The sequence below is a fragment of the Arachis hypogaea genome, chromosome 11, assembly GCF_003086295.3.
Source record: "Arachis hypogaea cultivar Tifrunner chromosome 11, arahy.Tifrunner.gnm2.J5K5, whole genome shotgun sequence".
Lineage (NCBI taxonomy): Eukaryota > Viridiplantae > Streptophyta > Magnoliopsida > Fabales > Fabaceae > Arachis > Arachis hypogaea.
Genome location: NC_092046.1, coordinates 18,927,236 through 18,999,324, shown reverse-complemented (window position 1 = coordinate 18,999,324; position 72,089 = coordinate 18,927,236). Strand labels below are relative to the sequence as shown.

At 32.5% G+C, this 72,089-nt stretch overlaps 3 protein-coding genes across 3 annotated transcripts; 1 reads left to right on the top strand and 2 right to left on the bottom strand.

The window, feature by feature from the left end:
• Positions 1 to 8,458: 8,458 nt before the first annotated feature.
• Positions 8,459 to 9,493, bottom strand: LOC112721092 (uncharacterized). The gene has a single exon (XM_025772165.1). The coding sequence runs from the start codon at positions 9,491 to 9,493 to the stop codon at positions 8,459 to 8,461; it is 1,035 nt and encodes a 344-aa protein (XP_025627950.1).
• An 8,921-nt stretch (positions 9,494 to 18,414) lies between these two features.
• LOC112720480 (transcription factor HEC2-like) lies at positions 18,415 to 19,436 on the bottom strand. Its single transcript, XM_025771430.3, has one exon. The coding sequence runs from the start codon at positions 19,197 to 19,199 to the stop codon at positions 18,489 to 18,491; it is 711 nt and encodes a 236-aa protein (XP_025627215.1). The 5' UTR covers positions 19,200 to 19,436; the 3' UTR covers positions 18,415 to 18,488.
• Positions 19,437 to 53,424: 33,988 nt separating this feature from the next.
• LOC112721091 (uncharacterized) lies at positions 53,425 to 55,769 on the top strand. Its single transcript, XM_072205907.1, has 4 exons — positions 53,425 to 54,719; positions 54,809 to 55,041; positions 55,609 to 55,701; positions 55,761 to 55,769. Exons 1-4 carry the CDS (start codon positions 54,293 to 54,295, stop codon positions 55,767 to 55,769), a joined length of 762 nt encoding a protein of 253 aa, XP_072062008.1. The 5' UTR covers positions 53,425 to 54,292.
• The last annotated feature ends 16,320 nt before the right edge of the window (positions 55,770 to 72,089 follow it).

Sequence of the window (72,089 nt, the reverse complement as noted above, 5' to 3'; positions counted from 1 at the left end):
GTATAGTACTGTTTTGGAAGAGTTGAGGGTGAGACTTCCATTTACTGATTTCGAGTGTCAGGTGTTGAGGCAGCTAAACTGTGCACCGTTGGTGCACGAAATCGTGATCGTTCATTCCTTGGTAACGGCGCTGAAAACTTAATACGCACGTTCATAATCTTAGTTCTTCTTCACAACTTCGCACAACTAACCAGCAAGTGCACTGGGTCGTCCAAGTAATAAACCTTACGTGAGTAAGGGTCGATCCCACGGAGATTGTCGGCTTGAAGCAAGCTATGGTCACCTTGTAAATCTCAGTCAGGCGGATTCAAATGGTTATGGTGAATTGATAATTAAAATATAATTAAAACATAAAATAGGATAGAAATACTTATGTAATTCATTGGTGAGAATTTCAGATAAGCGTATGGAGATGCTTTTATTCCTTCTGAACCTCTGCTTTCCTACTGTCTTCATCCAATCCTTCATACTCCTTTCCATGGCAAGCTGTAAGTTGGGCATCACCGTTGTCAATGGCTACATCCCGTCCTCTCAGTTAAAATGGTTCAAAATGTACTGTCACCGCACGGCTAATCATCTGTCGGTTCTCGATCCTGCTGGAATAGGATTCAATAATCTTTTTGCGTCTGTTACTACGCCCAGCACTCGCGAGTTTGAAGCTTGTCACAGCCATCCCTTCCCAGATCCTACTCGGAATACCACAGACAAGGTTTAGACTTTCCGGATCTCAAGAATGGCCGCCAATAATTCTAGCCTATACCACGAAGACTCTGATCGTAGATCAGAAGGCTAAGAGATACACATTCAAGCTTGTTTACATGTAGAACGGAAGTGTTTGTCAGGTACGCGTTCATAAGTGAGAATGGTGATGAGCGTCACATAATCATCACATTCATCATGTTCTTGTGTGCGAATGAATATCTTAGAGAAGAAATAGGCTTGAATTGAATAGAAAAACAATAGTACTTTGCATTAATTCATGAAGAACAGCAGAGCTCCACACCTTAATCTATGGTGTGTAGAAACTCTATCGTTGAAAATACATAAGTGAAGATAGGGTAGACATGGCCGAATGGCCAGCCTCCCATGGAGGTCTCAGAACGTAAAAGTTACATAATGTGTTCCAGAGATGTAAATACAATAGTAAAAAGTCCTATTTATACTAAACTAGTTACTAGAGTTTACAGAAATGAGTAAATGATGCAGAAATCCACTTCCGGGCCCACTTGGTGTGTGCTTGGGCTGAGCGTTGAAGCTTTCACGTGTAGAGGTCTTTCTTGGAGTTGAACGCCAGTTTGTAACTTGTTTCTGGTGTTTAACTCTGCTTTGCAATTTGTTTCTGGCGTTTAACGCCAGAATAGGGCAGAAAGCTGGCGTTAAACGCCAATTTGCGTCATCTAAACTTGCGCAAAGTATGGACTATTATATATTAATGGAAATCCCTGGATATCTACTTTCCAACGCAATTGAGAGCGCACCATTTGGACTTCTGTAGCTCCAGAAAATCCACTTTGAGTGCAGGGAGGTCAGAATCCAACAACATCTGTAGTCCTTCTTCAGCCTCTGAATCTGATTTTTGCTCAAGTTCCTCAATTTCAGCCAGAAAATACCTGAAATCACAGAAAAATACACAAACTCATAATAAAGTCCAGAAATATGATTTTTATTTAAAAACTAATAAAAATATATTAAAAACTAACTAAATCATACTAAAAACTATGTAAAAACAATGCCAAAAAGCGTATAAATTATCCGCTCATCAACCGTCCCAACTACATCCTAATGGATGGGCGTTTCTTCGAGGTTTTGAGGTTCTTATAGATTTTTTGGAAGAGAAACCAACAGTGGAGTTGTTCTTTTCATTATTTCAGGCTAAAGGGGTTTGGAAGGGGGGTTGGGTGAATTTGAACAGTTCGCCTCGTTTTGGTGTGTTCAAACTATACAAATCTTCTTCCAAAAATTTCAAGGAAATGTATCTAAAGGTTAAGAATTTTGAGGGGGAGTTTCCTTTTTATATGGACGAGCATTTTGGGGAGAAGTTTCCGGTCTGGTGGTGTTCGGAGCCGCAGAGTATTTTAGGCCCAGAGATTATAAATGCAAGGAATGAGTGTATCATAGAATACCTAACCGAGGCTGTTGACCGGAAAGAACTTATTTCGGTGTTTGATTTGCTTCAGTGGGAGGATAATAGGGAAGCCATTATAGACTATTTATGTGAGGATTTGGATATTTTTGTTTTTAATAAGGTCAATTTGTTTTGTAACTGTTTGTTTTTCAGGTGGAAAATATCCGAGAGTGTCTGCAGCGACTTTGAGGTCAAGGGTAAAAAGAAAAAATTTGGACAAAGAAGGCTCCTCGTCTAAGGTTGACAAGGTGGCAGGGGTGGGCGAGGTTAACTAGCCCAAGCCGGGTAGGAGGAAGGTTGTGGTGAAGAAGAGGATGCATGATTTGGTGGATTTTTCTAATGAGTCCGAGGATTTTCAAGACGAGGTTCCAACAGGTGAGCCGAACTTATTTTATGAGAATCAGAAGAAGTTGCATAATGTGGCCGAGCAGAGTGATGGGTCATCTTTGTGGGGGAAGGATTTTCCATATATGGCCGTAACGGATGAGGTTTGTCAAGGACCAGCCGATGTTACTTTGGCTGGGGAGGTTGGTAATGTTGTCATCGACCAATATATGCAGGTATGTGTATAATTGACTATTTTATTTTTGGTTTGGTATGTGTTTTATCTGTCTTTATATTTTCGTTGAAGGTTGTCGGTCTTCGGCTTGTGAGTTTGGGATGCAGCCAAGAGAAGAAACACCGTCAAGTGGCTGAGTAGAAGCCAGATTTAAAGTTGGAGGAAAAATTGGACTTGAAGAGTGCAGAGGTTACGGAATTGGAGAAAAAGGTAGCTAAGCTTGATAAAAAGTTGAAATTGACGAAGGAAAATTATGCGAAAGAGGTGGAGGATGTTAAAAAGAAAGGCTGATCTGTCGAATATGACTACTCGTATAGAGGAGTTGACTTCTGAGTTAAAAAATTTAGAAAAGAGTAAGGAGACAGCTATCCTAGATTCTTTTCTTGAGGGGTTTGAGCGAGCTTCGCTGCAGGCGAGGTTCTTAGCTCCTAGCGTTGATTTTGATCAGATGGATCCAGGGAAGATTGTCCGAGATGGGTCCATGGTTGATGATGATGGTGCTGAAGAAGAGGGGGATGAAAATGTTTGATAGGAATTTGGTTTGTTTCTGTTTTATTTTTTGTTTGTAAACTAAGTTGCTCCTGTGTTGGGCTTTTGTGCTTATGATTGATATTTTGCTACTTTTTTTTGGAAGAAAACACACTTGAATATTTCTGTTTACATGCTGTTTCTGCATGTTATGATGATAATATAATATTATGATTGTATAAGTGGTTTTTTATCTGGTATGTGAGTTTGGGTTGGAGCCAAATGTTTTAGGTAAAATTTGTTGTAATGGTGAAATGCCATTAATTTGATTGAGAAATGTTATAGAAAGGCTGAGTAGGCCGAGTTTGGGATGCCGATTCATAGGCATGATAATAACTGTATTCTGTTTTAGTGATCGGCAATGATTTTGATTAAGATCGGCTATTATGTATCCGATTTTTGAGGATCTGTTCGTCGATTTGTTATTAAGATCGGCTATTTGTTTTGATTAATTTTTGCGGAATAGTCGGGTTCGGATAATGGTAGTATCATAGTGATCTGATTCTGACTAAGATCAGATATTTGATGGATTAATTGATGAATTTTGAATGACTGGGTTCTGAGTTAGATCGGTCATTTGTTTAATAAAGTCTGAATGATCAGCTTTCGATTTTAGATCGGATGTTTATATGATTTGATAAATTTTGTATGATCGGTTTATGATTAAGATAAGATATTTAGTTTGATTGAATGATCGGATTCCGAGGTGGATCGGATATTTGTCTGATTGAATGATCGGATTCCGAGTTAGATCGGATATTTGTATGATTAAATGATCGGATTTCGAGTTAGATTAGATATTTGTCTGATTGAATGATCAGATTGAATAATTGTATCCGAGTGATTGGATTCCGTTTTAAGGTTCGCAATCGGATTGACTGATTGTGTCCAAGTGATCGAATTCTATTTTAAGGTCGAAAGTCGGAATGACTGAGATTCCGAATGACCTATTTTGGCATATGATCGGTGTTGATAGTATCCGAATGGTCGGAATGATAGTATAGGTCGGCATCATATGTTTATAGATGAAGCGGAAATGAAGAAAATAATGATTTGATAAAATAAGAAATTTATTTATTGAAGAACCATTGATTTCAAAGGCCCAGGTAGGCTAGCCTCGTTAAAACCTTTCCAAGCAAAACCCTTGTGGAAAAAATCTTGGTAGTAGAAAAAAGAGTACTGTCCTGTCCCTGGCATTAACTATAATATAACTTTAAGGAAGATACATTCCAAGTGTTAGGGAGATCTTTACCCTCTAGGGTTTGTAGTCGGTAGGCTCCATTGCTGATTACTTCTGTGACTCGGTAAGGGCCTTCCCAATTAGCTGCTAGTTTACCATGTGCTGACGGTTTCCTAGCTTGTTCTGTTTTTCTGAGCACAAGGTCGTGGACTTGGAAAGACCGTGGTTGAAGTCTCTGGTTATATCTTCAAGCTATGTGCTGTTGCATGGCCAAATGTTTGACTGCTGTTGATGATCTTATTTCTTCCGCAAGGTCGAGTTTGGTTTGCCGAGCTGTGTCTTTTGTAGTCTAGTCGGCTAGTTCAGTGCGTAGTGAGTATTGGGAGATCTCCACGGGTAACATTGCGTTGGACCCGTAGACTAGCCGGAAGGGTGTCTCCTTTGTTGTTGAGTGGACAGTGGTGTTGTATCCCCATATGATCTCTGGGATAAGCTCGGCCTAGAGGCCTTTTGCTTCATCTAGTTTCTTTCTTAGAGCGTGTATTATTACTTTATTTGCAGCTTCAGCTAACCCATTTGTTTGTGGGTGCTCTACTGATGAAAAGTGTTGTTTGATTTTCAAGTTCTGCAAGAAGGATGTGAATTTTTGATCGGCAAACTGGCGACCATTATCTGTGATAATGTGCCGAGGAGTGCCGAATCGACAAATAATATATTTCCAGGCAAAGAAAAGCATTTGTTGTGATGTAATCTTGGCTAGAGGTTGTGCCTCTATCCATTTGAAAAAATAATCAATTGCTACAACTAGGAATTTTACCTGACTTGCTGTTGTGGGGAAAAGGCTGAGGATATCTATGCCCCATTGGTTGAACGGCCAACTTACCTCGGAACAGTGTAGGAGTTCGGCCGGGAGATGTGTGATCGGACTGTGTTTCTGGCAGTTGTTATAGCTTTTAACTTTTGCTTGACAATTCTGTCGTATTGTCGGCCAATATAATCCAGCTCTGAGGATTTTTGAAGACAGACTTTAGGCTCTGAGGTGTGTACCACAGATCCCTTCATGTGCCTCAGCAAGTGCAAGTTCGGCTTCTGTTCTGCAAAGACATTTAAGTAATGGACGAGAGAATCCTCGTCTATATAGGCAATTATTATAGATTGTAAAAAAGGAGGCTTGTCGGCGGAAGTGTCGAGAATTTTCGACGTCGCCTGGCAAGATCCCTGTCTGGAGATGCTGTATATATGGAGATCTCCAATCTGCTTCCTGTGTTACACTTAAGATTTGTGTTAGTTCAATGCTTGGCTTGGGCAGTGTTGACTGATAAAGTGATGACCCATTTGGTTGAGTGCTGGCGAGTTTAGACAGAATGTCAGCTCGGCCATTACTCTCCCTTGGTATGTGCTGTATTTCATATTTAGAAAATTTTTGAAAGTAAATTTTGTACGATATCCAGGTATTTAGAAAGTAAAGGGTCCTTTACTTGGTATAAGCTGTTTACCTGCTGGACAATAAGTAAGGAGTCGCAATATACCTTAAGTTCGGTGATATTTAGGTCGGCAGCGAGTCTAAGGCCAGCAATTAGCGCTTCATACTCACTTTGATTGTTGCTTGCTTTAAAGGAAAAATTGAGGGAATGTTCGATGACGTTGCCATGGCTGTCATCAAGAATGATACCTGCTCCACACCCTTGTGGGTTCGAGGACCCATCAACGTATAAAGACCATTCGATGTAGTCTTCAGTTGTACTTGGTACCGAGAATTCGGCGATAAAGTCAGCCAAAAACTGAGATTTGATGGATGCTCGGCCTTCGTACTTGATGTCAAATTCTGATAGTCCCACCGACCATTTGACTAGTCGGCCAGCCAGCTCAGGTTTTTGAAGGACTTGCCGCAAAGGATGATCTGTCCAAACATAGATTTCATGACTCTGAAAATATGGTCGGAGTCTTCTGGATGAGAAGACAAGGGCTAGGGAAAGTTTCTCAATGCTCGGATATCGAAGCTCGGTATTCTGTAATGTTTTGCTGGTAAAATAGATCGGGAACTGTTTCTTTTCCCTTTCTGCAATAAGAGCGGAGCTTATAGCCCAGTTAGTGATAGATAAATATAAGAATAATGGTTTTCCTTGTAAGGGGGTTTGTAAAATTGGTGGTTTTAAAAGAGTTTCTTTGATGGTTGTGAATGCTTGTTCACAGTCATCAGTCCATTGTAAAGCTTTTTTCTTTTTTAAAGTTTGGAAAAAACATAAAGATTTAGAAGCTAGGCAAGGTAAGAATCTAGAGAGTGCAGCAAGTCTCCCTGTTAGCCGCTGGACTTCCTTGATGGTGTGTGGAATTGTCATGTCTAAAATAGCTCGCATTTTTCTGGATTTGCCTCAATACCTCAGCTAGTGAGCATGAAGCCGAGGAATTTACTGCTCTGAACCCCAAATGCGCACTTTTCGGGATTTAACCACATGTTGTATTTTTTTAGCTGTCCGAAGATTTCTACGAGGTCATCAAGGTGATTGTTTCCGATCTTAGTCTTGGCGACCATATCGTCCACGTAGACCTCAATATTTCTGCCTATCTGTTTGGCGAAGACTTTGTCCATTAGGCGTTGATATGTTGCACCTGTGTTCTTAAGACCAAATGGCATGACTTTATAACAATAGTTTCCATATTCAGTAATGAAGGCTGTCTTATTTTGATCAGATGGATGCATTTGGATCTGGTTATAGCCAGAATATGCATCCATAAAGCTGAGTTTTTCATAACCAGAGGCATTATCAACTAAGCAATCAATAGAGGGTAAAGGATATGAATCTTTGGGGCATGCTTTATTGAGATCGGTGAAATTAACACACATGCGCCATTTAACGTTATGTTTTTTAACCATGATGACATTCGCCAGCCATGTTGTGAATCTGATTTCTCGGATGAAGCCCACGTGGATGAGCTTCTTGGTTTCTTCTAGGGAAGCTTGTTTTCAGTCATGGCCGAGATTTCTCTTTTTCTGTGCTACGGGTCAGACAGATGGATCTAATGCCAACTTGTGCGATATGATGGATGGATCAATGCCTGGCATATCAGCTGGGGTCCAAGCGAACAGGTCGGAATTTTGCTGTAAGAATACTCGGAATGAGGATTTTTCTTCTGAGGATAATGTTGAACCGACGTATGTGAATTTGTTCGTGCTTTCTGTGAAATAGATTTTATGCAGGTCTTCTGTTGGGGTTGGCCTTTCCAATGTTCCCGCTCTGGGATCAAGGTCGGCCAGCATTTGTTGGTCATTTATGGTGCCGATGTTGTGAACATGGGCTTTTGTATTTTGGTTAGGTCTTTTGAGACTATTGTTGTAGCACTCCCTGGCTTCTCGGGCATCACTGTGAATGGTTGCAATTGTGTTATCCTGCAAAGAAAACTTAACACAAAGATGAATTGTAGATACTATAGCGCCGAACCTATTTAAGAAAGGTCGGCCAAGTATTAAATTGTAAGGACTGAAGCAATCAACAACTAAGTATTGAATGCCTGAAGTTTTTGACGAGGAAAACTCACCGAGTGTGGTTTGTAACCACACAGAGCCCATAACCGGGACTCGCTCATCTGAGAAACCTACCAGGTCTCCAGTAGAAGGTTGGAGGATGTTGCTGCTCAATTTCATCTTCTGGAATGTAAAATAGGACATCGGCACTGCTCCCAGGGTCTAGCAATACCATTTTTACTAGGAAATTTCCGAGTTGCAGGGAGATTACGACCGGGTCATCGAGATTTGCTATATTGTTATTATGATCGGCTGTCTAGAATGTTATTTGCGGGGAGTGTGGTAGTGTCTACTGTTGAATTTGATCGGCATTGATGGAAAGCATAGCTCGGTAAAATCTCTTTCTTGCCGAGCTTGTGGCTCCTCCACCTGCAAAACCTCCGGAAATACAGTTAATATACGTGTGCGTTGTTCGGGATGGTTGTTGTTCGGTCGGTCTTTATCTCGGCCATGTTGTGTGGCCGAGCTTTGGTCTCCAGAGGGGGGTGCTCGCCGCTGTATGTGGCCGCCGATGTATTTGTCCAAGTGACCTTGCCGAACTAGTCACTCTAGTAGGTCTTTGGCGATAACACAGTCGTTGGTAGTGTGTCCGTGCTTCTGGTGGAAAGAGTAGTATGTTGATCGATCCGTGCCATTTGAATCTGGGTAACTGCCGGCTTTTCTTGTTGGCTTGATTAATTTTGAATTCAAGATTTCCTTGATGATATCGTCGCGCTTAGTGTTGAATTGAGTGTAGGACTCATATCGCGAAGTCGGTTTGAAGTTCTTCTTTTTGTCTCGAGTTTTGGCGTCGTCTCTGTAATGAGACTTTTCTGTTTTCCGAGCTTGCCGGAGTTCCTCGATGTCGATCTGTCCTTTTTCCTTTTCGCGGAACTCGGCCATAGTCTTAGGTTTGGCCACAACAATAGTTTCCTGAAATTTTCCTGGTCGCAATCCGCTTTTTATGGCGTGTAGTTCCACCTCGGGATGGAGGTCGGGTATACTTATGGCTATCTTTGTGAAGCGCGTCATGTAGTCCTTGAGGCTTTCGTGCTGGCCTTGCTTGATTATGTTCAGGTAATCGGAGTCATGTAGGTAGATGGCCGATCCAGCAAAGTGCTCCTCAAAGAGCTTTGATATGTCTCGAAATCGAGAAATAGAACCTGCAGGCAAAGAACAAAACCAATCAAGTGCAGGGCCATCTAAATAAGATGGAAAGCAACGACACAAAACTCTATCAGATGCACCGTTTACTATCATTATGGAGGTGAACTTCTTGATGTATTTCTTCGGATCGCCTAACCCATCATAGGGAGTTAGGGTGGTCGACAGAGTAAACCTCCGGGGTAGCACGAAGTTCATCACCTTGGTCGTGAATGGTCCAGGGGAGCTTTCGTGATCGTCATTCTCGTTGTCTTGCTGAGCTTCCTCATTATGCTCAGGTTGCTCCTCTTCCTGCCGAGCAGTGTCTGAGACGTGTGTTGGCCCTGACTGCTGCTCAGCTTCTTCTGTTCGTTCTTGCCGATCATTGTTGTTTTCGATTTGGGTGTTATTCAAGTTGGCAATTTGCTGTGCCATTCTTTGGTTCTCCTCGGTCATGCGCTGATTGGCTTACTGTAACTCGGTCACCATCTGGAGGAGTTCAGATGGCGTGGGTGGAAGTCGTTCAGCCATGACTCAGGCGAGAACCTCGAGGCCGATGATATATGGAATGGATTATATTCTCAACCCCACGGTGGGCGCCAATTGTTCTTGTATGGATACCTGGAGCAAGGGAGAGCTCGGTCTCTGGGAATCGACGCCGAGTTTTTATCTTCGGTGTCGACCTTTGAGCTTTGTGGTAATCCGAGCTTTACTCCAAGAGGATGTCCAATCGCATAGAGCTTTGAGTAAGAAACAGGGGGGAGTGTACTTGCAAAGGCAATCCGAAGTTTAAGTAAGTATTGAGAATTCAATGTGTATCCTTTTAGGATGGAAGATCATACATTTTATGGGTGGCTATGTACAAGTCGGTTATGCTTATGTTTTATTGCCTGTATTAAAGAGCAATAATAAGGGTGAGATGTTAGGTTGGACGTTTCACAATTGAAAACAGTCCGTTAAGCTGAGTTGTAACGTAAGTAGCTGATTAATGACGTTAATTGCCGATTAATGACTATAATGTCGAACTATAACGTCAGCTTTCTGAATAATAATGTAAATAATGCCGAATTATGAATAATAATGCCGATTTATGATGTTGGATTTATAATAGTCGAATCATAAATATTTAATCTCTTTTATATTATATTATTTGTTTTTGTTGCTGCATCATATACATTTTTGAATATTTATTTATAAAATCTATAATTTAGAAAAACATGGAATTATAGGGTACAGAATAATAATGTCAGAAGAATTGAAACTTATGAACTCAAAATACTATATTAAGGAGATATGGGCCAAATATAGAAAGAACAACTGAAGGGAGGTTTCAGTAATTATTAGTAAGGAGATATCTATGTTTTTAGAGATTGATAGTTTGTCGTTGTTTGTTGTTTGAATTTCAACTTAAATTAGGAATTTTATCAAAATATACGTTCATTAAGTTGTGTTATCTACCCTCCACGTGGTTCTTTAAGCTTTGTGCAGTGTTTATCATTGCAATTTTTTGTGTTTATCATCAATAATAATTTTTTGTATTTTTTATTTATTTTATTAAAAACATTGTGTTCTTACTTTTAAATTATTTTATATTTTTCTTGAAAAATAAATTTTTGTATTATCCTTTTGTATTTCTATTTAAAAAATTGTGATTATCTTTAGAAAGAATTTTATTGGTGATCGTGACAGTGTTTATATATTAGAAAAGATTCAATGTACCATAGATTGCGTCTTTTCCTTGTAGTGCTTATAAATATGTATTACATAATAAATAAACAAATTAAAACCTCATCTCAGTTGGTGTGTGTTGCGGACTGTAGTGGAATAGCTCACATGGTTTTGCACTCGCACTAGACATGTGGCTTGGCTTCTCCATATCTCATCTTTTTGTTTTATTGCTTCTTCTAGACTATTCTTCGTCAAAGAGAGGAATTAAGCCTATATTTGAAAGAAAGATAGAGATTCAAAGACTCAAATTGAGAGAGACAAAAATTAAATTAAATTTTTATATTATATTTAATATAAAAATTTAAGATAAATATAAAAGTTAAAAGATTATTAAAATATTTTTATTAATTAAAAAAAATAAAATAAATTTTCATTGTCTCTTCATAGTCACTTCTTTTTATTTAGTGTTGACAGTGAGTCGAGTTAAGTCGAGCTAAATCAAATTCAAGTTTAGCTCACGAAAATTGAATTTGGCTCACGGCTCAACTCATTAACAATCGAGTCTATTTCTTAAACTCAAATTTGGCTAATTGAAAACTCATGAGTCGACTCGAACTCACAAGCTGGCTTAAATAATAGAAACATAATCTATAATTTTATATTAATAAATTATAACTTATATATATTAATTTTATATATTGTGTATATTAATTATGAATTTTTTATTTATGTCCTACATCAAAATCATATAAAAAATAATTATAAAATTTTAAATAAAAATATTGATATATGTAAAAGGTTTAATTACTCTGTTGATCCCTATACTTGCGCGAAATTTTCAATTAGGTTTCTATACCTTTTTTCCTTTTAATTGGGTCCCTGCACTAATTTTTTTTTTCAATTGAGTCCCTATACTTTTTTTTCCTTTTATTTGAGTCCCTGCACCAATTTTTTTTTTAGTTGACTCCCTATACAATTAAGCCAATTACTACCAAGAGGGACCTAATTGGAAAAAAAATTTGGTGCAGGGAACCAATTAAAAAGAAAAAAAGTATAGGGACCTAATTGAAAATTTCGCAAAACTATAGGGACTAACAGAATAATTAAACCTATGTAAATTATATATTATTATTTTATATGTATATATATAATATTAAAAGTATAAACTAGATGTATATAGGATATGTTATATATATATAATCGAACCAACTCACGAATTAATAAGCTGACCTTATCCAAACTCAAGTTCGACTCATTTAATTTAGGAGCTCAATTCCAGACTCAAGCTCGGCTCATCATTAACTCAGAAGTTCAGCTTATCGAGTTATTAACGAGTGGAATTCGAGCTGACTCACGAACTGACTTGATTCATTTCTAGTCCTACTTCCATTCATGTACGTCCCTCATTTCTTCTCACTTTATTTTTTCTCTCACTGTTTGGGTTGTACTTTGGAAGCAGAACTAGACGTAGAAGCAGAAATAGGCTACCGACAAAAAAGTAGGGCGCTACGAAGAGGAAAGGCCACACGAGCACAAAATTCAATGAGTTAGGATGGAGGAGGCAGAGGTGCGGACCGCTAAGAAAGCAGAGACTGATGGCGGTGGGACGAGGCAAGGGAGCCAGCGAGGGGAGTGATGATCTTTGTTGACTGTCGTTGTTTCATGACTACTGCGATGAGTGTTTGAGTGAGGGAGTGAGGGAGAATGTAGAAAGTGAGTGGATAAGGCTGAAAAATGAGGCGTCGTGAGTCAGAAAGTGATAGAAGACAACGACGGTGGGTACGACTACGAAATTGTGATGGTCTTGGCGGCGGCGACGGCAAGACAGCAACTTCAAGTTTGATTCTTCGATGGTGTTCTTGGGTACTGGGTACGGCAACAACGATGATACTTCTAAGAGATGAGAAGAACTGAAGAAAGATAAATTTGGAATTATTAATTTGGATTGAGGGTATTTTTAAAAGAAATTATTAGTTAAATTTTAGTCTCTTTTTTTTTTAAATTTTAATCTTTTGTATTTCTATTTTTTAGAAGTACTAATTAAAGGGACTGAAATTGTGTCTAAAAATTAAAATTGTTTTAAAACTAAAATTTTAGTTTTAATTTTATTTTGGCCATCAAATATATAATATTGAGTCTTAATATTTCAATCTCGCTCCTAGCTAGTACTCAATACCAAATATTACCTAAAAAGAACAATGGTAAAAAAGGATTATTTGCTTATTAAATAGCAGATAATTAAATTAATTTTTGCTTTCTAAAACAAATCCTGAAAAAATTTAATTTTTAGTGTATTTATAATTTATTATTATCACACATATTTATCTCATCTTTATTATTATTACATTATTTAATAAAACAATAAATTAATAAATATATTAGTACCGCAATTACAGTTATTACAATTTGCAATTGCCGACATTATAATTTTTGTAATGTCTGTTACTGTATTATTATTATTATTATTATTATTATTATTATTATTATTATTATTATTATTATTATTATTATTATTTCTTTTTGGTTTTTTTGTTTGATACTTGAATTATATCACTACTGCAAGTTTGATACAATCTGATGCGATCCTAATGTAACTGCAACCACAAAATTAAGGCCGCAATTTAATTTAAAACTGTGTTTACGAAGCATATAGCATGATCCTTCAGACATGAACATCTAAAGTTTTCGACCTTGCTGGAGGAGGCAACCTACTACGTTCTTTGACCACTTTAATTTAATTCCACTTCTAAATTAAAACAAGTATGGGTATTATGGCTGGTAGAGGAGAGACAGGTGAGAAGATAATATAGAATAAAGCCCAGTGGCTTTTTCTTAGCATTCGTATGTAACTTTTTTGTTAACAAAAAACTATATCATTTTCTTAGCTTGTTGCATATTGTTACACAAATAAGATTTCCAATGTAGTTCTTCTTTTAAATATGCCTTCAAGTTCGCTCAACTTAGAGTGGGGGCTTTTTTGCCTGCAAATGGAACCACATTGGTAACTTTTTAAGCAGAATAATACTATCTCTTGGCAATATTATTTAAGAAAAAGTTAAATTATATTCTATTAGTCCCAATAATTTTATAAAATTTATAATTGAGCTTTTATATTTCAAAAATTTTTAATTAAGTGCTTACACTATTTTTAAATATATAATTATATTATTGTCATTTCAAAAACGTTTAACTTAATTGAATATGCTGAGATGCAATATATTCACTAGTGATATAAGATGAATAAAAATATTTTTGTAATTTACTGATAAAAATAAGTTAATATAAAAATTTTTTATTATAAATTTAAAAAATTATAAAAACTAATAAAATACTCTAATTTTAAAGAAATTCTACCTAGAAGTTTGATTACTTCTTTATCTATATTCCACTTCAGCAATTCAGGGGCGACTAATAACCCATCAAGTAACATTTTTTATTAGGAAATCTATAACGAACGGATATTCTTCTACTACGCTTTGCATTTTAAAGAATATTTTTTGAAGTATTTAAATGAAGATTTATATAAGGCAAAAATGGGTTGCCTAGGATTGCTGTTGAGGTTGATCCATATACCTCTGTGAACCGTTTTTGTTTGATATAGTAAAAAACAGAGACTTGACTAAGGTGTTATTTTCCGGTACTCCATTAAGATTTTAAAATAAAGCTCTCACAAAAGCCTATGAATTCAGATGTAATTGTGATCGAGCACAATTTATCTAGGTTAATACTCATTCAAATTGAGTGAAAAAAATTTTACATTTAATTCTATCAATACAGTGCTATATATACATATAAAAATTCTAGCAATCTACCCTTATTATTTATGACAAATTGACAACTGCCACTCTCACGTCCCACGATGACAAGCTTAAATGATTGCATTCTTGCCAGAGATACCACTTGAACTTGGAGGCTACTAACAAACGAGTTATATCTTATTTGTTTATTGTTTTATTTTAAGCTTAACCTAATTTATATGTAGAATTCATTCGCTTAAGATTGGGAGCTGTGATCCGTGTATTATAAGTCGGCCGAAACCGACCTATATCTTAGAAGTTATTGCTTGAGAACGTTTTTATGTTAGTCTTTATGAAATTAAATTCTTCTTTATATTTGTTTACTAGCTATTTGATTTGTAACTGATTCATCTAGACAACGGTCTTGGAACTACAAACTCTTTATAAGTAAGAGTGATAATGGTTAAAATAGGAAATAGTTTGGAGATAATTTTATTTTTAATATTGGGTTAATAATGTTGTTTTTTTTAAATTGTGATTTGTTGTGGTATTTTTTTAAAATGTGGGATGATTTAATTTAGGAAGTATAAATTGGACTTTCTGATTTTTAAGAGGTACAAAAATTGGACCGTCCGATTTGTGTATTCTAATTTTTTTTATTTTTTAAACACAAATCGGTCATCGGTGGTTTGATTTGTGTATTCCAAATTTTTAAAATTTTTTAAGCACAAATCGAACTATTCGATTTGTGTACCTCCCATAGTTTTAAAAAATACTAAAAATGATTACATTAAGGTATAACACTCCTCCTACTTCCATATCCAAATTTTTTTTGCCATAGTTTGGAATCAATTCTAATAATGTTGAGAATATTCAAACTTTAATTATATTCGTTTTTAATCCGCAAGTTATAAAAAAATACAATATTATTATATAACTTAATGATAATTTAAAATAAAATTAATTTTTATAAAAAAAATTAAATTATTAATTAATAATTTTTTTAGTAACTAAGAATTTTTTGTATTTAGCGAGAGATTTTTGATTCAACATTTATTTGAAATATATTTTTATATAAGTATATAATATTTACATATATAGGTTGCGGATTGGTTGGGTAGGGTTGAGACTCAACCCATACCCTATCCAACCCACACAAAAATTCTATTCATATCCGTTGCAGATCAAGTTGGTAACTCTATTCGATTGAGTGGGTCGGATTAAGTATCCGTAAATAAAGTGTATATGTTGCCACCTTTATTTCTAAGAGACACTCTGGATAAATAAAAAAATATTAAAAATACTAATTTTATATTACATGAAAGCTAATTTAAATGTTAAAGTATTTTTTACAGATATATACACACTATATTTTTTATTGAACTGACGAATATCTCATCTACTCGAAATACAACAAGCTAAAATCAGACTGGACGAACTATACAATAGGAAGAGACTTATCAAACAAGAACATTCTTAATCCTAACTTATTAAAATAAAAAAAGATTGCCGGAGAAAAAAATATTAAAATTTTGTAACTATTTCAAAAATAAACCTACGTTAACTTATGTCGGATATTTTTTTATTAAATTAATAAAAAAATAAAAAATAGAAAAATAAATACATATTGTGAATTAGGGACAAAAAAAATGTATTCTTTTTATTATGAATTTTATATTTTTATCATTTATTCTCAATTAATTAGAGTTATAAGTATGTACTCTTTTTATATTATTCTAACTAATGCATATCTTATCAATTGAAAATGGCTGGGAAGCAGAGAGAAAAAATCATCGACAAACTAGATAAGTCTGCACCCTTAAAAATTGAAATTTATTATTAAAGTTTAAATTTGGAAAAAATAGGAACTGAAAAGGATGGAAGGAAACACTAGAAGCGCATAATTTAAAAGTAGACATCGTTTGATTTAGCCACGGTGAGCATTGGGTCTGTGGTAATTGAGAGAGTCCAATTCAAATTGGCCACAGACAAACAAAAATGTGAAAAACTTTTGCACAATTTAACCACGGAAAAGCAAAACGTTGCAAGTGATTACGACGATCATAAAAATTTGCCACTGCTTCTTGTTCGTGAGTATTTTTCCATGGTAAGCTATCGTATTTCTGGTAGTGTATCCGTCCCTGATCGTAAATTCATCCGTTTAATTAGATTCTCAGAAGATAAAATAATTAAGTACGTAGAATAAAAAAAAAATGCTAGGTAGCCAATTATCGATTAATGTATAATGAGAGCATGATGAGGATAGATCTTTGCAAAGATAACTACAAAAATAATTTTTAGTGGCAACATTTTTTATGATAACACCGTAATAGTTATTATATATTTTATTTAATTTATATTTTTGTAACAATTATATATTTGTTATTATTATATATTATAATGTCAATTATATATTTTTACGATTATTAAATTTTTTTTTATCGACAATTGTATAATTATTGCTAAAATTTATTAGCAATAAAATATAAGACAACTAATATCTAATTACTGGTAAATATATTAATGACTATTTTTATTATCGTTAAAAATAAAATAAATAGTCATTAGATATTATTTTATTTATTTATTTTTTTAAAAAAAGATTAACTGAATATATCTATATATGCCATTTTCTATAAAATTATTATTTTGGTGTCGTTATTTTGATTGACTATGTGTAGAGTTATACTACTTTTAAATTTGATAGAATACACATAATAAATAGGATTGACAATGGAGAGGATAGAGTAGGATTTGGACTATTCTATTTTAATTTTATTTTGTGAATTGATTTTTTTTTTTAAGTTTAATCTTATTTTATTTGCAAATTAAAAATCTCTTAATTCTAACCTTATCCGTATTTTAAAATTCTTAACCCTATTCTACTCGTATTCTATCAGTAGAAAAATCAAATTTTTAAACAAATATAAAATTTAATCATCTCATATTTTATATAAATTAATAAAATAAAAAATAAATAAAAACAATAAAATCTTAAAGAAATTTAATATAAAATTATAAATAATATAATCATCAAACTAATTTTTTAATAAAATTAAAATAACACAAATAAAAATAAATATCTTATCACTCTTTTTCTAACTCTAAATTCTTATAATATTACTCTTTAAATAATAAAATATTAAATTAATAATTTAAATAATTAACTTAGTAGTTACTTTCAATTTTTAGAATAAAAAAGTTGTGAATTCAATATCCACTTTTTTAACTATACAATAATTTTTAAATATATACGATATAATATATTAAAAATGTAGGTAAAATATACCATAAATCTATACTCAATCTTACTTTACTCGCAAATAAATTCTATCTGCTCTATCTTATTCGCAACGGCGGATAAACAGCCTTACTCGATCGAATCTTTGTACATAAGCATTTCTCTTTTCCATAATTTTATCTATATTTGGACTTTAATTTACATAAATAATATATGTGAGAGTGTGTGCAATGCAGATTGGATTATTAAAAAAAAAAAAGAGAATAGACTGATCCATTACGTTTGAAATTTAAAATATTTTTTGAATATTTTTTAAATAGCTACTTTATTTAAGTGTTTATGTATCTGTTTATTGAAATATTTGTTAATTTATTTTTGTTAAAATTTCATTTAATTTTTATATAATATTATTTCAAAATAATTTTATATGTCATATATGATTACATTAATTCAATAAGTGTTTTTTAAATTGAATAATTATTTAAATGCATTAAATGAGTGTAAATTAAAATATCTTATAAAATATGAATGCATTGAAATTATTTTTCTTTTATAATAAATTAACAATGATCAAACAATAACATATTATATATATGGGGAAAAAAAAACCAAAGCGTCAGAAATAATAGAGTTGGCGATAATTAATATCGTAACGGCAGGCGCAGCAACATGTTATCGAAACAATATCGCATTCACATGATCCACCAAACCATGCACCAATGAAAACTACATTGCCACAGAGAGAAATACATTATATTCCCTTAGCATTAATCTTTTTAAATAATAATAATATTAATAAAATAACTCAGCTGAGTAACTTGGAAGAAGAAGTAGAACCCACAATATTATGACAAAGTTGTTGGCAACTACTACTACTACCCTTGAAAGAAAAAGCATCGTAATTCACATGATTGCCATTGTTATTAGAAGAAGAAAACCCAACACCAAGGGTTCTTGTTATTCTACTTGCTTCTGCTTGTTCCAGCGTCTGCACCTGCTTCTTCAAGAACTTGACATAGTGCACAGCTTCATCCAACATGGAAGCAGTGTCCATTTTGGTGCCACCTGGCACCAACCGCTGCAAGATCCTTATCTTCTCGCTTATCCTTTCTCTCCGGTGCCTCGCCGCCACGCTCTGCGGATCCTTCGAGATCTTCACGTTCCTCCGCTTCGGCGCCTTTACGGATTCCGGGTCTATGTGGACCGGCTGCATAACCGCTATTCGGAATATCATTTCCCTCATTGCCGCCATTGAACTCTTCTTCTCCGCCGACGATGAGGAAGAACAATGGTAAGGGTTCCTGAATGCAATCGGTTGGTGTTGGATGGGGAAGTTGACGTTGTTGGACGGCGGTGGATCAATCAAACACGGCGGTGCTGGTGGTGCGGTGAATAGGGTTTGGCCACCGGAGAAGTCGCTTCCTTGATTGGGAATTGAGGTGTAAAAAGATTCGGAGAATTCAGGTAACCGTTCTAGTTGCATCATCATTGTAGTTGAGACCATGTCAACGTCCATGGAAGACGAGAGGGAGGGATGGAGCAAGTAGAGATTTGGAATGGAAGGGGGATTTGTATGAGAGAGAGAGAGAAGGAGAAAAAAGAAAAAGATATGAAAAGAATGAATGAATACAAAAGAATGGGACTGAGAGTGCAGAGAAAAGTGCAGAGGATAGGTGTAGGTTGGTTGGTCGATTATTATCTCTGCAATAACCGACTAAAAACAACAATAATATCCAGTGGTGTTATTGTAAGTGGGAACACCTCTTTATAGCAACTTGTCACTCGTATCTATTCAATTTTTTTTTAAATTACCTGCAATTATATTTAAAAATTATTAAATAATTTTATATGAATTTTTATTTTTTAATATATTGTCTCTTTTATATAAAACTAAAATTTTTATATTTTTTATTTTATGTTGTCATTGCTGTTTATGCTTATCATATAAAAATTTGACCCTTTAAAATAATTATTTTTTTAATATCAAGGTGTATTAATTAACATTTTTCATTTAGTTTTGATAATTGGATAATATAATTACATATATTCATTCATAAATAATTTTGTTTTGATTTTATTATTTTAAGTGTCATCAACATTTATTTATTGCTTTTTAAAACATTTTTATATATGTATATTTTAGTTCTGAACAACACTGAGAGTGATAATTGTTGGTTTTTTTAAAATATTATTTTAACATATATGTATTATTCTCACATTTTATTATAATATATTTATTGAATTTTTTTTCGTTCATATAATGTTAAATACATTTAAACTATATTATTTATTGATTTTGTTAGGAAATTCAATTTTTCTTTACCACAACAAGAGAAGAAATAATACATGCGCAAAAATAATAAATGTTATTATAGAGAGAAAAATTAATGAGGAAGAGAAATGTTAACCAAAAATTAATTCTCAATTCTTTTCTATTAATTAACTATATGTTAATATTTATTAAATAAATAAGATTATTGCAGTAAGAGAAACAATTTGATAACCGAGTCCTAATTTTGAGTTTATTAATTAGTGTGCAAATGAAAAAAAAGAGGAGTGATTTATTTCAAAATAGCAATAACCTCCTTATTTTTCTAAAAGTAAAGATATCTGTGAAATTTGCAAGAATAAATATTTATAGATAGTTCAATATGTAAATACAAAATAAACATTAAAAAATATTAAATTTAGTGTGTTTAATTCCCCCTGAAAAGTTAATTTAAAACTTAAGAATGATTATCAATCAAATATACATGAATTTTACTAATCGTCAACTGGAAACTTCTTACAATATTTTATCTTTGGAAAGGTAAAGGAAATATCTAATATAAGGAGAACTATAAAATTATTTATGATTGATTGTTTTATTTTACTATTTTTTATATTTATATTAATTATTATCACCGAGACCGCCCATGATGTGTGGGGTTGGGTAATATACTACTAAAGGAAGGGTTTCTGCTTCTCCTATTAATCTCTACCATTGGTTAAAGGTCAAAGGCTTCAAGCAATTAAGATCAACGGCTGAAAATAAGGTAGGGACCACTTAGGGGTAGAGAGATTGGTTGAATGCTGCTAGTTCAGTTGTTGATGCATGAACCAAGTTTTTCCAAAGGTTATATATTGCGATAGCTTTTGAAATAAATATTTGACTGTAAAGCTCTTCATGTGCTTAATTTGACTTGAGAATTTTACTACTTTAGTTAGATAAAGTCCCAAATAGACCCCACATTTCATGTGATATTTGTCAGAGCAAGATTGGGTGGAAAAATCTATTACTGCCTTCAAGATTTCCTCCGCCACCGGCGCAAGTGCCCCCATAGGGCAGAGAGATCAGATGAGATAAGAGCAGGGTGGACCCAACCCTACAACAACAACAACACTAATAATAATAAAACACAGGGAGACATGTAAAAAAAAAAAAATCATAGTCATAGTTATCATAACTGAATCCTAATTGAATTAGTTCACCAAGATACTAGTTTAATTGGTAAATTACAGATTAAGTTATTGACTTAATCATAATTAAATAATTATATATTTTTATTTGTTTATAATAAATGTTTATTTTTTAGTTTTAATTAATTATTATTTTTAAATTTTAATAACTCATTAATTTATTTATTTATTATATTTTTAAAGTATTTATAAAAAAATAAAAATAATAATTATAGAATTTAAAAATATAATAATTTAAAAAACATTTTTTCAAAATTTATAAATATAATTTAAATTTATTTATGTAATATATTAAATAAAAAATCATATATAGCAAATAATAAGTTCGATTGGGTTTTAGTAGATCGATTCATTTAGTTTAAATCAATTTGACCGAATTAATTATTTAATCGGTTTAAATGATGATCTAAATCTAGTTCGGTGACTGAGATTTTTTATTCGACTATTGTGCCAAACCGAATTTGATAACTATAATAAAAACACTAAAAAAAAATAGTGTGTTATGTAATATTAACATGCATTATTAGAGACACAGGCAAATTTATATGTTATTTGTAAAAATATAGTGGGTTTTGTTTGAATTTTATTGATATGAATTTTTTTAAAATAAATAATTTAAATATTTTATTTATAAATATATATATATATTTTTTTATCAAAATATAAGACTCGAACCCGCAATATGCCATTTGAGCTATTACTTGGCAAAAATTTGTCTGCAACCTCTATGCCATTTGAGCTATTGCTCATTGGCTTAAAAATTTGAAAAAATAGGAGACTCGAACTCGCAACCTCTTAATTGAGTATGAAAAATCTATGTCATTTGAGCTATTACTCATTGACATTTATAAATATATGTTATTTAGATGATATTTATCAATTTGTATTTTATTATTGATCCCGATTATAACACAAACACGTCAATGATAATTTCATTAAACATTTAAAAAAAAGATTTGTTTTTTATTTATGAAGAATATTAAAGAATTATTAAAATTTATTGTTTCTAGTCATCAATTAATTATTAATATTTAAAAATATTAAATAAAATATATTATTAAATTATTAAATAAAAATAATTAAACTAAAAAAATTAAATTAATAATTAAATAATAACAAAAAATAATAAATTATATGATAGTCTTAACATTTCTCTTATTTAAATTGTGAGCCATCATTTTTGTTGTCGGCACTAAAAATTCATTGCATCTGTATTTATTGCCATTCACCATTTCTGCAATACACCAACAACAACGGCACCATGTAAAAAATAGTTTTTTTAAAAACACCACCAGTCATTAAAAAATATTAAAAAAAAAAAAAAACTGACTATTCTACTCTTGGAATAAAGAGACGGCTAGCCTTTCCCGGTGATAGAGAAGGGACACTAGAAGGGATTTGATATATGGTTGAGAATTCAATTGATTTACAATCGAGATTTGGAATTAAAAAAAAAATCTTATATTTACAGTTAGTTATCTGTACTTGCCAAATTTGGCGGCAAACTAACGGTGTAACTAATTATTATCTGTGCTAGCTTATCAGCTACTTGACTACAGTTAGTGCAATAAAGCATGAGGCTCATGCTCATGCATGCATGCATGTAATACCCTCTCTGATCTCAACATTCCTAGTTTGTAATACAGAACGATAGCTCAAATCTGATTATAAATATGACTATTTATGTTATATTTTTCATCAATTTAAATTTATGAAATAGGTAGTTTTATGATATAATATTAAAATTTTATGTTTAAAAAATCTAAAATTTGATTATCAGTAAATTTTAAAAATAAAAAAAAAAATAACACAAGACAAATAAAAAAAAATTTGTGTAAAAATCAAATAAATTCAAAAGTAACTCTTATTTAAGAATGTTAAAAATATAACTATTCATATTATATCTTTTATTAAGGGCAAAAAATCGTAATAAGCCAAGGGTAGTTTCAAATTACGCATATTAGCTAAAATGAAAATCGTTTCAGCAATGAGCCAAGACATAATTTAATGTAATTCGAACCAGCCTGGTTCAAACTACATTCACTAGTAAATCGAACCAATCTAGTTCGAATTAGGATGGAAAATCGTTGAACATAATTCGAACCAAGGTGGTTCGAACTCTATATGCTCATAATTCGAACAAGGCTAGTTCGAATTATACCTATGAAAGCTAACCAAGTAATTCGAACTAACCTGGTTCGAATTACTCTCTTTTTGGCTCCAATAGTAATTCGAACCTACCTGGCTCGAATTACTCATTATTCGGCTATATAAGGAGTTCGAATCAGCCTCATTCGAACCATTGTTCCTTTCCCTTACCCCACCAAATCCCAGAGAAAACGACCCAGATTCGATCCGACAAAGACCTGATCGGAATACTCTGCCGATGGGGGACGATCCGGCAAGGTTATATCGGTTGGACGGAGTTGCTCATATAGCCGGGGTCATCAACGAGGAGGTTAGTACATAAAAAACTTCGTGCTAGCGGTATATGTGAGTTAGTGGTTTTGCATGCGGTTTTAGTGGCGGTTTATGTTAGCGGTTAATCGAAGTGGTATTGCTAGTGGTTTAGTTGAGAGGTTTTGCATGCGGGTTAGATGGTGGTTTAGTTGGTGGTTTATGTAAGTGGTTTATGTTAGTTGTTTTATGTTACCTGTTTTACGTTAGTGGTAGGTTTTGGTTATTTTATGTTAGCTGTTTTATGTTAGTGGTTTGTGTTAGTTGTTTTATGTTAATGGTTTATGTTGGTTGTTTTATGTTGGTGGTTTATGTTAGCTGTTTTATGTTAGTGGTTTAGTTGTGTGGTTTATGGTAGTTATTTTGCATATGGTTCTTGTTAATGGATTGTTATGCGGTTTTATTTTGTATGATGTTTTGTTGATGATTTATCGTCTTGGTTAATTAAGTCATTGGTTATGAAGCTGGTTCTAACAATGCGGTTCATGTAATGCGCAGCCACAGCGATGCATCAGGAGCATGCGGCGGCAGCAGGGCATGCGACTCGATGACAGATACGTTCCGTACTTGCAGATGGCCGGATTATACCATCTTGCAAGGCTGAACGATAGATGGTTCCGGTTAGATGAGGCCCTTGCTAGTGCCTTTGTCGAGCGATGGCGCCCGGAGACGCACACATTTCATATGCCGTTCGGAGAGTGCACGATCACACTTCAGGACGTGGCGTACCAGTTGGGTTTGCCAGTGGACGGGCGTTACGTGAGCGGCTGCCTATCAGAATTCCAGATATACATCCAGGGTGGCCGTCCAGCTTGGGTGTGGTTTCAGGAGTTGCTTGGAGTGATTCCTCCTCCCAGCCAGGTTCAGAAGTACGCAGTAAACTGTAGCTGGTTCCAGGAGACTTTTGGAGAGTGCCCCGAGGGAGCCGATGACGAGACTGTGCAGCGATATGCCCGTGCGTACATCATGATGTTATTGGGTATGCAGCTATTTGCCGACAAGTCCGGCAACCGCATTCACATCAGATGGCTTCCCTACGTAGCTAGGTTTGAGGAGATGGGTACCTACAGCTGGGGGTTTGCAGCACTGGCATGGTTGTACCGGTGCATGTGCCGAGTGGCGAACAGACATGTGGTCAAGTTAGCGGGCCCACTACAGCTACTTCAGTCTTGGATCTTCTGGCGATTTCCTCGGTTTAGGCCTGCAGTCACATGTCCGAGAGGCAAGCGATACTCTGTAGCTACCCAATGAGAAAGAACCAGTCGGAGTGGTCTCTGCTACGGTGAACTCGGAGTTATCCCTGTCATACAAAGTCACCGTGAAGCACCTGGCCGTCTTCAAGTTGGCCTCAATACACTTCACCAAGTGCTGACTGAATTGTTGTCCGGTTCCCATCTGGGCCTCAGCCTCTCTCCCCTTGCGAACAAAGAGTTCTGTAAGCCTTCCATATGTTGCCTTCACCAGGGAGCATACAGGGAGGTTTCTGACACCCTTGAGGATTGAGTTCACACACTTGGAGATATTCGTCGTCATGTGACCGAATCTCCGCCCCTCATCACGATGCTGAGTCCACAAGGAATAATCAATCCGGTTCGCCCACTCACACATCGCCGGGTCTTCAGACCGCAGAATATCAAACCAGTAATCAAACTCAACCTCGGTCTTGGCATACGCTGCATTCACAAGAAGCCTCCGTGCTCTTTGCCCTTGAAGGTAAGGGCAAAATTAGCCGCTACGTGTCGAATGCAGAATGCACGGTATGCAGATGGCGGTAACCAACCTCCGTCAGGAGCCTCAAGCGCAGCCTTGATGCCGTTATGCCTATCCGATATAACCAGCAGACCCGGCTGCGGTGTCACGTGCTGTCGAAGGTGGGAGAGAAAGAATGTCCAAGACTATGCATTCTCACCTTCTACTAGTGCGAAAGCAACAGGTAGAATGTTGGAGTTCCTGTCCTGTGCAATCGCGATGAGCAACGTTCCCCCGTACTTGCCATACAGATGGATGCCGTCAATGCTAACTAGCGGCTTGCAATGACGGAATGCCTCGATGCACGGTGGAAACGTCCAGAAAAGTCTGTGAAAATAAGCTTGAGACTCGTCTACTTGTCCACCAACTTGAACGGGGTTTGTCCTTAGGACTGCAACAGTACCAGGCATCGTCAACTGGACTCCCAACACCCACCTAGGGAGCTCGTTGTATGACTCATCACAGTCACCGTAGATGAGGGCAATAGCCTTCTGCTTCGCCAACCAGACCCTCCTGTAAGTCGGCCTAAACCCAAAGTGTGCTGCCGTGGCATTTAGGAGAACTTTGATGCTGACGAATACATCAGCCCTAACCATTGGCATAATGAACGCCGATATCACATGATAATCCAAACTCCTGTGGTCACTCGAGATGGAGGTGGCAAGACAAGTGTGAGGTCCATTGTATCGTTTGACCTCCCAAATGCCCTTGCGCTGCCGGAGACTCAGTCGAATCAACCATGTGCACCCATTCCCAAACTCAGAACACTTGCCAACATACTGGCGATAATCAGACTCCACTACCTTGTACTGTACTCCTCGCCGGATGCTGTAAGTCTTCACACTTAACAGGCCTCATCTTTATCCTGAAATTGCTGACCAACCTGGAACTCTGTCAGACCAGCAGTCCCTTCCGCATCTCTAGCTCTGAATCCAACAGAGTGCCCAAAAACCCCCTCCTGCCTCATGGCATCCAAGTCCAAAGAGGAAAAATGTGGTGGATACTGCTGTGTGCCAGAGCTAGAACCACCTACCGCCAATGCAGGCTCACTCGCTCCGATATCATCGCCGCTGTCATCATCAATCATATCCGGCTCGACGTCATCCTCCTCTGCATCACCCAACAATCCGTCTCCAACGCCAAGCGATGCAAAGCCCTGTAAAGCGTTCGGCAGAAATTCCCTTGATCCTACCTCGTCGCCTACGCTGCCATTGAGATCAACAGCAAAAGACGGGGAGGCGACAGGTTAGACCGCTGGCTCGTACACAGGGACGGAGGAAGAAGCAACGGCAGGCCTGGAACTAGAACCGGCTGCCGTGGCTAAAGTGGTGGTATTCCGGTTCGAACTCCTTGAGCTGGATACCACATCAATCAGCTTTGCCAACAACTCTGGTGTCCTCACCTCTGGAAACTGCCGCCGACAAAGAAACATGACTTGCAAGTCCTCATCACTACCAATCGTGAAACAATCATACTTCACCGTATCCTGAAGGACCGTGATTGGAATGCGATAGAAAAACTTCTTAACCCGCTTCGCACCTTCCAGACCAAGTTTCATCAATACAGATCTAACAAGGTCATCATAGCTCGTCGTAGGACTCACTACAATACAGAGATGATCCTTATCTGTGAACTTCACCCCGGAACGAGTTTTCCTCTTAATGGATCCTCTGTGGTGAACCAAAACAACAAAACTCTCCTCACTAGCCATCTTACACCCTCTAATGAGAGCAACTCACGTTTACAACCATATATATACAGCTCTGTCTTTCACTAATTCGAACCAGCCTGCATCGAATTATGGTTTGTGTAATTCGAACCAGCCTGGTTCGAATTACTTTGGCCAGCTTCTCTCTCTATAATTCAAACTACCATGGTTCGAATTACGTGCGTTGCTAGTTCGAACCAACCTGGTTTGATTTACGTTGATCTCTTTATTGGTAATTCGAACTACTCTGGTTCGATTTATTAGTAAATGCAGTTCGAACCAGGTTGGTTCAAATTATATTAAAGTATTGTTTGACTCATTATTGAAACGATTTTGGTTTTGGCTGATATACGTAAATTCCAAGTTGCATTGGCTTATTATCATTTTTTGCCCAATAACTTAAATTTTTAGGATGAATAATTTTATAAAAGATCTCACGGCTTTGTTGATTTCTAGCCTAGTATTTGCAAATTGCAAGATATAGCAATCTTCCAATAATCCTTCTTATATTCATAAGCATATGTGAGATGTGTGTCCAAGAATTTTGGACTGTTGCATTTTGTAATCCATGGGAGTTAAGGCATGTACGATTTAGATGCATTATTCCATCGTCTTAAAAGGAGGTCGAGGCAATACTTTTATTGACACACAACATGATGACAAACCCCTTTCTGCTTTGAGTTAGTTCCAACCCAAGAAAATATTTCAATTAACTTACCGATATCTTTGATTCTTAACAAACTATGTGTTGAAACCTTAGTAAACAAATTATGTGTATGTGCCTAGCAAAGATAAGAGAAGCTACAAATTTAGTATTTCATTGTCTGCTAACTTGTTTCAAACCACAGACAATCTAAACTAGGAACTTGGTTTAATGAAGATTGCCTCATTTGAATCTCAACGAAGAAAGGCAATAGTATTTTTATTTAGTTACACTACAAAAAATTTGTTAGATATTATCGGATTTATTGGTAGATTTACGAGAAAAATTCGCCGGTAATATGTTTATCATCAGAATAAATTTAACGATATAAACTTCATTAGTAACTGTTTATTGGCGGACTTTTTTGTCCGTCACTAATTATTGACAGATTTAGCAGCAGATATTAACTTTTAATTGGTGGAATTCTGGAGTTTGTCACCGTCGGATTTATCCTTCGGTAAATCCGACGGTAATTTTAATTTTTTTAAAAAAAAATTTTGTTTAAAAATTTAGTATAAAATTTTAAATTTTTAAATTAACAAAGTTTAAAATTTTATCATTTTTCATAATAATTTGTCTACAATTTTTTGTTCAAAGTTTACACATCAAAGTTTAAGAATAAAGAAAAAAATCATAATTACTCGTATGTGAAAAAAAAGTAGCACTATAAACATATACTCTAAATCCAGAAAAAATAAACTTACATAAAGTTCGATACGAAAAACAAGATATCTCATGGTGGTTAAGTAAATTGCATAGTTAAAACTTTCTAGACAATAAAATATTGAAAAAGAAAATTAATTATACAAATGGTATATCTATTTAAACTTATAGAATTTCAGCAACTTACAAATCCAGTTGGAGGTTTTGCATCATAAACCTACTGTCTACAGGCGTATTTTCTGGAATCAACTATGCTACGTGTACACCAAAATCAGCTACCAAAGTTAGCCACTAGTATAAAATACACGTTGAAATATAAATACACATTAAAAATAAGTTGAACCATACGTGCATGTATTTATACACAAATACATTAGTGGCTGATTTTGGTGTATGAGTAATATTTTTGTTCTGGAATATGTAACACCCTAACTTTTAGAACCTCATGATCACACTAAAAGCCTGAGTGCTACCTACCTCTATTCCTTTAATTATATACTATGTTTATTTAATATTGAGCCTTCGCGAGTACGAATTGAAACTTTAATTAAGGAAACGAAAAGTTTCTACTTTTATTCACTTAGTTACAAATATATATATATATATATATATATATATATATATATATATATATATATATATATATATATATATATATAAAGAATATGAATTTGATTAAATTCAAATAGCTATAAAATTAATTTAATTACTTATAATAAAATAATTTCTAAAATAAGAATCTCCAATTTATAAAATAAATTATTACTTATTTATATTTACTTTTTTAATAATGTGCATCGTTATAGAATAGCAGATTATACACCTTCAATTATAAACTATAAACATAATCAACACACAAACTATAAACATAACTAGCACACAAATTATAATTAAACAAACAAATCAAAGTTCATATATTTAAATGAGTAAATTGTAACAAACTTAGTAAAATTAACAACAATCAACTCAACAAAATTAATTCAGAAAATAATTAACTCAGACAATAATAAATTTAAAAAATTAACAACAATCAATAATAAGTCAATAATCAACTTATAAAAAATTAATAAGCTAAAATTAACTCAGAGAATTAACAACAATCAACACTAACTAATTCAGAAAATAATTAACTCAGACAACAATAAACTCAGAAAATTACCAATTATTTAAAACACCATAAACTCAAAACAAACCCTAAATTACACCCTATCTAACCTAACATTATTTAATTTCTAATTACACTAAATTAATATAACAAATCCTGATCACACACTTCATTAAAAAATGTAAACAATAATTTAATAAAATACTTAACAAAATTCTAAACAAACAAACAACAAATCTAAAAAAAAAAAAAAACTATAGAAAAATTATCTCTGATAGTGACGGTAGAATAATGGAAGCGTATCGGTAACAGGAGACAGCACTAAAATCTATAGTGGTAGAGTTAGGGTTTAGTATAACATAACAAACCAAAAGGAAAAAATGGACAACAACCTTACCTTGGTGTGGTGGACCTCAGTCGCAGTGATAGCAACAAGGTGACGACCTCCGATCAGCGGCAAGGGACACCAATAGCGGCAGCATGACAGATGCTTTCCACAGAGACTCCAATAGTAGTGACGACGATCTGCTGATCTGCGATGACAATGTGGCTTACCGGCGGTGACAAAGCTCCGGTGCTGGCGGTGCAACCTTTTTCAATAGACAAGAGGGAGAGAGATGAGAGAGAGAGAGAGAAGAGAAGAGAGAGAAAGAGTTTGTAGAAGTGAGGAAGAAGAGTTATGCGTTTAAATTTTATTCCAAATTTACCGCGGCTGCCGGTAAGGTGTTTGTCGTTGCTTAAATGATGTGTTTCACTAAATTCTGTTACTGTCGAAATTTTTCAATGGAAAATCCGAAGCGACGCTAATAAAATTAATTTTCGCGCCTCTTCGGATTTAGCAAAAGAATTTTAAATTTGACGGTAACTTATTCGAGTGACGAATTTTCACTCGTAACTGTTGAAAAATCTACTGCTAAATCCATCAATAATGTTCGTTGCTGAATTTGTCAGTAAATTTGACAGTATTCAACACATTTCATGTAATATTAGTGTTTATTTTCACAACTGGACTGAAATTATCCTTGTAATCAAACTCTCTGTATTTAATTAAAATCTTCTACAACTAACCTTATTTTATACTTCTCAATCAAACCATGTAGTTTCAATTTGAGTTTAAGCACCCATTTGTGACCCACTGCCCTTTTCCCCGTAAAAAGCTTGGTAATGTTGAAGACTTGAAGTTGTACGTATTCTTCAGAATAGAAAGTAGTTCATTTATCTATCATTTGCCAACTAGCAGAGATGGATGTATGTATATTGTTATCGGGGTAAATAAAAAATATGGTTTTGTTAGATAGATAATGATTTTTGTAAATAATGTGAACAATGAACTCTAAAATTGACCCAATAAAATAAAAAAATACTCTATCTCCAAATTACCTCCTAAACCCTAACATTATGATAACCATCTGCACAACTAGTGAATTGAATATCCAGTCATTGTTAGGGCCTAAAGTAATTAGGATCTTTGATATCTAGCCTCATCTTAGGTCTTAGTAGGGCTAGAAGTGAACCGAGCTGAGTCGGGTCAAACCAAGTTCAAGCTCGACTCACGAAAATTGAGTTTGGCTCACGGCTCAACTCATTAACAATCGAGCCTCTTTTTTAAGCTCAATCTTGACTCACCGAAAGCTCATGAGCCAACTCGTACTCCCGAACTAGCTTAAATAATAGAAACATAATCTATAATTCTATATCAATAAAGTATAACTTATATATATTAAATTATATTAATTTTACATATAAAAAATAATTATAAAATTTTAAATAAGAACATTAATACATATAAAATTATATATTATTATTTTATATGTATATATATAATATTAATATGTATATATATAAAATTGAGCTAGCTCACAAGCTAATGAGCTGAGCTTATCCAAACTCAAACTCGGCTCATTTAATTTATGAGCTTAATTCTAAGCTCAAGCTCAGCTCATCAGCTCACGAACTCAATTTATCGAATTATTAACAAGTCGAACTTGAGCTGGCTCATGAGCTACTGACTTGACTCACTTCTAGCCCTAGATATTAGGTGCGGCTAAAGTGAAAGCTTTGTATTTAGGAGAAAGTGTGTCATGAAACAACTAGTTAGACATGATATATAATTGTGTTTCGAAATAATATGATTGTCTTTTAAATCAGAGGAGAAAATCCTTCAAATAATAAGAATGAGATTTCTTTTCTGTTGTTGATTTCCTAGTTTATATGGGTTGCGCATGTGCTATATTTGCCATATTGGGCTTTAACTGATTTTTGAGGGATTTATTAGTTGCATCAGTCTCCAACTAATTGGTGTGTGTTTGGATTACAGTTTGTAAACGAGAGTTTGCATAGAATTGATTTTGCAAACTTGATTTTGATGAAAAGTAAATTTGTGTTAATGTGATTTATGTTTGGCAATCTTTATATTAAAATAGATTATAGTAAAATAAATGTTGTTTGGATTATGCTACTCAAAATCACTTTTAGAGAAAAAATTACTAAAAAAGACATCAATTTAAATAATTTTTTATATTATCCTATCATTTTACTTTAGATATTTGAATAGATCTTTGTAATTTATTTTATAATAAAAATATTTATCATATAAATAAATATTATTATTTTATAATAATAAAATAATATATATCTTTGAAAAAAAAAATACAATAAAAAATAAAATTATAAAAGAGAGTACGTACTATACATTCTATAATGTCAAACAAAAAGAAAATGTTCTATAATCTTTTTAGTACGTTATTACTCTTTAATTTATATCATTTTAGAATATACATTTTTATTATTTATGACTCTTTTGTTATTTATAATTAGTATATAATAAAAATTAAAATAAAATACAGTAAAAAATACAATAAAAACAAAAAAAAGAAAAAAATTTCATATCAAACATAATATATAATAATTACAACCAACAACATGTATCATATGAACAAAAAAATTACAATAAGAAGTAAATAAAATTCATATGAATAAAATAAAATAAAAATAAAAAAATTTATACACAACATAAATATAGTACAATAAAGGATAGAAAAAAAAAAGAATTTATATAAACAAAAAATAATAAAAATTAATAAAAATAAGAATTTATATCAACAATAGTTGTTATATAAATAAAAAAGTACAATAAAAATATAATAGAACACTAAAAAAATAACATCAAAATACTAAAAAAATAATATAAAAAATATTTATCGTATTAATAAAAAAATACAATAAAAAATATAAAAATCAAAATATGAAAGAAAGTATTAAAAATAATAAAAAAAATTAATTTTTTTACCTTGGCAGTGATTGAGACAGATCTGAAAAATTTTGATAGAAAAAAAAAATTCAGAACAAAGAACATACACAACAAATGAACAAAGAACTACTGTGAAAGTTATGATTACTTGCATCCTTTCTGTAGAAGAGAATGGAGGTTAGGGTTGGTAGAAAAATGAATAAATTTTTCACTTAATTCCTCCAACGGTAATCAACTCTCTCAACATGAACGCAGAAACTAGAAATTTTAGCTTCAGGTAAATGTACGTTCAGAGGTGAAAGCACTTCTGGTTCAGAGTTCCAACAAATTGTCAAACATAAAAATGGAACGTTTAAGACACTCAAACAGACTTCTCTCTTCTTCAGCGTGAACCCCAAATACACCTTTGATCGGTAAGATATTCAGTTGATGCAAGTGTGTATCATGCATGCTGCTATTCTAAGGTGATGGTGCTGAATTAGATGCATGAATATTTGGTGAATGCAATCCAGGTTGTGCTTCAAATGAATCATGAAATGTAATTGTGTTTGAAGGTATTGTCTTTCAAAATTAAATGTCTTAAATTATTAAACACAAATATTAAGTAGTGACCTTTTTTTTTCTATATTTGTCTTATTTTTTAAACTAATACTAGTTAACTAGGGCTGTCTATATTTTATTTTATTTTATTACTAAAAATACTGTTTCTCTAATATTTTTTGTTCATTATTAAAAAAATATATTAATATTTAAAAGATAATAAAAAATCAGATCAAACAATTTAAAATTATCTTATTTAATATTCAATAATTATTGCTAAAATAATTGTGTAATTTTAGGTATAATAAATATATAATTATAAATATTATATACATAAAATTATAAATATTACGTCAAATAAGATAATTTTAGTTATTGTATTCCTAACATTATGAATTATAAAAACTTGTCATCCGATCCATAGTGTACCAAAAATAATAATAAAAATAAGGAATTAAATAAATAAAGCATATCTTAAGGACATTGATAAAAAATGTTAAAAACTTAAAATTATATTTTTTAGAAATTAAAGATAACTTTCCATTACATTCAATCACTACAAGATGAATAAGAATTATTTTGGGACAGTAAAAATATTTTGAAGAATATTTTTACATGCATTAATTCATTATCAAAAAGATGTATTTACTATTCCTGACCTTTTATACTTGTGTAATAATTTTCAATAAAATGTTTACATGTATTATTGACAAGTAATAACCACATTTGTCGAAATTAAAAAGAAACACATTTTTTGACAATACTTTTATTTATGCTTTTTTCCCCAATTAGTGACCAATAAATGATACTTAAACACTTTAATTTTTTCTTGAAAACATTTTGTGATCTTCAAAAATTCATTTTTAAAATAATTACTTTTTTAAATAGTTAATAATAACCATCATGAATTCTTATAGTATGTATGAAGACGTAAACAATGAATTTTCTGTTAAATATTTTTGTTACGGTTGTTAGAAGTTATTCATGAGTTAAAAATTTGGAGGAAACATAGAAAATTTTGTAAAGTTGACAGTGAAATATTGAAATCATTTTTTTTGGCTCAAAATGATTTTGAAAGAAGCCAACGATATTGTGTCCTTGTAACGATTAATTAATTCAGTTTGGCATGTATATTTTTTATTACAAGTGACAAACAATTTATTATATATATTTGACTTAATTTTCTTTTGAAATATTTTAATAATTACTTTGAAGACACGTGAAAAATTTGAGAGAAAACTCAATTTCTATATTTTATTTTTTTCTTTTTTGAAATTAAGGTTATTCGCATAGAAAAAAATTCATCTATTTTTTTTTAAATCTGAAAATCACCAAATTTTGATATCAGAAAGATATTATTTCTAAAGGAACAATTTTTTTTTCAATAGTTAACATTTTATCAGTTTCTGCACAAATACAAATACATATGAATCAGTATAATTTTGCATCTACATTGCATGAAATATAAATATAGATTGCAAGAAAACAACACACATATATATAAATCATCATATTTTTGTATCTCTTCTATAAGTATTGACTACATATTACAAAAAATATTGACAAGTTAACGAAACTTTTTCTTATAATAATCAAAATCAAAAGCCAATTTTAAAAATACATTTAGTGCTTGTTTGGGCGCCATTATTTTGATAAAAAAAAGATCTTTTTTCAATGAAAAAAGATCTTTTTTTATTTTTTAGTGTGTTTGGCAAATTTTTAGTAATAAAAGTAAAAGCACTAGAAAAAAAAAATCTTTTTTGAGAAGCTGTAATTTACATCTTTTTTTTAAAAGATCTTTTTCTCTTAAAAAAAAGATGTTTTTCATCTAATAAATAAACAAAAAAGTACTTTTATATCGTTATACCCAAACATAATTGATAGATAAAAAGATCTTTTTGCATGAGATACCCAAACATAAAATTACTTTTACTTTTCCATAAGATCTTTTAAAAAAAGATAACTAAAAAAAAAATCTTTTTTTAGAAGTTCACCCAAACAAGTTCTTAAATGTATTTGAATTTTTAAAATATTTTTTGAAATTGAATTTTGATTTATTGAATTACAACAGAATATTTAAAATCCGAAATTAATCTTCAAAAGATTATGGTATCATTTTTTGGCAGAGGAAAGTTACAGCATGAGTTAGATTCTGAATTCCTGATCGAGGAAAATCATTTGCAAATTGGAATAGGAAAAGTACATGGTACCAATATATTATCTGCCAATTTATTGTCAATAATAATTAATTATTATATTTTAAACACATGTATAAAGAGACACATCTAGAAAATATATTTATAAAATACTTTTATTAGACACATTCATAAAAAATACATTTTTATTAGACACATTCATAAAAATATTTTTATTAAATACAATCATAAATAAGAATTGGCAGAAGTTGGCAGAAATATTGTTAGTAACGTAGCGGAATTGATTGGAATAAAAGCTCTTATATTACAAGTATACTTAATGCCTTGCATGTAATGCAATTTCATTAACGTGTTCATTCAAGTCAATAATAAATTTTATGTCGGTAATCTTTTCCAACACATGTCCTCCCTAATGTTATTTAATCTTTTATTTTTTATTCTGATATATTTCTAATGTGTGGTTAATGGTCAGAACACAAACTGCATACGTTAAACCATTTATCCACTCGATCATTTATAACACTGAATTCTCATTTATAGCATTGAATTCTCCACCTCCTTTCACGCCTTAAAAGTTAAAACATTGAATTCTTTAACATCCTTTCACATCCATTCTTCCACATTCGTTTGACAATTGAAATGCCCGAATTTGAAGAAAGTCTTGGTGCTCTGGTCTTTGGGATTTGTCGAGCCTCGTACAGACACTAACGTTAAGATTATTTTAAGAATAGAATAAGACATAACACTTAAAAATAAAATACAAAGAATAAAAATATATAAATTAGTATTTTTATATTTTATTTAATGATATACTAAATATAAGATAGAATAAATAATAAAAATATAATTTATTTTTATTTTTTTCACACAAAATAAAAAAAATAAAATGATAAAAAATATAATTATAGAAAAAATGATAGTGATAATAATAAAAAAAAATCCAATGTCTCCACCCATTATTTTTATATCTTTTCGGACAGAAAAGATACAAAATATACTAATTTAGTATTGCAAGACACAATTTCTTTGTCAATGTTTTATCTGTCGAAAACGCTTCATCTGTCGAAAACAATTTGTGTATATGTATTCTATATTTATAAACAAACGTAGCGTGAGACTTTATTTGTTTAATGTATATGGAAAAATATAGACACTCAGATATAAATCAATAAATAAAAAAGACATAGACACAAAATACATATATACATGTTTAACAAAATAAATATACAAAATACTAAACAATCCATAATATCCTCATCATCTACCTTCTTCTTAACTACCATCCAAACTTTTTATTTGTCACCACCTTATTTTCTCCTCCATCATCACTCATAACCAAAAATAAATAATCCAAATAATAAAAAATTCTAATAATTTCAACAACAAATTCAACCAATAATAACAGTAAAAATTCTATTTAATAATCAATTCAATAATTTTTTTAAGATAAAAAAAATTAAAACAACTCAGGAAGAAGAGTTGGTGAAGAAGAAGAGTAGGAGAAAGGTGACAGTGGCAGGATCAGAGAGAGAGAGAGAGAGAGAGAGAGAGAGAGAGAGAGAGAGAGAGAGAGAGAGAGAGAGAGAGAGAGAGAGAGAGAGAGAGAGAGAGAGAGAGAGAGAGAGAGAGAGAGAGAGAGAGACGGTAGTGATGACGGACTTGAAGAATGAGAGGGAGAAAGGCAGATTTAGAGGCAACGACGAAAAAAGATGACGATAGAAGTAATAGATGGAATAGCCGTAAAGAACAAAAAAAAAGAAGAAGAGAAGGACGATGGAGAAGAGGAAGAGAGGCGGCAACTATTTGGATGGCAGAAAGGAAGAAGAAGATCTGCTGACAGTGGCTTAGGAAGGTGGGAGGGAGTGAGAAGAGGGTGAGAAATGGAAGGAAGAAGAAGAAGATTTGTAAATGTATTTGTATTTATGAATTTAAAATTAGGATAGAACTGAAAAATGAATGTAAAAAAACTGTGTCTAAAAATCTTTGTTCCACCCTTAGTACAATACATAAATTGTGTACTTGTGTATCTTCGTATCCCTCAGAGATTTGTGTTTGAGCCAGTAAAAGTGGATGTGTATTATTATATCTATGTCTCTCGAACTAAACATTGCTAAAAATACGATTGGACATGAAAGACGCGTATGTCATATGAGTGTTAGATACATGTCGTGTCTGAGGCAACTTAACAAAATGTTTGTACTTCATAATGTCTAGCAGATTAAATGAAGGATGAAGTAGGTGAGTTAAATAGTTGGGTTCCTTGACATTGGGCTATAATTTTCCATCAACGTGGACGACATTCAGGTAGCTTTCATCTTCTCACAGATACCTTTTTCTTTTTCATTTCAACATGTCCATTTTTTTGGATTATTGCTGTTTGACCCTCTTGATTACGATGGTTTCTTTTACCTTTTCTGTAGGTGATAAGTCTGGATTTTGTTGGTAGTGACAAGTAGATGACTCACTTTTTCTTAGTCTCTCCTTATCCAATTGACCCATCTTCTCCTCTCACCGCCACCTCACCTGTCTCTGCTACACCTTTGCTTTGCCCCCGCAGATTCTTTCGATTTGTGTTTTTTCTTTGACTCTTCTTCATTTTGTCCTGCATTTCTTTTCTATTCTGCTGTTGATTTCTATTTGTCTTTCTACTATACCTCCGTCTCTCCCTCTTTCTCTCTGCCACCTCTATCGATATGCGTTGAGATTTTTTTTCTAATTTTACTATGTATTGAGATTTTACTTTGATTATTTTGTTTTCTTAATCTTTGTTTAGAGACTTCTTTGGATGCATTAAACTCTAAATTTAGACAATAATTTAGAGGAGATACTGGGGCAACAACTTTATATAAGATTCATTTGTTGCTTGCTCTCAACACCTTTTTTGTTATTATTATTTACAAATTTTTAAATGTGTTTAAAAGTTTTATGATTTCAATTCTCTCAAGAATTAGAATTTTTATCCATACTTAAGTAGTAAAAAGTTGTGCAAATTTATATTCTAATAAAAAAATCAATTCTCATGTTTCAGTTTAAATCAAATTAAATAATTAATTAGATAAAAAATTATTGAATTTCTCATTCTATTCTCATGAGTTGTGATATTATCAAAATTATCTGCACTAAAATTTAAAATACCAAAATTAACTCATTAATTATCTTTTTCATTCAATAGAATAGCACAACATCATCATTGTCTAGTATGCATCACCATTACTATCATCATTACTAACATCTCACCCACTACTATCATCATCATCATCATTTCCAGCACTACTTCCATAATCATCAATCAAGTTTGTAAGAAGTTTTGCCTTGTATGGATTTGTATTAACAAATAAAATGAAATAAAATCAACAAATATAGTGATTTTTGAAAAGGAAAGAATGGTGAGAGCACATGAGGGATGTGGGGCTGAATGATGGTGGTTGAAGGTGGTGTTGGTAGATAGTGAAATCACCTTCGAAGGTTAGGGATTGATAGGCTGAATATTGTAACATCCTCACCACTAGAATGTTACGCTTCCGGCTGTGCAACTCCGATAGCAAAGATATTACGATGACTTCTATATATAACTATAATAAGTAGGAGCCTTTAACTGAAATCTTTATTGACTTTTCTTTGAAAAATCGAAAAATACTTTTCTTTTATACGTATATACATACAAATCATCACAACACTTTTACATTCTCAAGAATAATATATACAAACATATATTAATAATTAACAACTCCTATCCCTATTTACAAAATGTAAATAACGATAACAAAGGCGAATGAAAAATATCTAAGGTAATACAACAAATAAAGCATGACCAAAAGTTCAGAAAACTCTTCATAGACTTTCTCGTCTATTTCCTGAAAAACATAGGACTGTAAGGGGTGAGAACCTAACCTGAAAGTCCTCCATAGGTGAAAAGAATGCCACAAATTTAATAGAAATAAATTCATCTGGTCAATACTCATCTTAGAAAAGTTTATCTTTATGAAAGCTTGCATTTTTTATTTATTTGTTTTAAAATCATTTTTACTTAGCTATATAACATTTTATATCTATAAGTCTCTTAGTCATATATGCTTTAAAAAAATCAAATTAAAGTAAATCTTTAGATCTTTTCTTTAGGAATCAAAGTCATGTTTAAGGATTCTACCCAACAAACTACCATCACTCATTCTTATCCATCCGAGATATAAACCAGAGTTTAAGGACAAATTTGAAGTCAAACCACCTAAACCTCCATAACCTCCGTCCACCTACAAACACAATCAAATCAAACAATTCAAACACACAAAAGCAAACACATACAAAACACATAACAAATAGCACATAGTCAGATAAAGCACATAAACACAACACAACAATAAAATGCACATCTAAACAAATCAAATAAATGCATATATATTGCATGCCTGTCCTACTGGATGTGAGCTCACATGTCGGTTAAATTGCTAAACCCGACACATTTTGTAAACCCCGGGTAATTAGTAAATAATTAACCGATAAATTAATTATTAATCGACGAAATTATAAAATTAAAGTTTATAATTTAATGAAGTAGAAATAATTAAAATATAAATTTTTACACTAATTTTAAGAATTTTAGCACAAAATTGGGCTAAATGGGTCGAACCGAATGAACCGGACTCATAATGGGCCCAAAGCCCAACCCAATTCATTAATATATATGAGCTTCAGCTCATGTTCCTCCCCCATCAAGTGAAACACGCTGGGCAAGGAAATAAGGGGGGAGAACAAGGGAAATCTGCAAACCCTTGGTTCTTGATTCAAATCCACATAACTTTTGATCCGGAGTTCTGATCGCCACACCGTTTGCGGCCACGCTTTCATCTCAGAATTCTCTACAAAACTCATAGATCAATTTGGTGAGAATATAACAATTTCTCACTCAGAAACTCTTTCCTAATTTCAAAATTTAAGATTTTGATTTTGAGAGATGACATGGTTTTGATGTTCTAGGGTCGAATTAGCTCGTAAATAGTGTTGGGGTTTGTCCATTTCATCTGTGGGAATGGTAAGAAACTTTTGAATCTTTGAACCCTATTAAATTTTTGAGCCCTAAGTTAATTTGGGTGTATTTATATGGTATTAGATTAAATTATGTGTTCTAGAGACAAATTGATGGAATTGGAGGCCTTGAATTCAATCATGATGGCTAGAAATTTCATTTGGAGAGGTTTTGGAGCCTTGGACAATTGAGGAACGGTGTATATTGGGGTGTTTCGAGCATTAGGGAGGAATCAGCCAAGGTATGGTTTTGGTTTCTCGTAGGTAATATATAATGTCGTATGAAAATGCAGGCAAGATGACCATGAGATAGGTTGAAGCATGTATGTATATTATGAGTTAGTAACTTTAATGAAAATATTGAGTTGTTTTGAAATGGGTTAATGTTAGTTAACTATGAATTTTTCGGATTAAAATTGATAGAATTGGACATTGATATGTTGAGAGATGGGTGACAAAGGTTTGGAAGGATTTTGGTTGGAATTTGGGTTGTTTTGGGGTTGAGAAACTTTGGTTTGAGAATGAAATATTGGAAAATAGAGGTTTTGAATTTTTTGAGTAAAACTTGATTTTTAATGAACTTCGGCGATCCATAACTTGAGATTTGGATTTTGGATTTGAATGAAATATATTTCAAATTAAAGATAATTTTAAGAGCTTTAAAATGATATAAAGTTTGTGGAAAATAGAATTTTATAGAGGAAGTTGTGGACGTCGGAAGTTATGTGCCAAAAACTGAATTTTCGAAGTTGTAGGAAAAATCAGAAATTCTGATGTGTGTGCGTATACACAGAACAGAGAGTGCGTTTTGGCTCGTGCTTACACACACCCTGTTTTTCACACACAACTCTATTTTTCCCTGTTTGACCTTCCCAGCAAGCCTGTAAATCTCCGAAACCACTGTTCTGATAAAAAATTCACTATTTTGGAACTATTGACCATTCTTCTGATTTTTCAAACTTCTAAAAACTCTGTTTAAGATCTGATAGCTAGGTTTTAGCATACAGAATAGGGGTAAGGGTGTTGAGGGGATTAGTTTTGATATCAAGGGAGATTTGAGAAGTGAATGATTAATTCGATGAGATGTTGAAGGTGATGAATGAGATGATGGATTATGATTAATATATAAGTGACTGGGTAAGAGATAAAGGCGTTGTCCACTTGCTCCGGGTAAGATTGAGATACCAGGTAAGATGCAGTGGTATTATCCACTTGCTCCGAGTAAGAGATGAGAAAGAAGAATGTTGAGGTTGGTGATGACTGAGTATGGCCGGATTGGCAGAGATTACAAGGTCTGGGTGAGATCTCGCTTGCATGTTACCTCGAAAATTATATTGGCGCTTGCACCAAGCAAGGACATAGGTTCCATCCAATTTTGCTCGTGGTTGCAGTGTCATGATGGGGACAAAGATTTTATCCCACCCGTGGTGAGGACGAGGGTTTCATCCCGCTTACGAGGTTGGCAAGTTGAGGATGAAAGATTCCCTCTTTTGTTGTGATGTGTATGTGGGGGAGGTGGAAAGACACCCTCCTTCCTATTATTTTTTTTCCCATTCTTCTCTGGTTGCAAGGTGGAAATGCACACTCCTTCGATGTGGAAAGGCACACTCCTTCATAATTCTTCCAGGAGAAGGTGGAAAGGCACTCCAATTCGTTTGTGTTCCTCCTGGGGATGTGCACCCTAGAGACAATGTCTGGGTTAGCTACCGGATGTGTCGGGCTCTGGCGATTCAACCGATACGTAAGCTCACAGGCAGTAGGAAAGGCATGCATCATATGCATCTATTTGTTTTGTTTAAATTTGCATTTCTTGGGTTTGCCTATTTGAATATATATGCTTATTTGCTATATGTTCTACTTGCTGTAACTGCATTCTATTTGTGTTTTTCTTTCCTGTATTATTTGTCTGTGCAACTGAGAGTCCCCTTGTCTGACTGAAGAGTGACAAGGGCAGTTTCATTGGAGTTTGAAGGGCTAGAGGAAGCAAGAATGTAAGGGTTAAGTTAGGATTTGAATTATAATTTGAAAACCTTAGATTATATACCCAAAATGTGGCTTAGTTTATCCTTTAAGCTTTAAATTTGAGTGTCGGAGTTCTAGAATTGTCTCTGGCTTTTTCGGGACCTTATATATTATTTAAGTGGGTACAACTACCATGCTGAGAATCCTCGATTTTCATTCCATATATATGTTGTCATTTTCATATGAAGGTCGAAAGGCACCTCGCTAGGCGTCTGGATTTACTCTGCAAGCAAAGTGGGGATGCTGGCTTTTAATATCTTGTTATGTTGTATATTTGTCTAGATGATTCTCCGTGTGACCGTGTATATATATATATTATGTAAATATTCTCCGGCCGGCCTTGACTTCGCAGGTCGAGCCTGGAGTTTGATATTTTGTACCTTTAATATTCTACTCTCTGTGTTTATACTCTTTACCCTTTTCTTTGTACACAAGTTTCTGTTACGTAAGCGTTGCACTTTTAATTTTTTCGATTTTTGTTTAAGATTTCCATCAAGACTCCTCGATTATTAAATTCCTTCAACTACTATTATATATATACTTTTATTTTAGAGGTCGTAATACCTTACCACCTCAGTTTTATGACTTAAGCGTGAAGTTCTGTGTGGTAGGGTGTTACATATCCGGTAGCTAACTTGGACATTGTCACTCTATCGTACATCCCCAGGAAGAACATAATAAAGGGAATCTTCAACCTTTCAGAAGGGAATCCTCAACTTTCTACCATCTCACTGAAGGTTACACTATCTGGGATCTAGTGCTCACCACACTTCACAATCAGAGAGAGACTATGGTGCAACAATAGAGAATCCTCTACCTAACTTGTTCACACCACAATCAGAAACTGAATTGAAGGGAATCTTCAACCATGTATCGAATCTCCCGATGTAACAAGAGAGGAAATCTTCAACCCCATTTGTCCACCGTAACATAAGAGAGGGAATCCTCAACCTCAACTTGTCTATCCGTGAGCGGGACAAAGCCACCGTCCTCACCGTGGGCGGGACAAACCACCATTCCCACAATATCAATAATGCAAGCGGGACAAACCCACGTCCTTACCAATTAATAATCACCATCAATCAAAACCATCATAATCAAATTCATCATAATCCTTATCACATAAACCATTCGTCTTAATCATAAACATATTTCATTATCACGCAAGTGAGACAAAACCTCCGTCCTTGCCAACCAATAATGATAATAAAATTCATTGTTAATCATAATTGCTAGCATAAATCTAAATCATAATTTTCATCATAAACTTCATAAATTCTCACTTTTGTCATAAGCCTCAAGTCAAGTCTCATTTCTCATTAATGATCTCATAACAACATAATCTTCATCATAACTATCAACTCAACTCCACTTACTACTCTGCACACTTCAATATTCACTAGGTTGCGGTTAGGCCGTTACATACGGTTTGCGGGTATGAGGCGTCTAACATAATACCCTATATTTGAGGTAAATGTTTCAAATAAACTAACTCATACACATAATCATTCATAATCAACCTCAAGCTAACTCAAACACATTGTCAATAATCAACCTCAATCATTTTCTCATTCAATCTCGTTATATCTTTCTTTAATTAGTCACTTTAGGGGCTAACAAATCAAACTTTCAAGATTCTTAAGTTCCATTTAAAATAGACCTAAAGATCATTAACATTTATGTCATGACTCGTAAAAATTCATAATCTTGTCATCACATTCTTTAAATAACTTTTTTTCCTCCAACTCTTATATTTAGTTCCATTAAAACCTCAAAATCACACTTTATATTCCCAAATCCTTGAATTAATAATTAATTAACTTTTTAAATTTTAATTAAATAATTAAATCTCTTTTTGAGTTAACTTTAATTATTTGTTTACTCTTTCGGTTGTTATTCGAAATTATACAAGTTAAAATTACAATTCAATTTCACAAATTATTAAAATCATAAAACTCATTTTTGTTTTACCTTGAGTAATCAATTTCATTACTTTAAATTCATTAAAATTCTCAAAATATAACTCTTTAATTAAAATTACTCAAATAAAACTCATTTTTGTTTAACCAAGTTCTCAAAACTAACTTTAACTTTATTTTTAAGTGCAAGACTTTTCCAAAAACACAAAAAAATTATTCAATTTCACCAATCAAATTCAAATATTTTGAATTCACTAAAACTCCTCAAAACACAATTCTTTAATCAAAATTAATAAAATAAAACTTCAAAACAAAGTCTCTAGTCTTTATGAAAATAACATCAGTTTTCATTATTCTTATTATTCAATTTCACTCAAACTTCTATACAAATTCTGGCAGAACTTCCCATAAAACTCGGACTTTTTCACTCTTCAAGGGTTCCACCTCAACCAAAATATCTCTTGATCTTTTTCAACCATTCAAAACATTCAATAATTCTCAACATAAGTATTCTTGGCTTATTATCTTTAATTGTCTTTAAATTATTATATTTTTACACATTAGGACAACAAACAAAATGTTCAAATCCTAATCTATCAACCAAGAAGCTTCAATCATTGTTACTAATTAGTTTTATTATTAAAATATTAAATTCTTTTTAATCCATTATCAATTTCATTCAATTACATAACAAATATTAAATTATCAAAATCGAATCCATCAACAACTTTAATAGAGATAATCGAGCCATAAAACGCTCGTAAACTCAAATACATGTATTTTCTAAACTTTTGAAACATTTCAAATTTGTTAAAAACAAATATCCCCTACCTCGATTAGTCGAAACTGGATAATTAAATGCGATAAACCCCTTTTTATTTTTAATTCACAGTAGCGACAACAACCTCATTATTTCCAGGCAATACACAGTGCAGTACTAGCAGTTTTGATGACTCTTCGTAGCAGCGACAACCACAAACGCAACATGCAATTACGGTAACTCAACCCTACGATATCAACACCTCAAAATTCTTAACAAACTATAACAGAACATTAACAACGAGAGTTTCGGAACAAGGATACTTACTAAATTCTAAGAGAAACAAAGGAATGGAGCAGCAGTAGCTCCGACATTGTTTTCTCTCCCGTTGCGATGGGACCCACTCCTTCTTCTCATCGATCACGCCTCTCTCTTCTGTTTGGTCACCTACCTATCTAGCCACGACGACAGCGGCGGTGGAGTGCGACGACGATGAGCGTCATCTCCCTCCTGTTATTGAAACCAGACTGGACCGTCCGATTCGATCGGAAAACCAGATCCTATATCGGTCCGGTTCGATGAATGGACCGCATAATGCAAAGAACCGGTGTGAATCGGTCAAATCCGGAGTGAACCAGTGAAAACCGGTCAAACTCAATAAAGACAATCCGACCAAATCGCTTGAGTTTCAAGATTCCCTCAAAATAAAAGAGATAGAGTTTGAACCCCAATCCTCAAGGAGAGAAACAGTAATTACAACCATGCGGCTGTCTTACTTGTTATTAATATATGTGCAAATTAAAATACATATAGATATCTTTCAGCAAATAATTTATTTCTATTTAATTTATTTTAATTTTAGTTATAAACTCACTTATTTTTTCTTTTCATAATTATATAATATCTATTAATATTATTTTTCAATAAATATTTGTAGTATATAATAGTATAATAGATATAAACTAACTAATAACTTATTGAAATTCGAAAATAATAGTTATTTTAATATAAAAACAAAATAAAAATATTTATGATAGAGTAAAATTAACAAAATACTTATTGTTCCTGTTCCATATTGTTTTAAAATAGTTAGATATTTTTAAAATGTTAGTGAAAATATGTATTTTAAATTTTAATTTTAAATTTTTTACTATATTTTGTTTTTTCTTTTTACATAGGACCGGGTCAATCGGTTTAACCAGTGATCCATCGGTTGAACCAATAACCCAATGACCCAGTAAATTGACCGATTCGATCACCGGTTCGGTTCTAATAACTATGGTTTTAGGATAAGGGTAAGGGTAGAATAGGTAATTTTGATAAAATCGGAGAGTAAAGTAGTAATTGGAAATCAAATATAATTCAATATAATTATTTTTTAAGAATACTATTTATTTATAAACTCATTAATTAGTTTCAAATAGGTTCTCAAAATTTTAAATTAGAAATAATCTAATTAATTTTCTTTTAGTTCATAAAATTAAATTCAAAATCTCAATATTCTTCAAATTAAATCATATAAAACTTTTATTATTTTTAAATTACTAAAACTTTAAATTCTAAATAAAAAAAATACTCAATTGTGATGAAAATTACATGAGTCCTAATTAATTTTAAACTCAAAGTCTCATAACTTATTTAATTTTCAAAAACTCAAAATCTTACAAATATGACATTTGAAAAGGAGTTAGTGGTGATAGTAAAAGGGTAAAATAGTTATTTCGAACATATTTTACATATTTTATTTTAATTCTATTCTTTTTGTTCTAAATCAAAGAATTCTCTCAAGAATTCTATTCAATTTTAATTTATCAAAGGTTTCCAAGTTAGATTGACAAAGATAGGTTGCTTTATATTAATTTTACTTTATGAATATATGACTATGTGGTAACAAAATATAAGGAAAGACGTAGGCCTAAGAAAAAATGTTTATGATTTTGTATAATTGAGTTTTGACTATGGACCTGAAACTCAGTAGAGGAAACAACCTTATATGAAATGGAGTTTTGTAATATGTTTCTCCAAGTTATGTTTTTTCATGTTAGTCAAACTTAAATGGATGTCTATTGAAGAATGGGAAGCTACTTCTACAAACAGATAGACACAAACATGAAAGTTGTCTTAAGCAATAAAGTTTATATCTTTATTTGCTACATTTGATAGATTGGGTAAGAACCTCAGCATGAAAATGATTAAGAAATTTTCCTTGGTCAATACTCCAAATTATGAAAATGCTGTGGAAATTTTCTTATGATGAACTTTTGATTATAAATATGTTGGATTTTTTGTTTCTAATTTTTAAGTTTATAAAGAATAATTTTAAATTAGTTCAAAGTTGTTATCATTTTGATAACATTGTATTCATGCGTGTCCTAAAAAGATCATACGTGAGTTGGTCAAAGGAGATCTACGTATAAAAAGTTTCACTATAGATATAATACATGATAAGGCATAATGATATTAGTTGATTTATATAATCGATCCTACCTAGTGGAATAATAAGACCCTATTGTTATTTTTGTTGTACTCAAGTGTATATGTATCCTTTCAATTGAACCACGTGGAGCCTGCATTTTTCAAATTTTCAATAGCTGACGCCACTAAGATTAGAAGTTAAAACTTAAAAGAGACTAACAATAGTTATGAGTTGATAGAAGAAACTTTCTTAGATTTAAGCCTGATGATAAATCTGGAAATATAATTCTTTAGTTACTTTTCTAATGAAAAATTAAACAGTATACATTGATTCTCCATTATACTATTTGCAGGAAGACTTAGGTGTAAAAGAATTTATTTTCTTTCAGCTACCATGAAAAAATATGCTAAATGTGCTTATTTTTTTTATTTGAAAAATGATGGTTTAAAAATTTGTAAAATGTATTTTACAGAACTCAATTATAGGTATATGTGCAGACATAGCACATTCAAAGCATGAACATTGGTCTTTTTTATTCTTTAAAGGTTATGTTTCATTTAGGAGCTCAAGTATAATTCCATTGTCAGTAATTTATTTGGCATGCTAATGTGAAATGTAGTTAGTTAATTCTTTTTCTCCATGTTTCTTCTTGGTTTCAAGAGTATAAACAATGTGGATGTTTCTAGACACATCTGAAAATGCCAAGTGTTATTTTTTATAACCCACTGCCATATGAATGTCTGATTATTAGTATTTGAGGGTGACTTTTTTATATACCTAAAATGTAGATTTTTGATGCTACCACCAAAATGACTAAGAATCACACAACTAGAATGAGAACCAGAATTTAAAGAGAAAAAATAATTGCAAATTCGAATTTGTCAAGTATATTGAATTCTGTTTGCCTACTCTCTATTTCAACTTCAGACCATTGTCATTGCTAGCTCATTTTATATTCTAAATATACTGGTTTCATTTTTTTAACTCTCCAATTTTCATGAATTGAATGGTTTAAAGGAGAACTAATAACATAGTCTATTTATGTATATTGGAAGAATTTTTTTTTAAGAAAAAATTGTTTTATTGCTATCGTAAGGTTTTTGGTTGAAAAAAAATGTATTGTGATGTTAACATGTTGAATTTGGGAATGACTTTGGAGATTGTGTTTACAACCAATGATATTAGAATTAACGTTTACAGTCACTACAAAAAAAAGGGCAGATAGCGGCGGTGTTTTTAATAATAGCAGCGGTTGATGCAGCGAAAAAGTGAGGAGCTGCTATTAGTTTGGTATTTACACTACAAAAAAATATGTTTTAGCGACAAATTTTTAGTGACAATAACATAATGGCCATTAATTTCTTAATTTTAGTTATGTTTTTGTGGCAATTATATATTTGCCGTTGTTACTATATCTTATTGCGGTAATTATCTTTATTGCCACTAATATATTTGCCATAGAGTTATGACTAATATTATTATCATTAAAATATTTTTTAGTGAAAAAATTTTAGTGGCTATAAAATTATGGCCAGTATTATTCTTGTTAAAATTATATTGTAATAATAATTATTATTATTACTATCATTACCTTTTTAATAAAGTATTTTTAGTGGCCATAAAATTATGGCTAGTATTATTTTTAGTAAAATAATCTTGTATCTAAACTAAAGAAATAACTCAAATAAGGGATTCAGAAAAACCAAAGAAAGACGTGTTAGAGAAGAGAGCCTAACCTCACCGCGAAGCTCGCCGTAGCGGTCGCTGCCGCCCTCGCTGCTACAGTTTAGATCAAGCAACTGTGCTCTTTGACTCAGATCCTTCTATCCCTTTCTATGTTGTTCAGAGAAGAGAAAGGCTCATACCTATAACTTTCTATCTTTCTCTCTCATTTTCAATTTAGGGCTCACGAACTCGCTCTTTGATTCAGATCCTTCTTGCAGCTCCGATCTGCTCCTTCAGGTATCACCGAGTCGACTCATTCACAGCTTCGATTTACTGTGCTCTCTCTTACAACTCCTTCATTTCATTCTCTTCCAAGTTAGATCTTCGCGTTTGTGTTACTCATTATTTTCACTGATTAAGATCTTGCGGTTCCAGTTCTTAAGCTTTGAATTTAGTTTTCTGCTATTAATGTTAATTCTTGTTCGTGCAACTGAAGCTATGTGTAGTCAAATGAACTATCGTTTGGTTTATTTTTATTTTCAATTTAAGATGTGAGATGATAAAGGAATCTGAAATTTGGATGATGCCTGATTTATGTGCCTTTGATTTGTTATTATTTTTCAAATTCATGTGCGTAACTAAAATTAGACAATCGTTTGGGATCAAATGGGTTTTGTTCAAGTGACTGTCTCATAGAAACAGGGGATCTAAAGTCTGAACAACTAATAATGGGTTTTGTTCAAGTGACTGTCCTGTAATATGTTATTCTAATTTGGTTTGGTTACCAGGAATTCAAGCTGGGTCAACTCCAAAGCCAGATTCAGGTTTTAGTCTTTATTTTTAATTTAGTCTTGAACTTAAAAACTGTGTTTTTCTTCTTTGTTTTTAATTTAATTTTTGTCGTTGTCGCGTAAACTAAGATCTTAGGTTCTAGGCTTTTGTTTCCTTAGATTTTGGGTTTAGAGTTGTTCGCTTTCGTCCGAGGTACTGTTATGAAGATGTTGGGTTGGTTTTCTGTTACGGTGGCAGTGGGAGCATGGTCCCATTTTCTGGAAACTGCTAATGGTTGGGGGTTTTATTTTGCTATTTTATTGGAAGGCGTGGTTCATTTGTTTTGTTATAATTTTGTAGCTATTTACCCACTTGTTTTGTAAACTACTTGTTCTTGTCATGTCCTTTTCCCTATTATAACGCTATTATTTATGTTTATTGGAATACCCCCTTTCTTTCCTGTCTCTGTCTCTACCTTAGAAAAATAGAAACTGCTCTCTTGTTGTTTTCAAGCTTTCTCTTGCTGCTGTTTTATAGTTTATATTTATTTATTCTTATTCATTGACTAGGAATCGTTCTGTGTATTTTTTTGCATATTGATATTTGAGTATTTGTCGCTTGCCATTTTTTCTTTTAAAATGTGTCGTTTATTATTCTGTGACAATTACAACTAGATTTACTCAGGTAGCCACATCTTAGATAAACATGAACGATACCGGTGTTTTGCTTGTCCATGCTATACTGTGATTGTGGCTTTCTTCTATTCTTTATTTTTCAGTTTGATACCAATTATCAGAAGCGATAGTACTTGCTTATTGCCAAAGTACTGCATCCAGTTGCTTATATTTTTGCTTTTAAGTTAATGAAAGGCATGTGTTTGAGTAATCCTTCTGTAAAAGGGATAGTTCTTCATGACTAATTTATGGGATAAATATCTATGACATGATTTGGTTGTATTATCACGGGCTATATATTTGATGTGTTGTTTCATTGCATGATTCATCACATTTTTGGTTGAATTTTCAGGTTACTATCCCTGTTTTCTCACATCGATTTTCATTTCTGTTGCCGCTCAGCTTAATTGCACTGATCTGTGTGTTTTACTTTATGTATTCACTTTTCTTTCTTTTTTTTCTTTGTAATTTGCATATCATACCTCCCCCACCATTGGTTTTGGTGTTGCCGGCATGCTCACATGTTGGACTGCATATAGAACTTAGAAGAACTAAAGAAGTATGGGGGTATATGTGAGCTTTTCACAAAATAAGGGGGTGTTGAATTAGTGAATTACCATTTAAGTTTTACCCACTTTGATTTGAGAATAGGTTTGTGACTGACCTTGTGACTGAGCTTCTTTTCAAGTTATCAATGAGAATCTATTTGTATAGAAGAAACTTTTAGGGGTGATGATATGGTAGGAATGATAGAGGATGTTTATAATGGCTTTACCCAGAGCATAGATAATGACCCTTCAGAAAGTGGTGATGAGGAGCCAAACTTGGAGGAGCCAAACTTTGGAGCCAAACATGCGTCAAGAAATGAATCTAATCCAGAAGTGGAAATGTTTGACAAGTTACTAAAAGATGCAGATGAAGAATTATATCCTGGATGCAAGAAATTCAGCAAGCTTTCTTTTCTATTGCAACTTTACCATCTAAAGCAATTATTCAAATGGAGCAACGAGTCTTTTAATGCGTTGCTAGGATTATTAAAGGAAGTATTACCCGATGGTGAGAAGTTACCTAGTTCTTATTATAATACTAAAAAGATGGTTAAGGGATTGCGCTTGAAGTATGAAAGGATCCATGCTTGTCCCAATGATTGTATGCTTTTTAGGAATGAATTGGCTAATAAGAACATCAACGAATGCTCAGTTTGTGGAGCTTCTAGGTGGAAAACAATAAGAAAAAAATTACTGCTAAGGTTCTAAGGTATTTTCCCCTTAAGCCAAGGTTGCAGAGGCTGTTTATGTCTTCAAGAACTTCTAAATTGATGAGATGGCATCATGACGAACGCAATAAAGATGGGACTTTGCGACATCCTGCAGATTCTGAAGCGTGGAAAAGTTTTGACAATTCTCATGAAGAATTTGATAAAGATCCTTGCAATGTTCGTTTAGGATTAGCTGCTGATGGATTTAATCCATATAGTAAAATGCAAAGTAAACATAGCAGATGGCCAGTGATTTTAATGCCATATAACCTTCCACCATGGCTGTTCATGAAGCAAGAGTTTTTAATTTTGTCATTACTCATTCCTGGACCAACAGCGCCTGGAAATAATATTGATATTTTCTTGCAACCTTTGATAGAAGAGTTAAAGGAATTATGTGATGTTGGGGGTGGAAACCTATGATGCCTTTGATAAGAAGACATTTAATATGAAAGCAGCGCTCATATGGACAATAAATGATTTTTCAGCATATGGTAACTTATCTAGTTGGTGCACTTATGGTGAATTTGCTTGCCCTTCTTGCAATATAAACACTCATTCTATAAGGCTCACAAAAAGTCAAAAGTATTGCTACATGGGTTATCGACGCTTCTTGAAGTCTAATCATAAATATCGAAATGACACAAGGTCTTTCGATGGGACTAAAGAATCAAGAGTTGCGCTTGGTCCAATATCAGGGTCATCAGTTTTGAATCAAACTAGAGGCATAAATTTTTTCCTTGGTAAGCTTGGTGAAGATGTTAGTGGGGTGATAAAAAATACATGGAGAAAGAGGAGGATTTTTTTCAATCTCCCTTATTGGGAAACAAATTTGGTGCGACATAACCTTGACGTGATGCACATAGAAAAAAATGTGTGTGATAACTTGATATATACATTGTTAGGTCTGGGTAAAAAGTCGAAAGATAACTTGAAGGCTCGGTTGGACTTGAAAGAGATGAATATAAGACCTAGCTTATGGCCTCAACAACGAGCTAATGGAAAGACATTTCTCCCTCCTTCTTATTTTTCAATGTCTTCTGCTGAAAAGAAGTTGTTTTATGAAGTACTAGAAAATGTTAAGCTTCCACATGGCTATGCATCTAATGTCTCTCGTTGCATTGGGAAACAGAAAATATCAGGGCTAAAATCTCATGATTGCCATGTTATAATGTAAGAACTTCTTCCACTTGCTTTACGAGGAACAGTAGATAAAAAGATGAGCTTTGTTTTGATCGAATTGTACACATTCTTTCGAGGGATATGCAGTAAAAATCTTGAAGTGGAAAAATTAACACTACTTGAGGAGAAGATTGCCTTAATATTGTGTGACATGGAGAAGCTGTTCCTCCCATCATTTTTTACAATTATGGTACATTTGGTTATTCATTTAGCAACTGAAGCTAAAATTGCAGGTTCGGTCCAATATCGCTGGATGTATCCAATAGAAAGGTACAGATAATTATATATATTAGATTTAAATTGCAGGTTCAGTTCATTTTCATATATAGTAGAATAATATTAACTTATGTTATAGGTATTTATGCACTTTAAAATCATATGTTCGAAATCAAGCATGTCCAGAAGGTTCTATAGCAGAGGGATATATTTCAAATGAGAATGGTGACTTAACTTTGTTAGAGGAAATTCGTCACTTTGAGGATGAGAATAATGATTGGGTTAGAAGTGGGGTTAATGGTATAGTAATTGATCATGGACATTCACCAAATCAAACTGATGACAATTCTGAGTAAGTTAGGTAATATTTTGAGAACTCTTACATTTTGCATTCTCATTTTCTGTATTTTTCTTTTTTTATTTATTAATTTTATATTTTTTTATTTAGAGAGGTGTATCAAGTGATTTGCATTTTTCTGCACATGCTCGTTTGGGGAGGTGTTGGTACATGCATGGAGGAGTAGATGCAGCCCTTACTTTGATATATAGCTCTTACTTTGATGTTTTGAATTTTGACCTCTGAGTTTGAAGGATCTTTTATGTCTTAAGATTGGTTACTTATTCTGTTCATTAATGTTGACCTAAGGAGTTTATATGTTATTTTACCTTTTTCTTTTCTCCATCGTAAAATGACATTCATGTTAGTAAGAATCTGATTTCTTTGATAAAGCTGGTATAATATAATTTGATTCACTTTACCCTTGTCCTGCTATTACATGGAAGCTTTGGAAACTCAGGTTAGAATCTTTGGGTTCTATTTTTTGATAATTTTTTCTGTTTTTTGTAATCTATTTTTGTTTTGTTTTGTTAAATATAAAGGTTTTACACTTTAATTTCTATTGACTTTGTAGGATATGGATGCATCAAAGAAGAACTATAAAAAGTCAAATATTGAAAGAAACAGTTTGAAAAATAATTTAGAGTCAAATAAAAAGGAGAAACATAAGAAGAGAAAGAGGAGGCATGAAATTGATGGGGAAGCTACAAGGAATTCAGAAGAAGATGGCTTCACCAGTATAAAAAAGAAGAGAAAGAGATTGCAAGAAATCAGTGCTTCAATGGCAAGCAAAAGACACAAACTTATTGAGGATAATGATCTTGAGAGTGCTGTCTCAAGTACAGATTTAAGAGTGCCTAAAAAGAGTCGTGTCAGATTTGTTGAAGAGGAAAATTATGTTGATGAAGTGCTGCCTTTTATGGAGCAACTATTGAATGATGAGAATTTGTCTCAAACTCCCAATATTTCTGATAGTATAAATTCTGAGCAAGATGAAGAATTAGGTGATATTATTATTGCTTCAAATATGATATTGTTATATTTTCATATTTCTTTTCACTGAATAATTGCATTTTTTTGTTATGTCATCTAGAGGCAAAGAGGGTTAGAGGACCTACATTGTTGAAAAAAATTTGGAACATGCCTCGTCGAAAGACAATTGATGTGCAGTTTAATAACCGCAATCAAGCTATAAGAAAAGAAGGCAGAAAGCTTGCTAGTTTTCTTGGTATTCTAGCTAGAACTCCTTCAATAATGCCTTTAAACATAGATGACTGGAGATGTTATGATAAAGAGGAGAAAAACAAGTTGCTGAAAATTGTGAGGGTAAGAATTTATTATTCTTAATGGATTCTAATTTAATTTAATTTGATTCATTAAGAAATTGCTTGAACATTTTGTAGAAGAAGTTTTCTATCCCAGTACGTGGTGAGAAATTTGTAAAAATATCAATTGGGAAGAAATAGAAAGATTATAAATGTGACTTAAAGGGTATATATTTGGGACAGTACAAAACCAAAGATGTTTTATTGAAGAATAGGCCATAACGAATCCCAAGAGATCAATGGATTGGTCTTGTCTCATATTGGTTCTCTGATAAAGCAAAGGTACTTTGAAAGCCTTAACTAACATGTAAATATAAGATAAATATTATTACTGAATCTAATAAGGGTTGTCTTCCTTTGTTTTATTAGCATTTTCTTATTTTTTAATTCTAATTCTGCCATAACTGCAGCAAATTACTTAGGCCAACGTAGATTCTATGAACATGCATGGAGAAATAGAACTTACTATTTTACTGAAACTGTATAGATATAGAAAATAGAAAAATAGAGAAATAATGGCACGTGTGTGTAGTAGTGTATTTTACTAATCCATAATGTGTTATGACAGAAACGTACCCAAGCAAATAGGATTAATAGGGCAAAGCAAAAAATGCCTCACACGGGAGGATCCAAAAGCATTGCAACATTGATGGATGAACTGGTACTTATGCGTAATTTTTATTTCAGATATTTTATAAAACTGTACTATTTTTTTTCTAGAACCATTAGCAACGCAGCACAATATATATTATATGAGAACACTGAAATTTTTTCTTTTTTGAACATTTGCACATTTTCACTTCTCTTTTGACTTTGTCATTTTGTTAGGCCAAGGATGGAATCGAACCTTCACGAGCAGAGATTTTTCTCAAAATTCATAAAAGGCGTAAGGATGGTAGACCATTGGATGAGGAGTCTACAAAAGCAGTGGTAAAATTTATGAATTTGTATCTTCTTGTTGCTGTGATTGAAAAGTATAAAGGAACTAAATCATGCATTTAGTTCTAAAATAGAAACATACATGTATCCTCCTTTTTAGCTTCACTCAATTGTAACATTTAGTTTTTTCTATATAGGAACTAATTGAAGAGAAGTTGAATAATGGCAAGCTATCTAATGAAGAATCTATTAATGGTGTTGCTTGGAAAGGAGATGTTTATTCTCAAGTATTGGGAAGTGATAGAAGTGGTTACGAACGTGGTTTAGGACTTGGTCAAACACCTTTTTTATTGTGGGGTAATAAATCATCTTATGGTAAATTTGCTTCAGATGCTTTAGCTAATGAGGTTGCTCAAAAATTACAACAAAAAATAAAGGTGCTAAAGGAGAAACATGAAGAAGAAATGAAGTTGATGAAAGAAAATCAAAATAAAATGTTTGCTGAATTATCTTTTATGAGACAAGTTTTATGTAGGTAATTTTTGAAATTTGAAATTTTTTCTTGTGAATTGTTTTTTTTTTTTAATTTGACATTACTGCATTTATTAGAGATTTCTGATGCTAATAGTGGTCATGAGTTAGCACCATCCAGCACTTAAAATCAGGTTCAATGCTAATAGTTATTTTCTTGAAAGATTATATCTTTATCTATTATTGTTTGAATCCAGCACTAATTAACTAATACCAACTACTTATTAAGATATGCTGTTTCAGTGTTTTGACAACACATAAAAAATGGGTCAATGATTTTTGTTCTTATTCCCTTTAGATTATTGAAATAAAGGTTTATAACTTGATTCAAAATATAAGCATAAGTAGTTAAATTATTATGGAATATATAGTTGTTATATTCATAATATTGATATACCAAAAAAATTAATATCTGATCTATCTAAACGAAACAAAATATAGTAGTGCTAAAATGTACTTTATTATAGTTGAAACCTTAAGTTGGACACACCAAATAAAGCATTTATTATTGATTTTTTAATGGTTAAAACATAGCTTAGTTGATTACTTCCTAGTTTAAACAGTAGTTTACTTATAATATTAGTTCCTAGCAAACGTATGTTGTATTTTACCGAACATGAGTTCGTTTGATGCAAGGAAGATCTTCATAGTTATCCATTTGAAGTGGATATGTTGTTGAGAATAAGTATCACGTTTTCTAAGGATTTCCATTTCTAAGGATTTCCATGCGTTAAAGGTTATGTTGTAGGTGCGAATTGATGAAGTTTGGACAGAATGCTTTTTCTTATCACTGTTTATATTTGGGTGTGAAGCTTGGTTTTATATATTTATTGATGCATGACTTAGTTTTGGTTTAAGAGTGCATGTTTTAGTGTGTTTTTGTATGAGTGGATTTCATTCAATTTTTCTAGTGCTACCCTGTTTTCGAGAGCTGTTGATATACTTACTATACTCAAGAGAATGTTTACTGTTTTCACTTTTGAAAGTCGAGTAGATCTAACTATTAGTTTACTTCACTGAGATATAATTCAATCATTGCTTCAGTTTTGAGTGTGCGCTCTCTGCCTATATATATATATTTGGATGTTGTATGACTTGTTTTTCAAATTTAATTTATATTTGGATGGTGTTTATAGTTTTATGAATTTTAAAATAAGTATTGGAATATTAACTGAACTGAAATTTCAATCTGTTATATATATGCAGATGGTGTTATAGGAATTGGCATCACTGTAACTGTTGTGGGACCCATAGTTGGTGGCTTTGTTGTACCATTAGCCTAGAAGGATTGAGCATATTTTGGCTTTTTTTTTTATTTTTTGAAAAATATATTAAAAGTCAATGAAATGACAAAGAAACCTCTATTATGTATTGATAAATACTGCTTTTAATATTCTAGTTTGTTAAAAAGAGCATTTTAATAGAAAGCTTGTTTTAAATTTTATTGATCAAAATTCAAATGCAAATTATCATTATTATTATTATAGAAAAAATTATAGGTCGTTAGTTCTAATAAAGTGAGTATAATTAAAAAAAAAGTCTTTAAGATTTTAGCGGCAATAGTAATAGCAGCTAAAGTGAATAATGTTATAATTTTAGAATTTTTTTAGCGGCCATATAAATTGTCGGTAACATGAATTTTAGCGGCAATAATAATGGCAACTAAAAGTGAATAATGTTGCAATCTTAGAATTACTTTTAGTGGCCATATAAATTGCCAAGAAAATGGCCGCTAAAAGTTATATACTTTTTGCGGCCATTAAAATAGTCTTTACCGGCAAATGTTATAATGGCTACTAAAACCTTTTAGCGACGAAGCATAAGACGGCTAATGTCAAATTGCCGGTACATGTATTAGCGGCTATTTTTATTGCCGCTAAAAGCAAAATAAATGGCCACTAAAAGTGATTATTTTTGTAGTGTTAGCGGCGGTACCTGCGGCAAGTAATACAAGATAAACTATTAGCAGCGGTTTTTTCTAACTGTGCAAAATACATTTAACTCAAGAATTCTCTTTTTAAAAAATCAACTGGATATAATCTATTTAAACTCTCACTAATTTTTTTTGAGAAATATGTTTGAGTCACTGTTACTTAAATCGTTACACTATTTTTGAATTTGTTTTATGTAAAAAAAAATTAATCAATTAAAAAAATATATTTTGATTAATTATGTGAACAAATTTACTAATTAGATTTTCTCGTTTACTATAAAAATAAGTCAACGTTTGAATTATAAAATTAAAACAAATTTCAATTGGGCATAAATTAAGAAAATCTTAAAGTAGACAAATATGTAATACTGTGACCCAAACCATTAAATTAAGGGAATCAACCTAAGTCTTAAAATAAAAGGTTAAAATTTCTCTTCAATATCGTATTGACCTGGCTAGAAATACTTTGTCAATAATGCCTCTGATAAGTCATCTCCAAATCATGGTTTTTTCTTCAGATTGAAGCCCCTTTTTGCAACATACACATCATCTTGTCTTTGTTGGTTATCTAAAATTTCGTTGTCTTCTTTTGGAACCTTATTGAGATCAAACTGCCTAGAGATGTCAATTCTAACAGAAGAGATATCAACTAACTTGTGTTTTAGATTTTGCTTCATTTTCCTAAATATACTGTTGTCATTTATATGATTGTGTCAATATCAATATTATAGGAGAAACTACAAGGAAAGCGCATTAGTAGAGGAGAGTTATGGAGCATAGTCATAAAAAAATGGCTCGTATATCCATGACGATCCACGTAATGTTGGTGTTATTAATGTTTTAAAAATTTTTACTTCTCTTATTGTATTTATCATGATAATTTTAAATCATTATAACCCCAATTCTGGTATATCTATAGGAAGCAATTGCGAATATTGAGATCCAAGATGAATCCTCCAAGCAACTTTCACAAAATGATTCGCTTGAACAAGTTCTTGGAAAGGAGCACCCAAGATGAGTTCGTGCCTTAGGTGTTGGACCATGTCCCACCTAACTTTTTGGTAATACTACTACACAACAGTTGAATTTTGTTGTGCAAATTGAAGAGTATAAGAGGATGATTGCAACATTAGATGTTGAGGCAGCAGAAAAGAAGGCCAAGAGTTAGACTATGGAGAATCTTTTGAAATATCTAATTCGACAGCAAAGAGACAATTTGCCACCTGACATTGCTGCAGAGTTGGATTCTTTAGAGAGTGCATAGATTTTATTGCTTGCAAAGCCATCTTCTTCTGGAAATCATGACCTGCAATAAAAATGATATGTTAGAGTTAACTGAAATAGATACTATTGAATTTAACTTGTTTTAGTATTTAATGTTTATTTTTCTAACAGTACCTCATTTTCATTTTTAAGGCATGATGCACGGATGACTATTTTATTATATGTATTGTTTTTGCGTATATATTTTTGTTCTTTATAGTATTTTGTTTTTTAATTTGATTAAAAGTTCTTTATTTTAATTCATTTCTAATAAATAAAACTAACAAAAAAAGTCAAAATAAAAGAAATAAACATATTGAACTTTACATAAAATAATAAAAAATAAACTAAAAAAATTAATTTGGCGGTGGTTACAAACCACAGCTAAAATGATAGGCATTCACATTTTTAGCTATGACAATGGGTATTGCTATCGCAAAATTGAATGCTGATTTCGTAGTGAATATTCTAACAGTTAACAAAAATTGTCGCTAATTGTTTGTCCGCGGCTTATTTTGGAGCGGTTACTTAGCCGCTGCTAAACATTTTACGGTGGTAAAGAACCGCAACTATCTGACTCTAAAACTGCTGCTACCTTCCGGATTTGTTGTAGTGAGTGTAAGTACTAAGATTTAAATTGGAGGGTTTAAGTATTTGACTAAAAAATTAGTTTTAGGATTGTTATAAAATTTTTTTTAGAGAAGGTAAAATTATTAGAAATGTTAACATACATGTTGAATTTGAAAATGACTGAGTTTGGAAGCTTTGTGTCGGCACTTACTAATATAGCGTTTACTGTCAAAACACTAAGATTTAATAATTATTCTCCACATACAAGTCATTTACACATACAAGTCTTTTTAACCTAATTCACCTCACGTGCCACTATCTGACTAATTTTTCAATAAATGCGCGAATATATAACTGCATTTTTCAAAAGGATTTCATTTTCATTTTCAAATTTTCTCAGCGTTTTTTATCTACATTCTCTTCCTTCATTCTTTGCTTTCTCTTTCTTTGTTCTTTGTGATTTCCTTCATTTTCTACGTTTTTGAAATCAAGCTTTGAAATCAGTTTTGAACAATTATCTCGTTGTTGAAGATAATGAATGATTCAAGTTCAGATTATCAATTGAACTAGAGTAAAGTGGATTATTATTTTGAATCCAATCAAGTGGCTGAGGTATGGTTTGATTCTAGTTAATATTTTCATTAGTAGTTTATGATTCTGTTGGTGAATAATATTTTTGTTTGTGAAAATTGTTGTTCTTCGTTGATGGTTTGAATTGAATGTAATGTAGGAGTCATGCATTAAAGAAATATTTATGTGTATTATTAAAGAATTTTCAGTGTTTTTGTACTGATGAGTTCTGCATAATTCAAAACTCTTCTTCTTCCTCCTTCTCATCTTCTGCTGCTTTTTCATCTTCTTATTTCATCATCATCATCATCGTCATCATCATCATCATCATCATCATCATCATCATCATCATCATCATCATATTTTTTTTGCTTATTCATCTTTTTCTTCTTGTTTTACTTTCTCAAGTTTCTTTTTGTTTTACTCTCTTAACAAGAATAAAAACAAAAACAAAAAAACAAAGAAAAGAAGAAACACATAATGCTACAAAATTACTTGGGAGAGGATGAACTTACATTCATTCAACTAAAAGAAAGAAAGAAATACGGAATAAAAGAAGAAAAAAATACAGAGTTAAAGGAAATATTTTTGTGTATTTGTAGCAAATTTCGGTATAAAACTAAGATATTTATGTGTATTTTTTAAGAATTTTCGATATTTTTGTACTGATAAGTTCTACATAAAAAACTCTTCATCTTCCTCCTCTTCATCTTTTGCAGCTTCTTCTTTTTTTCCCATCATCATCACCATCTTCTTCTTCTTCTTTTTCTTATGCATCTTTTCCTTCTTGTTTTACCTTCTCAAGTTTATTCATGTTTTATTCTGTTAACAAGAATAAAAAAAAAAATCAAACAAAGAAGAAGAAGAAACACATAATACTAGAAAATTACTTGGAAGAGGATGGACTTACATTCATTCAACTAAAAGAAAGAAAGAAATAAGGAAAAAGAAGAAGAAAAAAATGCAGCATTAAAGAAAATATTTTTGTGTATTTGCAGCAAATTTCGGTATAAAGCTAAGATATTTATGTGTATTGTTTGTGAATTTTTGGTGTTTTTGTATTGATAAGTTCTGTATAATTCAAAACTCTTCATCTTCATCCTCCTCATCTTCTGCTGCTTCTTCTTTTTTCATCATCATCATCATCACCACCTTCTTCTTCTTTTTTCTTATTCATCTTATCTATCTTGTTTTACTTTGTCAAGTTTCTTTTTGTTTTACTCTCTTGACAAGAATAAAAATAAAAAAATCAAACAAAAAAGAAGAAGAAACACATAATACTACAAAATTATTTGGAAGAGGATGAACTTACATTCATTCAACTAAAAAAAAGAAAAAAATAAGAAAAAAAGAAGAAGAAAAAAATACAGCATTAAAGAAAATATGTTTGTGTGTTTGCAGCAAATTTTGGTGTAAAACTAAGATATATTTGTGTATTGTTTAAGAAATTTCGGTGTTTTTGTACTGATAAGTTATACATAATTCAAAACTCTTCTTCTTCTTCTTTTCGAATTCAGCTTTGAAACTTTTTTCACTTTTTACGATGATTTTGAGAGATTTTTGAGAGATTTTGATATTGTTTGAATTTTTGGGTGTTGCGGTTTTGATTGAAGGAGAATAACCGTTTGTTATAATGGTTTTCACGCTATTCTTGGGGAAACGCATGTTTACACGCAATCTAAACTGAGGGTTATTTTTGTTGGATTTGGGCCAACTTGTATGAACTTGTATGTTAAAAAAATTTGTATATGTAGCAGGCCTGAAGATTTAAATTGAAGGATTTAAGCATTCAATGATATTAAGTATAATAAGAGTAAATGACCATTTGTACCCATGAAAGATACAAACACTGACAAATAAATTATGGAAGAAGGAAACTCATCTTGTAACCACGGAATATGACTTCCGTATGCCAGAAATACCCTGATGTTGGTTATGCACTTGGTTAGTTAATATCCAAACCTACGTGGCAACAAAACCACTCCAAACCTATCTACGTGTAACCTAATTTTTTTTGTTAAGAAATAGCAAAAAAAAACCCTTACACCCCCTCTGTTCCCTAGCAGAGCTCCGTTGTTGTCAGGACTGCCATTCCAAATCGGAGAAGAAGACCAGAGCACCTCCATTCCACGACAGAGACATTTGTCCAGTTTAATGAAGTTGTTGCTTCACTACCCGCAGGCCACCATCATTTGCATCTCGCTGTCCACACTACCCATAGCACATCATTGTTGTATGCATCTCATCGTCCATTATCCATAGCCCACCATCGTTGCTCTATAGAGAACAGAGGCATGTCATTACTAGTTTTTCTATCTTAGAATATTTTTGAGAATTTGTTGAATATTCTAATTATTTTGTATGGGCTTGAGAAATTTTTCAAAATTTTTAGGTTAGGGTTAGATTCTCAGTTGCTATGTTGTTGTCTGTAATTACATGGGATGGTACCTTAGATTATACTTTATTTCTTGCAGAGATGGACATTGTCCATATTACTCTGTGTATTAATCATAGGGAGAGATTTGAGCAAGGTCCATGTGAAAAGCTTGAGTGTATTGGTGGAGAAGTAACAGAGATTGAAAGGATTAATGTGGATACTCTCAATGAATTTTTCATTAATGATTTGCTAAAGGACATTGGGTATACATCCATTATTAATTTTTATTGGCTAGAACCTGGTAAGGAGCTTGATAATGGGTTGAAATTGTTAAGGGTTGATATGGACATAGTTAAGCTATATAAGACTACTGTGAAGAATGGTAATAGAATTCACTTATACACAAAGCACCCTGTAAATGATCTTGTTATTGTTAAAGAGAATATTACTCCATCAAAGATAAGATTGAAGACTTGTGCTAAGAGGAATCCAACTCCAAAGAAGACTCCAAGAAAAAGACTTATGGATGGTGAGGCTTAGAATAGGGAAGAGGCCCATGAAGGAAGAAGCTAGATTGAAGTTGAGGCCCAAAAGGAGGATGGTATTAATGTGGCCCAACAAAGATCTCCAGCAAAACAGATGTTTCAACCTCTCACAACATCTGTGCAACTAGATGAGCCATCTAGGGCTGTCAAACGGGATAGCCTGGCAAGTTAAGCCTGCGGGTTAAATGGATTAGCCCGTTTAAGCCCGCTTTATTCCCAGACCATAATTTTTTAGCCTGGACCGTTTATGGTCAGCCCGATAGGTTAAACGGGCCAGCCCGTTTATCCTTTTATTTTATTTTTTGAAAAATATTTTGACAAAAAATACCATTTTTAGGTCAAAAACCTTTAAAAAATAATATTTTTTTAGTTGATGGGTCGAATTTCGGATCGAATCGGAAGAAATATCAGCTAAAAGTGCTACTTTTTTTGAAAAAATGTAAAAAAAAATAAATGGGCCACCCGTTTAGCACGCGGGCTAGCCCGTTTAATCCGAAATTTAAACGAGCTTAATTTTAGAGACAAAGCCTGCCCATTTAAATGGGTAAACGGGTTGGCCCGATGGGTTTAGCCAATTTTGACGGCCCTAGAGCCACCTTCTAATAAATCACAACCTTCATAAAATCCCATTGAGCAAGAGCAGCAGCCAATACATACTGCTGGTTCAACATCTCTAAGTGCAATTTTCGTCTTAGTATCTAGTGAGAATGAAGCCCGAGCAACTGAACAAGTAACCCAATACATTCCATAGAATTATAGAAACCTACTTTCACAATCAAACCTTGAATCAGACTCAATTCCACCCTCTGATACTAACAGTACTCCTCAGAACGACCAGACCAATCCGGATGAGCAGGTTGAGGGAAGACCTAAAGTGAGCAAGAGAAGATTAGCAAAGAGGTCACCCCCAACTGGACAATCTTTCATAACCAATCCTAATCCTGACAAGCCTCCATCCATCTATGTGCCTGTTGAGTCGGAAAAATTTTTGGATGAAAATGCTGAATATCATTGTTATAAATCTGAAGAATTGAGAAGCATAGCAAGTGATGAAGATGCTGATCAGGCTCCAATCTTTCCTCAAAGCAATGCTGATGCTCTTGTTAGCCAAGTCCGGTTAGAGTTAGGGATGGAGTTTGAAACACTCAGCCATTTCATAAAGGCAGTTTGAAAGTTTTACATCAACATTGGAAGAAGCATATTCTTTCCTCGATGTAACTCAACCAGAAGCAAAGGAATCTGCTATGATGAGGAATGCCCGTGGAAAATATATTGTGCTAAGAGGTCATTTTTCTTGAGTTATCAGGTCAAAACATTTGTCAATGAACACACCTGCAGCAGAGATAACCATTGTAAGTCAGCTAATAGAAAATGGGTTGTAGATGAACTAGAAGAGAGAATAAGAGTCCAACGAAATTTGACAATAAGGGAGGCTGACAAATTCTTCAAAAATGAGTATGATGTGCTTATTAATGAAAGAAAAATCTACAAAGCGATGGACAAAGCAAATGAGAGGATAAAGGGTTCTGAGATTGCTTAATATGCTAGGCTCCGTGATTACGCATGAGATACTGAAGACTAACATGGGATTCACATTGAGGATACACACTAATCCACCACTTGATTCAAACCCTCTATTTCTCAGAATTTATGTATGTTTTGAAACTTGTAAAAAGGGATTTCTTAGAGAATGCAGACCATTGATAGGATTAGATGGGACTTCTTCGATCTCATCCACCCACATAAAATATTTGCAGTTTCTTGTCTGAAAAATCAAAATATCCACTCCCATCCAACTGTCAACAAAAATTCAAATAAAAAATGAAACCTTCACAAAAAAAAATGCTAAGCCATTACCTTCCATAGAGGACATCGGATAAACCATCTATTTGGGTTTGCTACCGTGCCAGATTTCATTAACGTAACCTCCAGTCCACATAAGCATCTCCCATCAAGATTCTTTTCCTTCTTCTTCCTCGAACTCGAAGCATTGCTGCAACTAGTTAAATCTGCGCAGAGACATGGCCAGGTGTTAGAGGATTTTTCTTTGTCAGTGTTCGTGTTTGAGGAAGAAACGAAAATGAAATGGTTTCAATTTCTGAGTTAGGGTAAACATTGGAGAAGAAAGGAAGAAGAAAGGCATGCTAGGGTTTCAGTTTTTGTAGAGGTATACGTTGGGTTACACGTAGATAGGTTTGGAGTGGTTTTGTTGCCACGTAGGTTTGGATATTAACAGACCAAATGCGTAACCAACGTCAGAGTACTTCTGACATACGGAGATCATCTTCTATGCGTGATTACAAGGTGTGTTTTCTTTTTTTATAAGTACATTTGTCAACGTTTATATTTTTTATGAGTATAAATAGTCATTTACTCATTATAATAATATAAAAAAATTATCACGTGTTCAACACTGGAAGTGCGGAGCATGATGTTCATTTTACAAAAGTGACGCGAATAACCTTTCATTTTGAATGTGAACGGCGGAAATAACCAGCTCAAAAACAAACAAGTTGGTTGGTGATTTAAGAAAGGGTGTTTTTAAACGAGCTTGGAGTTGTTGGGCCTTTGTTATTGGGGATTGATCTTCTGTACAAGGACAAAATAAAAGATGTGTCCAGTATGTATAAATAATTTTTGGTCATTAATAAGGTTAAAAGATACAAAATAATTCCACTATGTTATTCATTTAACGAAAAAATTACCGCTGCCATCATTCTTCAATTTGCATGTCATCATATTTTTTAAACACATAATTAGTCTGCACATTTATAAAAAATTCATACAAATCTTGTTTGACTTAATGTGAGAGCCGTATAAAAATAATACTAATAAAACACACTTTTACAACACAATTTTTGTCATCTTAAATATTTTAAGATAAATTCCATACAAAAAAAGAAAAATAATGCATACACGTAAACATACTATATATATAACACTTACAAAATAACCATATAATTATAAAAATTTAGTTAATATATGTTTGAAGGATATATGATAAGACTATTATTAATTTTTTTAAATATTTTTATTTAATAAATAAAAAATAAATGCATTAAAATTTAAACTTTTTATATTTTAATAAAAATTTTAATTTATAATCTTAATATGCATTTTTAAAGCAAAAATTAGTTAAATCTTAATTATAATATTAAATTTATAAAAAAAATCACACTCTATTAATTTCAGTATAACAATCTACCACATTTAGAATCAATCCTTGACAAACTAAATATATCAATGTGCTATATTTGACGGTAATATTAGAAAAAAAAATCTAAAATCATCTTATATAATATAACATCTATAATTTCATACATATAATATATATAATTATTCTATTAATTAATAAATATTAAATAAAATACTTTAGACTATTTGGGTCATTTTTTATATATTGTCTTTTAAATATTATTGTTTGATTTAAAATCATGTTATTATATGGCATTGATGTCAACTTTATTTATTTAGCGACAATTTTAGCTAGTATTTTCTACATTTAAAAATGATTTGTTTTAGTTTTTAGAAATATTAGACAAGAATATTCACACCATTATTCAACTTAAATTTTTTTTATTTATGTTTTATCGATTTTTAGCAAATCAAAGGTGGTTCGATATCTAATGATCTGGAAGTGAAACTTACTCCTCTTACAAGTACTAGTTTTCAAAAGTGCATAAAAAATTTTTTCGATTGGACAAAATAATAAAAGAAAATCTGAAAAAAGACACAAAGTAAACTTGACAGTAAAATGACTGGAATTGAAAAGAATAACATTGAATTTAAATAAAGCAGTAAACTGTCTTCGACAAAATCAAAGAACTTTAGAATCGAAAAACAAAGTGCTGAATCTTAAAAAGAACAGGAAAAGTAAATATTGCTTGAAAGGTAAATTTACATGAAAGATAAAAATTGCAAAAAATTTAAATGAAAAATAAAGATAATGGAAGGAATCCTACAAAAACAAAAACTCTAAGCAGACTCAGAAATTTGCTGGGATGTGAGTGTGTCAGGGTATTTTCTCATAAGAGATTCCAACCCTTATTTCTTCGATCTTTCACATATTTATAAAAATTTTCGACCAATCAAATTTAAATGTAATTCCCACGTACATTAATTTTTGAATAACTGTTCTCGCTCTTTTTGTACAACATAAGTAACGGCTAACAATTAGCTCCAAATGTTCCTTTCCTTCCATTAGGTTTATCAATTAACTTTTACCTCTTCTTTTCGATGAATCCTTCTCGATAAGGATTACTTTTTTGAAAGAGTATTTACTTTACCTCGACTTTGGTGTCTTCGAAATTATATTTTTCCAATCAACAATCTCATTCATGAAAGTGAAATTCAAATTTTCAACAAATTTAATTTACTTCTTTATTATCTACAAATTTCAACATCTATTTCAATTTTGAAGGAGTTAGCCAATTTATACTCTTCCAACATGGATAAATATTTTTGTTTTCTTTGTGGCCCATTACTACTGCCTAACACACACAAAAATAAATCATTAAAGCCCACCACCCTGTCCAAAGAAAAAAAACGTCTGCCACCGCCTCAGTTAGGCTCCTCCTCTCAAATAGCTTCACTAATCAAGCTTCTGTAAGCTTAGCTCAGACCCGATTAGACAATTACGATATTACCCTTTCATGTGATACGAGGAACATTCTAATCAAGTTGCCTCACCTGCATAGACTATTCTGTTTTTTTTTTCTACTGAAGCATCATCCTTCCAATATCAACCATTTACATATTTTAATTTGAGAAAGTATTAGGAACCAATACTAATGGTGTACAATGTGTACAATGGATTAAAGAAAAAGATAAAATTATAACTAAAAATTAGATCATTAATTAATTATTTAATTTCAAATTTTAAAATTTCAAAAATTAGGATTAGCATTTAAATCCATTCACACTGCGTACGGTTATTTCTAATCTTACCCTAACCTCTAATACACGTCCAAAACTCACCGTCATCTTCTCCGGTCCTCACCTCGCGTCACTAAATTTCTCGCCGGCCATACCGACGCCGCCGCATCCTCCCACCGACATTGTTCTCACCTCTAGCGGTTAGCCTGACGCGCCTCGCTCTCCGACACTCAGCCTAACGTTGTTGCCGCTATTTTCGCACCTCTCTTCCGAACCGGCTTCGTTTTCTCTCATTCCTTCAAGCCTCTTCTCACCGATGATACCACCATGCTCTTCTTCTTTTTCTTCGGATCCAAGCATGGTTAGCTTCTTTCATGATTTGAGCCCTATGCTTTACAACAGTGTCGCTTTCGTCATGCCTCGTCCTTCAAAACTATGTTTCACCATAATAGTTGTTTCTTCTGTTTATTCATATTCTTCTTCTTCTATTTTATTGGTCAATTTAGGATGGTCATTTTAGTAAGTATGCAGATGATTATTTTAATTTTTAAGTAGACGATTATTTTGATTGGATTAGGTTTAGTTATAAATAATTAAAATATGTTAGATGTTCAATTCATTAGGTATGTGATAAACCGCTATTTTACGGTTTATCTTGTGCTTAATTCAGTAGATTTCACCCGTTATTTACACACTTATTCACGTAAAACATGCTTATTTGGCTTTTAATTCGTTATTTTTAATCCTCTCTTATTTCCATTCGATGCCGTGACATGTGTGTTAAGTGTTTTTAGAGATTACAGGGCAGCAATGGCTTAGAGGATGGAAAAGAAGCATGCAAACGAGGAAGGAACACAAGGAATTAAAGATTTCATGGGCGAGCAGCGACGCGCACGCGTGAAGCACGCATGCGCGCGGTTAGAAGAAAAAAAAAAGAAGCAGCGATGCGCACGCGTGAAGCACGCGTACGCGTGACTTGAAGAATGCACATCGACGCGTACGCGTGGGCGACACGTGCAGAAATTGCAGAAGACGCTGGGGGCGATTTCTGGGCTCCTTTTGGCCCAGTTCGAAACCCAAAAACACAGAATAGAGGTTGCAGAGTGGGGGAATTCAGAGATACAACTTTCATTCACATAATTCTAGGTTTTAGGATTCTTAGGTTTAGCTATTTTCAATTTTAGATTTCTACTTTACCTTAATTTAGTTTCTCTTCTACTCTTATTTGTTCTAGCACTTTAGTTTCTCTTCTCTTGGTGATTTTTTTATTTATCCACTTTAGTTTATGAATTCTCATATTAGATTTGATTTCCTATTTAATGCAATTTGAGGTATTTCATATTTATGATTGCTTTCTTCAATTTATGTTATTGATGCTTTCAATTGGTTGTTTGGATTTTATTATCTCCTATTGCTTTTCTATGCTTTTATGTTGTGCCTTCCAAGTCTTTGATAAAATGCTTGGTTGGATTTTAAATTAGCTTCTTATGTTCTTAGCATAGATTGAGTAATTGGAGACTCTTGAGTTATCAAACTCTTTTGTTGATTAGCAATTGAAAGTTGCTAGTTGATTTGAATTCCACTAAAACTAGTCTTTCCTTAGGAGTTGACTAGGACTTGAGGAATCAAATTGATTCACCCACTTGACTTTCCTTCATAGTTAGAGGTTAACTAAGTGGGAGTAATGAACAATTGATGTCACAATTGATAAGGATAGCTAGGATAGGACTTCTAATTCTCATACCTTGCCAAGAGCTTTCTTAGCTATTAGTTTACTTTCTTGCAATTTACTTTTCTTGTTCCTTATTCAAAACCCCAAAAAGATTTTTGTCCCATAACCAATAACAAGAACACTTCCCTGTAATTCCTTTGAGAGACGACCCGAGGTTTGAATAATTCGGTTATTATTTTTATTGGGTTTGTTACTTGTGATAAACAATTTTTTTGCATGAAAGGATTATTTGTTGGTTTAGAAACTATACTTGTAACGAGAATTCATTGAGGAATTCTAAACCGTCAAAAATCCGTTCATGAGTATGCGGATGATTATTTTTATCCTTAAGTGGATGGTTATTGTTTACTAAGGGTGAGTGGTGTGTGCCAAGCCAAGTAGCGACGATGAAATGGGATGATTATTGATGAAGGTGGGGTGGCCTCCGGTTGAAAAAGAAGAGACTATTGGAGTAAAATGCTTTAGTAAATTAAGATTTCATATGGTTATTTTTTTGAAATAACTAATTAGATTTTTTAAAAATTTAAAATTTAAAATTTGAAATGGGAGGATTTAAAATTTGATGTAAAATAATTGAATGAAAGTTTTTAAATTTATTATTTATCTTTATTGAACTAAATAATCAATCCATTATACACGTCAAGATTTTTCATTAGCTCCCTAACAAAATTCTTTTAATTTTTATCTATATGGTAAAAAACAATGGAACATCACGTTCCACACAAAAAAGTGCCATATGAGAACCGTTTCGAATAATATATTAAATTTATTTAAAAAAAAAAAACAGAATTTTAGAGTTATATAATTTGTATTATTTTTTATTATTTTGTATAATTATTTAAGATATAATTAGAAATAATTATTTTTTTTTATTAGAGTATATAATTTAATATATTAAAGTAACACACTTTAAAAATAGTTATTATTATTGTTATTTTATAAATTTTTGAGTTATATATATTTTTAAAAAAAATATTCAATGATTTTTTAAATAAAGCATTTGCTTCATCAAATTATTAAGTTAATTAACGCATGATTGCAACGTCACCTGTCAAATTATTATTTGATACGTACTTGATTATTGACAGCACATCTACCACATTCTAATTATGGTGGATAAACTAAACATCATTTGTTGGAATTTTCTACGTTGAAACAAATAATATAAAATATTCCTGTATGAAGCACGAGGGTTCCAGATAATTGCTATGGTTTCATATTTCTTGCGCTGGGCTTTGTCCCATTTTAATCTTGTGGCAATCAAATCTAATCGTTTGCACGCGTCACTGGAACGACGACAAACATTACAAAAGATTTTCCTAAAAATGAATGATTCTTTTTACTCATAATAACTATTTCACTTTAATTTTACATTATTTATAAGCTTAAAATCAAGAATTAATTATAAAAATATTATCTAAAATTTTGTGGACGGCATATGTTCATACCCTCACCCAAAAACATAAGCCAAGTTTAATAAAGTTGAAAGGCCTAACTATAAGGATAGTCTCTATCATTTACTCGACCTACTATAGAGGTCGGATTCGACGAAAACGGGTAGCTTATGCTTACCCACAAAAGTAAGTACTTCCCCGAATCTCTCACCAACTCTTAGAAGAGAGATCTCAACAACCCTAAGATAAAGGAGCGATTATCCACCATAAGAAGTGGAACTATTTCAGCAGTGGTTATTGGCTCATCTTCTATAAATACCTTGACACACTCAGGTACATTTAAGTTCCAACACACTTAAACCTGCTAAAACCCTTGCTGA

Excerpts from the sequence above, each read along its gene's own strand:
- LOC112721092 (XM_025772165.1), bottom strand. The coding sequence starts at position 9,493 with ATGACCGAGGAGAACCAAAGAATGGCACAGCAAATTGCCAACTTGAAT.
- LOC112720480 (XM_025771430.3), bottom strand. The coding sequence starts at position 19,199 with ATGGACGTTGACATGGTCTCAACTACAATGATGATGCAACTAGAACGG.
- LOC112721091 (XM_072205907.1), top strand. The coding sequence starts at position 54,293 with ATGGATGCATCAAAGAAGAACTATAAAAAGTCAAATATTGAAAGAAAC. Across the intron at positions 54,720-54,808 it reads TGAGCAAGATGAAGAATTAG|AGGCAAAGAGGGTTAGAGGA; the intron begins GTGATATTATTA and ends TATGTCATCTAG. Across the intron at positions 55,042-55,608 it reads AGTTGCTGAAAATTGTGAGG|AAACGTACCCAAGCAAATAG; the intron begins GTAAGAATTTAT and ends GTGTTATGACAG.